Source organism: Pagrus major, chromosome 16 (genome assembly GCF_040436345.1).
Source record: "Pagrus major chromosome 16, Pma_NU_1.0".
In the NCBI taxonomy this organism is placed as follows: domain Eukaryota; kingdom Metazoa; phylum Chordata; class Actinopteri; order Spariformes; family Sparidae; genus Pagrus; species Pagrus major.
Genome location: NC_133230.1, coordinates 5,809,073 through 5,865,888, shown reverse-complemented (window position 1 = coordinate 5,865,888; position 56,816 = coordinate 5,809,073). Strand labels below are relative to the sequence as shown.

General features: G+C 40.8%; 7 protein-coding genes across 10 annotated transcripts; 3 read left to right on the top strand and 4 right to left on the bottom strand.

Moving 5' to 3' along the window:
- Positions 1 to 8,202: 8,202 nt before the first annotated feature.
- On the bottom strand, positions 8,203 to 12,682 carry fuca2 (alpha-L-fucosidase 2). Its single transcript, XM_073484321.1, has 7 exons — positions 12,376 to 12,682; positions 11,138 to 11,325; positions 10,688 to 11,027; positions 10,395 to 10,605; positions 9,582 to 9,772; positions 9,237 to 9,345; positions 8,203 to 8,667 (listed from the first exon to the last, which is right to left on the bottom strand). Exons 1-7 carry the CDS (start codon positions 12,561 to 12,563, stop codon positions 8,530 to 8,532), a joined length of 1,365 nt encoding a protein of 454 aa, XP_073340422.1. The 5' UTR covers positions 12,564 to 12,682; the 3' UTR covers positions 8,203 to 8,529.
- Positions 12,683 to 12,884: 202 nt separating this feature from the next.
- LOC141010612 (putative deoxyribonuclease TATDN3) lies at positions 12,885 to 16,492 on the top strand. Of its 2 annotated transcripts, none has more exons than XM_073483660.1 (10): positions 12,885 to 12,950; positions 13,039 to 13,071; positions 13,153 to 13,226; positions 13,300 to 13,384; positions 14,549 to 14,611; positions 14,906 to 15,015; positions 15,192 to 15,247; positions 15,335 to 15,447; positions 15,769 to 15,846; positions 16,134 to 16,492. In XM_073483660.1, the coding sequence occupies exons 1-10, from the start codon at positions 12,897 to 12,899 to the stop codon at positions 16,275 to 16,277; spliced, it is 810 nt and encodes a 269-aa protein (XP_073339761.1). In that variant the 5' UTR covers positions 12,885 to 12,896; the 3' UTR covers positions 16,278 to 16,492. The 2 variants fall into 2 exon arrangements, with proteins under 2 accessions (XP_073339761.1, XP_073339760.1); XM_073483659.1 differs by having other exon boundaries at positions 15,766 to 15,846.
- Positions 16,493 to 17,806: 1,314 nt separating this feature from the next.
- coq8ab (coenzyme Q8A, genome duplicate b) lies at positions 17,807 to 26,081 on the top strand. The gene is made up of 15 exons (XM_073483848.1): positions 17,807 to 17,917; positions 18,204 to 18,355; positions 19,395 to 19,694; positions 19,800 to 19,866; positions 21,059 to 21,130; positions 21,331 to 21,456; positions 22,246 to 22,331; positions 22,418 to 22,558; positions 22,634 to 22,715; positions 22,867 to 22,960; positions 23,828 to 23,969; positions 24,184 to 24,291; positions 24,382 to 24,447; positions 24,649 to 24,735; positions 25,355 to 26,081. Exons 2-15 carry the CDS (start codon positions 18,221 to 18,223, stop codon positions 25,646 to 25,648), a joined length of 1,800 nt encoding a protein of 599 aa, XP_073339949.1. The 5' UTR covers positions 17,807 to 17,917; positions 18,204 to 18,220; the 3' UTR covers positions 25,649 to 26,081.
- A 149-nt stretch (positions 26,082 to 26,230) lies between these two features.
- Positions 26,231 to 29,050, bottom strand: LOC141010758 (proton-coupled zinc antiporter SLC30A2-like). The gene is made up of 8 exons (XM_073483849.1): positions 28,986 to 29,050; positions 28,679 to 28,890; positions 28,187 to 28,333; positions 27,667 to 27,820; positions 27,369 to 27,585; positions 27,182 to 27,287; positions 26,958 to 27,092; positions 26,231 to 26,637 (listed from the first exon to the last, which is right to left on the bottom strand). The coding sequence occupies exons 1-8, from the start codon at positions 29,048 to 29,050 to the stop codon at positions 26,540 to 26,542; spliced, it is 1,134 nt and encodes a 377-aa protein (XP_073339950.1). The 3' UTR covers positions 26,231 to 26,539.
- A 168-nt stretch (positions 29,051 to 29,218) lies between these two features.
- Positions 29,219 to 35,672, bottom strand: dnajc5gb (DnaJ (Hsp40) homolog, subfamily C, member 5 gamma b). Of its 3 annotated transcripts, none has more exons than XM_073483066.1 (6): positions 35,496 to 35,672; positions 35,083 to 35,212; positions 34,476 to 34,689; positions 33,766 to 33,919; positions 32,858 to 32,905; positions 29,219 to 31,540 (listed from the first exon to the last, which is right to left on the bottom strand). In XM_073483066.1, exons 2-6 carry the CDS (start codon positions 35,193 to 35,195, stop codon positions 31,482 to 31,484), a joined length of 588 nt encoding a protein of 195 aa, XP_073339167.1. In that variant the 5' UTR covers positions 35,196 to 35,212; positions 35,496 to 35,672; the 3' UTR covers positions 29,219 to 31,481. The 3 variants fall into 3 exon arrangements, with proteins under 3 accessions (XP_073339167.1, XP_073339168.1, XP_073339169.1); XM_073483067.1 differs by having other exon boundaries at positions 31,393 to 31,540; positions 32,858 to 32,902; XM_073483068.1 differs by lacking the exon at positions 32,858 to 32,905 and having other exon boundaries at positions 31,393 to 31,540.
- Positions 35,673 to 38,940: 3,268 nt separating this feature from the next.
- Positions 38,941 to 42,439, bottom strand: cenpo (centromere protein O). The gene is made up of 6 exons (XM_073484003.1): positions 42,336 to 42,439; positions 41,969 to 42,138; positions 40,928 to 41,084; positions 40,525 to 40,796; positions 40,029 to 40,188; positions 38,941 to 39,183 (listed from the first exon to the last, which is right to left on the bottom strand). Exons 1-6 carry the CDS (start codon positions 42,355 to 42,357, stop codon positions 39,074 to 39,076), a joined length of 891 nt encoding a protein of 296 aa, XP_073340104.1. The 5' UTR covers positions 42,358 to 42,439; the 3' UTR covers positions 38,941 to 39,073.
- Positions 42,440 to 42,505: 66 nt separating this feature from the next.
- Positions 42,506 to 50,798, top strand: slc5a6b (solute carrier family 5 member 6). Its single transcript, XM_073483064.1, has 17 exons — positions 42,506 to 42,560; positions 42,726 to 42,788; positions 44,494 to 44,959; positions 45,059 to 45,124; positions 45,450 to 45,501; positions 45,584 to 45,651; positions 45,946 to 46,100; positions 47,260 to 47,400; positions 47,587 to 47,716; positions 48,043 to 48,131; positions 48,569 to 48,681; positions 48,775 to 48,845; positions 48,929 to 49,015; positions 49,135 to 49,307; positions 49,388 to 49,494; positions 49,579 to 49,700; positions 50,137 to 50,798. The coding sequence occupies exons 3-17, from the start codon at positions 44,612 to 44,614 to the stop codon at positions 50,269 to 50,271; spliced, it is 1,857 nt and encodes a 618-aa protein (XP_073339165.1). The 5' UTR covers positions 42,506 to 42,560; positions 42,726 to 42,788; positions 44,494 to 44,611; the 3' UTR covers positions 50,272 to 50,798.
- Positions 50,799 to 56,816: the final 6,018 nt, after the last annotated feature.

The following is a 56,816-nucleotide window of genomic DNA, read 5'->3' as shown; positions in this document are numbered from 1 at the left end:
ATTAGACAGTTATATTAACTAACCTCAAACTAAGTGACATTAAAGAGAACAAAGTAAATAAATAAATCAAAAATGATGAATCTAAATAGAAGAAAAAACAACAAAACAATTAAAACGAGTTGTGCATTTTTAAGTTAATTTATTTTATTAGCATCAAATAAAAACACAACATAATCGGTCAATGTGTGTAATTTTCTTGTACTTTAATTTAATTGTAGACTTTAATGTGATCCGTATAGCTGACTTTCTAATATTTTAACACGATATCAACGCTGTCCACAATATACCACCCAGCGACTTCCCTCGTTATATATCCCAGATTTAACATTTCACTATTAATTTCACTTTCACCGCATCTGTCAACATTGTAGCCCATCACAAGAAACATATAAATGTCAGTGGATACTAATACTTAGAGCCCTGCAGAAGATAATGTCAGGGACAACAAAGTGTCTCTGAAGTATGGTGTGTGTGTTGATGCATGCCAGCACACACAGGTGTCAGATGATGGGTGATGAAGTGTGATGAGTCTACCTGCAGCGAACAACAACACAATCTCCTGCTCAACTCACATCGTAACATCTTGAAGTTCCCTGTCTTCATGTGGGATTCAACCCCCTGTAGCCTCTCTGTGTCACTAGTGTCACAGTCTCCACACTGAGCTGCAGGGGGAACCACATACCGTCCCGCACATACACGTGCCGGACTCATCATCATCATCATCATCATCATGGTTAAAGTGAATTGCTTGGGGCCATGGGGACATGTCTCTGAGGGCACGTCATTTCCATCTTCTCAGTATCAAATGCTGTGTCCTCCCTAACGAGGTTATGTAAGATTATCTGGTTCAAACCCTCTGAGTTCCCCTTAATTAGGACATCCTCCGACTCTCTTCCTCTCACTCCCTCTCTTCCTTTGTTAGCACACCACACACTCCTCAGGCATAAACCAGAGGATACGAAGCCAAGGTGACTCGAGATGCCAGGAGATGCTTGAAAGCAGCTGTGCGGATGATAATCTCCCATTTGTGTGTGTGTGTGTTTTCTTGAAAATGCTCACTGAACGCTCCTTCCTAGAGGAAAAATAATGAAGGCATACGAAGGGCTGCCTCGGACCGGAATGATCCATGATTCAGAGGGGAGGTTTACAGAGGTAAACTAAGTTGGGTGCCTCGGGGGTAACAAAATTCAGAGGCCTGGTAGGGAGCTCCCTTTCAAGGTCGATCTGACCTCATTGCTTAGTTTCCATCCTCTGTGAGCTGCGAGAGGAGGGAAGGGGAATATGGGTGCAGAGTGACAGCCAGATAAGACCCTCAGAAACAATGCATACCTTTGAACTGAGCCTGACAGAGAGCGAGGGACACATTCAGAGGCTCATTGACGAGTCTCTCAGCAGACTTTCTCGTATACCAGCGGACCCTTTTCTCTGCACATTTCTCTCGCTCCCGGCAACAAGCTGTAACCTTTACGAAAATATATGACACAGCAGCAATGACGTGCAACAACAGGAGGCAGGTGGGTGGCAGTAGGTGTGTGTCAGGACGACTGTGGGCTGCCGATGTTACAGTACATGTCCGCATGGATGGATGGAGAAATATCCGACGGAGAGATTCATGTGAAAAAGCACACATACCTTCGAGAGAGGACAATGGGCAAACAAATGCTGGCTGTGGAGAGCATCGTTATGCCGCTGCATTACATCATTAGAGGCTAAGTTGGCCATTAAAGGGAACAGAACAGGCATGAAGCCTCACGCCTGACAACAAATCCATAAATATCATGACCGGCTTCAGAGAGGCTGGATGGTGAAAATCCTCTGTGGCAGTCTCACATAGCATGCGGGATGAATCAACAGCTCTCTCTGTGATCAGAATGACATAAAGCACAAGGTCTGATGGGAAGAAAAGCCTCGACTGACATTCACATATCAAATATAATCCTCATACAAACCTGACATTTGAATAGTCCCCTGTCCCATATCCACAGTCACATGTGACATTCCTCATGCTGCATAGTCCGTTTCCCCATTCTCCTCATGTCTGAGCAACAATAATGAAATAAATTAGCAAGGTAAAGTCCCATCAGTCATGAAGCTGCTGCCTGACTGGGTGTACATTAGAAGATCTATTGATGCGAGCTAGTCACCAGAGAAAATACCCAACCGTGACGTGCGGACCCAGGCACAAAAATAGCAAAGGGGCCCTGGGAGGGATTACACAACAGCCCACATTTAAGGACGCTTTTCCTCTCTCCTCTCACTGTGTTTCAAAGCACAGCAGCAGCTGCCTCACACTACACACAGAGTGGGGAGTCAGATATCATGATGCAGAGAGCTAAACATCACCTTTACCAGAAAAGCTTCATTCATCCCCCAGATTCCAGTCATTTATTTATTTCAGCCTGATTCATTCAGGTAGACACATTCGAGAACTATAATGATCTATATAAACCGGTCGGACAGAGAATGTGGGTATAAGCAAAGTGACAAGCGCCTCCGAAGACACTAATCACACGGTGCAGCCGCTCTGAATATACATTTCCTACAGAGTGATCCTATTCAGTTTGTACATCGACAAGGAGCTCAATGAAAAGACAGCATGTGGCTGGCTGCGAGGAGGCTGCAAAAATTAGACATGTTCTCCGAATTCTTAGACACCCACAGCCTGTTCAGAGCCAGTTCTTCCCATCACGACAGGATTTTGCTTTGTGAATGGAGAGAGTCGTGATGAGGGTGTCATTAACACGGGAGAAAACTAGGACAATGCTGCAGATTATGTGCAGCTGCAAAGCTCATCCTGTGAATCAGATGTATGAGTTCAGTGTGACACGATGCTATTACAGCTCCTACATCAACTTCTGGAGATCTTCCTGATAAACACTTTTCTTGTTACATGATTTATGAAGATCATTTAATGAGACTGTTTTATAAGCCCCAAAGCCACAGACTGTATTGTTCAACTCTCCTCAAGTAAATGCAGCTGCATTATATTTGAAATTGAGACTAATTACCTAATTGAGGAAGGAATAAGATGTCTGGCGCCTTTGTGATCTCAGTTTTACCTATTTTCTTTTCACCTTACACACAACAGCCTGTCACATGTCAGTGAAATCATTAAGTTAGCTGCCTGTGATGCTTCCTGATCAACAAGTTATTTCAGAGGAAACTTTACCTCAACAAGCGTCTAACAGATTTGGAAATAACTAAGTATAAGTGCCATTTTGAGGTGTTTGTACTTGGTTTGATTGGTTATTTTACCTTAGCTCTTTATCTTGCTGTCCTTCACCGACCTCTGTTTGTGTGTTGATCTGTGTTTTTGACATGTAACATATCAGATGTTGCTTGTGAGATTGTGGACGGGGTGAGCTGCAAATGAATTGCCCTCTTTGGGATCAATAAAGTTGTCTGAATCTAAATCTGAATAATGAGCCCATTCATTAGTTATATCTGTCAATAAGCGCAAAAATATGGAAGCCCTATATACTCATGGGTCAGACCTACTGTATTATTTCCTCCATTTTCTCCAGATCTCGAGTTATTTATGTCCAAATCACGGAGTAACAAATGTTGTGCATTGTTTTTCTCTTAACTTTTGTCTAATATTTCTCTTTCAACTGTGAAATCTAACAAACAAAGTGGGGAAACAAACAGACAGTGCATCGGGAATGTAAAAATCTGTTTCATGGAGCAAAGATGTGTTTTCTTGCTTTTGAATTTAACACTTCATTTGGAGGAGGGAGAATGTGTTACTTCCTCTCTCAAAAGTTAGTCTAGTCGTGACAATCACATTTGAGCATTTCCGTTTGTTTGTTTTGACTCTTTCTACAAAGTATTTCAGAAGGCAGGGTTGTAGTTTCTACTCTGCCAGGTGTCTTTGACTGACGCAGATACTTTGAATGTACATGTGAAATATACATGAGGTTAGATTAAACTACTATAAACTGCTCTAAACGAAGCTACTAAATAGTCTGAGCTCCACCTGGACCAGCCACAGGTAGATCACATGACGAACCACTGAACTGAGTTTTAATTTGAAGTGATGGTTGAATACATGCCAGTCTGTCTGTCTGATCAAAATCAATTTCCATCAATATTTTGTCTGGAAGCTGCTCATAATGCTAATTATGCCTCTGAATACAACAAACTGGGTCTTTCCCCTGATTTGAATATACATCTGATCCCACCTCCTCGGTCGTTTGTGTGAAACTCTGGCCTTTCAGCACAATATAATTTACACAACTATAAATACTTCACCCGCTTTGACCATCCTGCTCAGTTTCACTCTGTGCCATTGGGTGAGAACAACTGGGTGCCTCTATGAATAGGAGTCCTTGGCTTTGGGCTATAGCGGAGGCATATCTCACTCTCAACATAAAGCTTACACAGCAGAACAAAGGCTTTAAACTTATGTAACGACTTATAGCTGAACTTCACCTCCTAAGCGCAGAATTCGAATGAGGCAAATGGGCAAAGCATTTATTTCCTTGCGTTGCAAAACTGTAATTTCACAGCGCATTTCCTCCAGAAAACTTGGACTCGCCGTGTGCCAGAGGAGCAGTGAATGCAGAGACTGTGTATTGACAGAGTCCCTCCACAGTATGGAATTGCAGAGAGCTATTATTAGATATAGCCTCTAACAAGCCGAAGATGAAGTTGAAGCTAACTAACTGCACTGCAGCTGAGATCCATTATGCTGTATTCAGTATCTAGAGGAGCGGCACTAAAATGGCTGATACTCAATGTGCAGTGAAGGTCAAGTCGCCCATCTCTATAAATATAATGGTCTGTCCCCCAGGATGTTCCACACCGCTTGGCATTTCCACTATCTAAAGCTACACCGCGGCTCTGCTGACCGGCTCAAATCTGCCACAAAATTGCATGTGATTGAATACCACACATGCACCCGACTACGGGCAGGCCTCTAATGATATTAGAGGGGGACAACAGAGAGAGGTGGTGGTGGTGGCGGGGGGGCGGGAATGTTTATGAATGGAAGGAATGAGGTTTACCTCCATGCTGGCTGTAGTGCTGTCATATGGCTGATTGAGATGTCACTGACAGGGGTACGCTGATCACTGCAGGTTGAACAAAACAGCTGATACAAACACCAATAAACACTGAAAGAAAAAAAAAATCCTAAATCATCATTCATCAAACCTGGTTCACCTATCGATCAATAAAAAAAACCACCCTTTCATTCATCCGTCTCTCTAAGTCAGCGTCTCAAACCGGTCGTGCTTGATGCCATTATCACAGCGGCAGTACCTGAAAATAATCTGACATGATTGTGTGTTTCCATGGCAACCGTGCCAACGTCTGTAGCAGTTTTTTCCCAGTTCCTGTCTACATATATAATTACCACCAAAAAGATTACAGCAGCGAGACTGCAGATACGAGCGGAGGAGACGAGGCTGCGGCCTCACAGACAGCACATCGATATGTGATCAGATGTTAGGGTGGAGATAACGACAGAGAAAATAAGCAGAGAATCATAAAACTACAATATGTATGACAGCTGACTAACTGAAAGGATTAGCCGAGCAATCATTTCATCAACAAAGAGAAAATCAAATTAGCATCTGCTTGATAACTGATCAATCGTCATTAAAATTTGTGTTTACAGGTGTTGGGGCGTACTACTACTAAATGTGTGACAAAAGTTAAATAAAGCTTTTTGCGGCTACAAACGAAGCTGCATGTAATCTGATAACTTGCTCCAGTGATGTCACTCAGTGGCTAAGTTGCATTGTGGGTAATTTTAGGCGTCAGATTTTGAAAAGAAAGAAGAATGAGTGGCGCGATAAACGCGACATCTCTGGCTCTGCTGTATTGATTTTGATCGTCGAACGGCGTTATAGAGTTCAAAACATGGCGCCTACATTACCCACAATGCAATTTAGCCACTGAGTGACATCACTGGAGGCAGTTTATCAGATTATATTGGTGGAGTTACCCTTTAAGTTATTGTGTAGGCTGAAATGCCCAAAAAATATTTTTGTAGTTCCAGTTACTCAAATGTGAATATTTGCTTGTTTTGTTTGTTTGTTTTGTTTTGTTTGTGTTATTTTTTGTTTGTTACTCAATATGTTTGGGGTTTTTACCTGTTGACTGAGGAATTACGATAAGCATTTTCCAACGCTTTGTCTCAACAATAAACATGTTTATGATGCTATTACACATATCATGCATAACTACAAACATTCATCTCACGCAGTCTGGTTGTTACTGATGAAGTGTTGTCGTATTGTGATTATGTATTGTCTTGTGACTGTTTTGTTAATTTTCTTAACATACATGTTGTGTATGTACAGCTAAGAAGCTTTCCTGTCAAATAAACAAACACATAAATAAGTATTATTAACACTTACTGTCTTATTAATGATAATAAGCTTCTTTTTAGGGCTTATTACCTCCTATCTAACGTTTATCACAGGGACCTTCATACAAAGGGTCTTCTTAACTAGATATCTTCACACAAAACAGGCAATTTGACCATTTTTAAAAGATTTTATGTATAAATGTTAATTGATTGATCATGAATATAATCATTAACTGCAATAGAAAAGGTACTGATCCAGTAGACTGCTCTGTCTTGAATCAGCATTTCCTTCAGGACAACATTACCTTTTTAAACCTGTGTGATGATACGCTCAGCCTCCCCCCCCACACACACACACACCTCTCTCTGTTGTTGTTATTCGGGGGAATCAGCTGTCATGTGCGGGTCCAGGCTGCGGGGATAGCCTGCTGAAGTGCCCGGACGTGAGAAGAACCCCTTGCGAACCCCCCATCTGCACGTCATGGAACATTTGCAGAGCAGGGACCTCCCACCTTAAAGGCGTGCAGCAGAGAGCAGACACAACACAGAGATCTGCCCTGCACCGGGCTCACCATCTTAGGTGACAGGCGCACAGCTCGCCGCGGTGGAGGAGCACAAACGCACACATATGCGGGGCGTGAAGCGGGCTTACCGGTCACTGTGACACATGGAGACGGGTTCATCTCTCTGGTGCATGAAAAGGGGGGATGTCGCTGTCCCCCCCGCTCCGCTGTGCACAGCAGAGGGTGTAGAGAGCAGTTTTGCGCCGTCAGCGTGCTTTTTTTAAAATGTCCTGTACAGCTGGAAGTGTAGTTACAGGTGTGTCCAGCAGGGGGCGCCAATGTGGTGAAACACCTGAGATAATCCAGGAGCGCAGGAGTCAATGTGATGTTATCAGAAATCAATAACACTTCACTTTACATGTCAGGAAATGTCATGGTGGGTACGTAGATGATTATAAAGTAACATATTTGAAATATCTTTAAAATCGCCACAATGATTACATCAGAATTTCATGAAAATTACCCCCAATTTTATTTAAGACAGAACATTATTAATCCCAGAGGGCATTCAAAAGTACAGTAACATCAGAAAACAATGCAAAAACACAACACTCTAATAAAATGGAAGTGCAAAAGGATTAAATGCTGACATCAATAAAAAAATAGTAAAAAACTAAATAGAAAAGACGATACTGAGAAGTAATAAAAGAAAATATTGCACTCTATGAAAACTGAAAAGGAAGTAATGCACACAATGTTGAAAGTAATATTTAATACTACTTTTTTTCCAGTAAGCAGTTTATAAATGACTCATATTTTCATTATTACAGTATCAGAAAATGTCTGTCACACACAGGTTCTTAAATGATTGTCAATATTAACTTTCTCCCTGTTTTAAATGTATTTGTCAAACTATTGTTGCCTCAAAATATAAAAAGAAACTTTTAACGTGGTAGATTAGTCACTTTATTCTTGATATGAAGTTGTATTTTTTGCAATTTATGGTGGATAACAATAATAAAATGGTTTAAACATGTCCGTCAATCTACTGAGCTGCAGACATTGGACAGGAATTTGTTAGAAATTTAGCTTAGAAGACACCAGTTTCCTGGAAATGTATTAAAGAAATGACCAGCAACTGCTTATTGGAAAATATCAGAACATTATTATTAAATCATGTTGGGATTATTTTCAAGTAACAGCGTCAACATATGCGGGAAAAGTGTTATTATTCATTAGAAAATAGATGTGATCCGCAGGGAGGGGGGTTGGTCATCGGTCCCCATAACTTTTCAGCACAATGTGACGAAAAAATTATGAGAAAACATGAAACTTTTTGAGGATATTCTCCTTTTTTACATGCAAATTATGATGATTTGGCACTTGAAGACTTCATTTATTTTATTTCAACATTCCTTCACAGTTAAACAAACGTCACCACATTGATCAGTGCTACAGACTGCATGGAAATCACATTACAGTATGTAGGCCCAAAAAAATGATTATAAAAGTGCAGAAAAACTGCGATAAAAATATGTCAGAGGTCACATTAGTCCCTGTAGAAGTATTTCAAAAAGGACATGTTAACAGTGCAAGTCAAAGCCAGTACAGTAACATTTCATGAATTGCGTCCGGTGATTTATAAATCAGTCGGTCCTTCTCTTCGGTCCACCGCTCACTCTGTTCCTCTTCATGTGATCTGGCTTCTCTTTAAGTGGCACCTGTCAGCTTCAGCGTCCAGGCCCACTGGCATGGCATCTGGCTGAAGGACAGCTGGGGCAGGAGAACCCGCAGTCCGCTGGGCTTAGCAGGCTCCCACTGCACAGACCCGTGACCGAGGAGCTCCACCTTTTTTAGAACAAAAGCAACACATGAGCCGGTTTGACATGTTGAAGAGAGAATGCTGCTCTGTAACAAATGCCCTAAATGTAAATGTAAATGTAAATGACAACAAGTCAAACTTGTTTCCCAGGATTCAGTGCGGTTATTGGGTGGGTGAGGGTAGTTCTCTTTTCCTCCAGGGTAAAGTGAATACTTTTGGTTTTTCAACCTTGGACTCTGGGAAATACTGAAAACAGTTTTGACTATTTTCTGACATTTAATTTACTCAACTACACCTTAACTGAGATAAAATAATTATATAAATTGATAATGAAAATATGTGTTAGTTATATCTCTGACATGCACAAACAGGTACAGTGAGTTACTCAGCATTAAGCAGCTGCTAACCTAGCATTAAAATATAATTATTGTGAGGACAGTTGAAGAGCTTTATGGCCCTTAAACTGTTTGATATGACATGGCATGGAAACTGTCACATCTAATAGATATTATTGACAACCAGATTCATGCAGTTGAAAAATAAGCTTGGCAGAGAGACGTCCATAAACGTCTGTACTGCAGCAGTCTAGTCTTACCTGAGTGTGTTTGGGTGTAACCACCGGTTCATGCAGAATCAAAGATCCATTATTGGGCCACGCCAGTAACATGGCAAAGATGCTCTTGCTCTGTGGTCTGAAAGTGTACCTGTTGATGATCAGACACAGTCAGAAACTTTCAAGACAAACCACGATCCCTTCACATTCTGAACAAGGATTCAGGGAATTTTGCATCTAAATATCAAAAACAAAAAAGAGGAAAGATGTAATTTACTAAAAGTTTCCTTAAAAATGATCTAACAGCTGATTCAGACGTTTTTAAAACAATGCATCCAAAGTGTTGGTCACTGCAAACCAAACGCACGAGCCCAAATGAGAACCCACCAGACGTTGGGAGTGACGGTGTCGTTCTGAGCCCTCCATGCTGTCGTGTTGTAGATGGCCTCCCCGTTCACCTTCAGCCACTGACCCATCTGCCTCAGACGCTCCTCGAAGATGGGAGCGATCCTTCCATCGTGTGTCGGACCGATGTTCATCAGCAGGTTTCCTCCGCAGGACACGGTCTCCACCAGGTTCTGAAACACACACACACACACACACACACACACACACACACACACACACACACATCAGAGTTAGACTTTCTGTATCTGGTGTTAATCAATACATCATTACAGGTTGATTTCCTGCTGTATGTAAAGTGACGCTGGGCTGCATTTGACAGAAAAGACTTCACAGCTGGAGGGCGCTGTTCCTTCAGTACAGTAAAGACTGAACTGTGAAGCTAAATGTTTAATCAAGTCCTTAAAGTTCGTCTGAATTATAGAAGATTTCCACATGACAAGTGAGCAAGCTTCATTTGCTGATGAAGACCATGTGATAAGGTTTAGATTACAGCTCCAGGACAACTGAGTAAGTGGTCCTTTTATTAATCTTGTTTTCTCAACAAAAAACAACAAAGATTACTTATAAAATACCAAATAACAAAGCTTATCTTTTTACATTTTTTACACACCAAATATGGGATGGTAGAAATATCTTCAGAGGTTATTGTTGATGTTTGACAATTAACATAAATTCACACATTACTATAGTTTTTAAGCTAAGTCCTCGATGCATATAAGCCACTTAATGATGCATAATGATTTTGTTTTAATGGTAAGATTACGGGTAAATTCATGGACACTCATCTCTCACCGCTACAAGCTGCTCGATGGTGAGGTAGTCACTGAGAGGAGCGTTTCGTCTGTAACCCCAGGACCTTTTGTCGATGGTCATGCAGTTTTCCCATTTGTGTTTGAGCAGGTGTCCGGGCTGGTAGCGATCATCACAGGTGTAATAACCACCGTGGGTGCAGATGGAGCCGTAGCCCCAGCGATCATTGGTCACCACCGTGTCTCGTACAGGACTGTGAAGGAGTACAGGTTAACACCACCCTGGCTGTGACTGATCTAATAAAACACTTGCTGTATGCAGTTTCACTGTATCACCTGTCGTTATAGAGCCAGGCTAAGAAACCCGTGCTGTTCCAGTACTTGTCAGGAGCGTCTCCGTCCCCGTCAGACCAGAGCACCTCTGGTTTGTACTTGAGGATGAGCTCGTAAAGCTCAGGCAGAGTTTTAGTGGTGGGGAAGTAGTTTGTGGTGAAGACGTTGGCAGCGTCCAGTTCAAAGAGCGGGTTGAACCACTCGAAGAGAGAGTGGTACAGCCCTAAACGCAGGTCACTGTTGTCACGGAGGGCAGTCGCCACTTCATCTACCAGATCTCTTCTTGGTCCAACATCCACTGCGTTCCAGTTCCAGGAGTTTTTTGAGCCCCACAGTGTGAAACCTGAAAGATATAGTGATAAAACAGTACATCTCCTGCACAGCTGCATTACACTTAACCTCCAAATCTGTCTCCTGTACATTACTGAGAGACCTGTTGATCCTGCTCTGTACCTTCATGGTGTTTGGTGGTGAGGACGATGTACTTGGCTCCTGATGAAGCAAAGATGTCCGTCCACTCTTTGGCATCAAAGAACTCAGCAGTGAACTGCGGTGCGAAGTCTTGATACGTGAAGCCTGGAGGGTAATTTTTCTGCATGAAGTCAACATACGGCTTCTGTTTATTTTTCTGCCAGTACCACCTGGAACAGACAAACAGATGCAAAAGATAGATCAACTTAAACTCCATTCAGACTTTAAAATGGCCTGTATCATTCATGCATTATGAGTTATAAGCTTTTAAATCCGGCAGCGCCTACATTTCCAAGTCTTCACACTCCTTCAGCTGCTTCTTCATACCGAGTGAAGCCAGCAGCGCAGTGCAGCTCCGAGCCATTAGTGAAGCAATGCTATTGATCTCCCAGCATACACTTTGTTTTGCATACTTCATCCCTTTCCGCCTTCTTTAACTAGTCAGGCTCTTTTAAACTTTTATCCACTCCAGGCCTATTTTTTTAGAAGGGCCAGATTTGAAAAACGTAAAGTGCCATGGGGCCGGACTTTTATCTCATCTGACCTATAAAACCACATTTAAAACAACCAATGCTTTACTTTTTCTTTATTACTTTTCACAACTGAAATAGGATCATTATACAAAAGAGTAGAACAAAAATCCCCTCTGCTTAAACAGCCTGAGCTGACACTTCAAAATAAGAGTATTTTTGTCCTTAGATGCAGGCAAAGTGCCAGAATGAGGTTGATGAGGGGCCAGTTGAACAGGTCTGATCAACTCTTTCATACCAGAAACTCGCTTCAAACCTTGTAATGTCCCACATTTTTCATACATTATGAGTTTTATGCAGCTTTTACAGCCAGAAATGCAGCAAGGCATCAGGATTTCAACAACTGCAGATCCTTTAGAAACTGCCTACCTCTAGTTTGAGTTGATGACATCGAGCCTCGTGTTAAATTACCCTGTAATAACCCACATTTATAGTTTTAAAGTTCAGTCATTCAGCAGCTTCAGATCAAACCACGTGGTCTTCCATCAGCAGGTGATCAAGGTGAAAGTTTAAGCTTGTAGAAAAAAAAAAATAATAATCAAGACAATAAATCAACACTATATCTTTTCCTATGCCTGTGGGTTCCTGAGCAGCAGCAGGGACTATCTTGCTCCCTGTCCCAACTTTACCCAGACTCTTTGAAAGTTTAAATCCTGTTATTATTATTATTAAATGGATAACAGAACTCACCAGAACCACTCGCTGCCGAAGCTGGGAACAGAGAAGACACCCCAGTGTATGAAGATGCCAAACTTGGCCTGATCGTACCAGTCTGGCAGCGGTCTGGAGTCGATGGATTCCCAGTTTGGCTCGTATTTGCATCTGATGATGCCGATCGACAGCATCGATAACACGACATAAAAGGTTAGTGAACCCATTTCAAGTCGACAAATCAGCCGGTGTGACAAACAGAACCGGAGCACGGGCTGATTTTCACATTATACAGGGAGAGACAACACCACAAAAACAGGAACGAGGAAGAGAGCTGAAATATGTCAACACCTTGGACAAGGGGAAGCGTCTTTAAAACACTGCGGGTGTTTGATTCGTTCACCATTGAGCGCAGGTGGCGTTCAACCAATCAGATTTAATCGAACTCCGCTTTCTCGGGAAACGCCGCGTCTTACATCTGGCGCTCCTCGCGTCTACGCATGCGCAGTCCGCCTTCCTACGCGGAAGTAGCCAATGTTTTGGTTTTGAGCGTCGCACACATGCACGGCTACGTTGACTGTCACTGTCATATCTCTTCGGGGGATTTTGACAAGGTATGGTCACGATTTAAAGGATAAAAGTGGATGTTTTTATCTTTAAAATGTCTTTTCAGGCCTTAACTTTTCCTCTTTTCGTTGTCAGGACATAGAGGAGGTGATTGAGAGTTCAAAGCAGGTGAGCCACCTCAGCTAAGTGTCCAGATTAGTTTACTATAGTCTGTATTTAACTCATTTCTCTGCTATTTATTTTTCCAAGGCTGGGTTGTTGGCGCTGTTAGCCGTGGCCGAGCATGCTGGGGAGTTTGACAAGATCATTGAGCTGTCACGGAGGTAAATGTTATATTAGAGTGACATAACTTGAATTTTACATGTCTGTTTGTCTCACGTTTTCACTTTCCCGCAGGTTTCCAGGTTTTATTTTTCCCTGCCTCGGAGTCCACCCTGTCCAAGAAGTGTCCCCAGAGCAACAGAGGGGGGCTTCTGTCCAGGTAGGCTCCTTTCTCACTGTGCTTACAGCAGTTGTGTCAAGATTAACACACAAAAAAACGTTGTCTTTCTCCATTTTGTCATTTTAATGTTGGTATTTCAGTCTCCACTGTGTCTACATACTGTGTATGTGTACCATATGTGAACCGGGGACTTTGGTTGATGCCTTAGCTTGGATTTAAAAGTAGTTAGCACTGTCTCAAGTCTTTAATCTGTTGGTACGTTTGGTCCAACTTGAGAAGCATTCACCAGTTTAGCTTTATCTGTGTGTAGCCAGTAATACAGAACCAGCTGACCTGAGAGGTCATCCAGGGTTCATTATAGGTCAGGAGGTCTCAGTAGTAAGTATAACAGGAAAAAAAGTCAAATTTTTAAAAAAAAATCACAAATTTTGAGGGGAAAAAATATAAAATTTAAGGGGAAAAAATCTGAATTTCGAGAAAAAAAATCAAAATTTTGAGGAAAAAAGTCAGAAATTTGAGGGGAAAAAAATCTAAATTTTAAGGAAAAAAAACCCAACAAAAAAAGGGAAAAAAGTCTTTTTTTTAAAAAAAAAAAAAAAAAGAAAACTAAATTTGGAGGAAAAAAGGCATAATTTTGAGGGGAAAAGTCATTTTAAGGGAAAAAGGAAGTTCAAATTTTAAGGCAAAAAAACAACAAAATTTTAAGGGAAAGAAGTCTTTTTTGGGGAAAAAAATCTGAATTTTGAAAAAGGAAAAAGGCATAATTTTCGGGGAAAAGGTCAGAATTTTGAGGGGGGAAAAACCCAACAAAATTTTAAAGAAAAAAAAGTTTGTTTTTTTTAAAAAAAAAAATCTAAATTTTGAGGGGGGAAAAAAGACATTTTTTGGAAAAAAAATAAATCAGAAATTTTGAAGAGAAAAAATATAAATTTTAAGGGGAAAAGTCAAAATATCGAGAAGAAAAATCAGAATTTTGAGGAAAAAAAAACAAACATATTTTTTTTCCAAAATGTCATTGTTCAAACATTAATCCAATCTCAGCCATCACGTTCATTGTGGCAGAACTCTTATAGGCAGCTTTCTCATAACCTGGAAGTTTCCCAGGTGTAAATGAGAAAATGTAATATTTTTTTGTAATTTGGGTGAATTTCTGCAGCGGTCATCTGAAAGTGAGTGAAAACCTTTTTTCTGTTTTCGATGCAGGATCTAGATGCTGCTTTACCCGTAATAGAGAAATACAAAGACCAGCTTGTGGCCATTGGGGAGGTAATGATTCAATATCTCTGATGTGACTTAATCGAGTAACATAAATGGTACAGTTATCGTTAATTAAACTTTAGTTAGTATAGTTATTTCACTTTCAACAAACAATGAAATGCTTTATAAACAATTTATTAAACATCTTTATACAACTTTACAATTAACAATTGCTTAAAAAACATCGTTTGATATCAGTGAAATAACTGTTGACTAAAGTTTAATTAACTATAAATGTACAATTTTTTAATGGTGGTTATTATAAAATGTTACTGTTAACCCTTTTCGTGCCTGTCGTTCTAGGTTGGTTTGGATTTTACACCCAGATATGTCCACAGTGACGCTGACAAAGACAGCCAAAGGCAGGTCCTCATTCGTCAGGCCCAGATAGCCAAAGAGCTGGATCTCCCTCTGTGAGTCATACTGTAGTAATGTAGATGATATTAAACCTTTATTTAGCATTATATGATTTATAATTTGAGTGTGTTTGGCATCACTGTCTTACAAATCAAGTTGGCCTCGCCTGCAGAAACATCAAGTGGAAATTCATATTTATGTTACAACATATTACTTTTTTTTTTATTTCTAGAAATGTACATTCACGGTCTGCAGGAAGACCCACCATCCACCTCCTGAAAGAGCAAGGTAAACAGCTAAGATTGATTCATCAGTGCACCTGTTCATATCTGGTAACTTTAATATTTAGCTGCAGTACCTCTGTAACGTCACTAGGTGTCGAAAAGGCCCTGCTTCATGCTTTTGATGGGAAACCCTCTGTTGCCATGGAGGGAGTGAAGGCTGGATATTTCTTTTCCATCCCACCATCTATAATACGGAGTGAACAGGTACAGAACAACATTGATCATGTTACATTTACACCGTATCACAACCCAACCAGTTTTAAATTTCCCCCTCAGTAACAGTAAGACACATACATGTTGTTATTTGTGTGTAAACAGACAAAAACATGGACTTTACAGACAAAGTTGCAAATAGTTTGAATATCTTTGCCCTTTATATGTGAGTATGAACAGTTTACACACTATACTACTGACACAGTCTCTACAGATATCACGGACATGTTTACTTTGTTTTTATTGGTTGACTTTATCACATTGAATGTTAATGATTAATGATGCTTTCTTTGTGTATTTTCCACCAAGAAGCAGAAACTTGTGAAACAGCTGCCGTTAGAGAACATCTGTCTAGAAACAGACTCTCCTGCTCTCGGGCCAGAAAAGCAGGTAAAGTATTTTTTTTCCCACAGAATAAAAAAGAGGTGTTGAGGATTTTTGCCAGGAGTCAGTTTATGGCTGTGATAGCCCTTTATTCCTTTTTGATTTGAAGCAGTAATTTGAGTTGTTACCTGCTTGTTTTTGTATATTTTTGGAGAATATTTACATTATCTTGATGGCGTTTCTTTTTGTGACACACGCAGTTAAAATCATATCTTATATTTCTTATATTACAATGAAATGACATCTTATTCACCCACTCATGTTCTTCTTCTTCTTCTGTTTTCTGAATGCAGGTGAGAAATGAGCCCAAAAACATCTGTGTTTCTGCTGAGTACATCAGTAAAATCAAAGGAGTGTCGCTGCAGACGGTGATGGAGGTGACGACACAGAACGCCCTCAGACTCTTCCCGAAGCTAAAATCTGCCATCAGACCCTGACAAAGCCTTCACCGTTTACATCATCAGTCTAGAATATTTTGAATTATATGTCCATGTAACTTCATGTGAATGTCTGATTGAACCAAGATGCCCTGAAGTGTAAATAAATAAGAAAACGAAGGTCAGATGAGGTCTATAACTGGACTTGAGTGCTGAAAGCTCATTTATATATCTCCCTTTATTATTAAATAAAGAAAGATGACTTAACAATTTGACACACAGGTTGTACATCTTTCATGTGCCTGATGCATCTGAAACATTTCATCAACACCTCATCATGTAACAAAAACAACAGCTGACGTCCATCATGGTCACACCTTTAAACATTGGTGTCATTGTGAAGTGAATATTTCATTCTCATATTTCCCATCAACGGATGTAAGCAGAGCGCTGATATCATTAACTCAGTTGATCCCTTGAACTATTTATTTCACTGTTGCTGCTCATCATTAAAAAGATGATTCATTCTCTCGTCATTAGCTGCCACAGCCAAACTTTAATGGCCCTGGATCAGTTCACAGTTCACAGCTGTATGTTGTATTGCTGCCTTCAAGTGCTCTTCATGAGATCCCACCTTTGAGCTCTGAGCTCTGAGCTAATAATTATGACTTATTATTCCATAATTATAACTTTATAGCTCATAATTATAACTTTTTGTCTCATAATTATGACTTTTAACTCATAATTATAACTTTTTATCCCATAATTATGACTTTTCATCCCATAATTATAACTTTTTGTCTCATAATTATGACTTTTAACTCATAATTATAACTGTTTAACTCATAATTATAACTTTTTATCCCATAATTATAACTTTTTAACTCATAATTATAACTTTTTATTTCATAATTATGACTTTTTATTTCATAATTAGGACTTTTTATCTCATAATTAGGACTTTTTATCTCATAATTAGGACTTTTTCCCATAATTATGACTTTCGATCTCGTAATTATACGTTTTTATCTCATAATTATAACTGTTTAACTCATAATTATAACTTTTTATCCCATAATTATAACTTTTTAACTCATAATTATAACTTTATCACATAATTATGACTTTTCATCCCATAATTATAACTTTTTATTTCATAATTAGGACTTTTTATCTCATAATTAGGACTTTTTCCCATAATTATAACTTTCGATCTCATAATTATACGTTTTTATCTCATAATTATAACTTACTTTGGGAATTTTCTTTCTCATGAAGCTTATTTTTCACATTATTTCTTTTACTGTGATTGGTCCTCCATAGACACTCGTTCCTTAAAAAGTCCAGATCTGTGAAGTCTGACATACCGTGAACGCAGCATGTGTGCAGTTCACGGACCGCCCTGCGCGGACACGTCAGCCGCCACAGCCTCGCAGAGGAGCGGCTGACTGACAGCTTGTCCGACCAGTGCGGAGGTTTGTTGACACCCGGAGCAGGCGGCCGAGCGTCGCCTCATTGGCCCGCGTGTGTTACACTTCCCCCCGGGTCGCCCGCCTCGCTGCCGCCTCGCTGCCTGCTGGACTCGAGCTGTTTACAAGAAAGTGTGTCAAGTCAGATGAAGGTGAGCGGAGGCTCGTGCTGCAAGTGCACGATGCTCAGTGTGTGTCCACGCAGCTGAGAGGACGTCTGTTGTAAAGTTGGTGAGTAGAAGTTAGATGTTTGTCACTTTAATTCATTTTTAACCGTGAGTCATTAATTCATTGTTCAATTTCAAATCTTTTCAATGCATATTCCTGCCTTTTCTCTCTTATCACACAGACAGCCAATTTGATTCTGCAGTATTTGTTTAGGTTGTATTTCCCATCATGCTGTGCACATGGACTCATGCTTTATCCCACAAGCATGGGAGCATAAAACCTTGATCAGCCTCACTCCTCCATCACAGCTCACAGCCTAAAGGCAGCCTGTTGTTCCTCGCTCCTGCAGGTCTGAACATCAACACCATGACAGGTGACACGGTGGTGTGGAGGGGTCTCACCTGGGTGAAGCAGGCGGCCAGCAGAGCTCCACCAGGTGCCCTGCAGTGCACCGGGAACCAGAGGCTGGTAAACTTCCATCACGCTGCAGGATCAGCCAGGGTGAGCGAGTCGGCCGTGATTTGAGCCGTGTAGAGTTTCACAAACATGCAACCCAAATAGTTTCTGTGTCTGTTTCTGCCACCGTCACCTCATCAACACCACAACAATAGTGACCAGGGCGAGGAGACACAGGGGAGAGGATTCAACTACCAAGGGTTTTAAAAGGCACAAGAAATCTAAATGTCTTTTAAAAATGGTTTTTACAGCAACGCTTTATACATTGATGGGAGGTCAGTCTTCCAAAACAACCTTTAGGCCGGTTGTTCTCCACCTTGTGACCCCTCGTCACAACTACTGACTCTCCAGATGAAACTATCTTCTCTTTCATAGAGGTTTGAAGAACTCCAGTTATCCCATATTTCACCAACAAAGCAAAGCTTAGACTTAAATGCTCAATATCTAATTTCTGAGGAGAAGGATGGAGTCCAGTGTAGAGCCGGACCTTCTGGAGGAGTAACCACCCGTAGTCCAGAACTGTTTACTGACGGGAGGGAAGCCCTGAGAATACTTTTTATCCTGAACAGTTAAACGATGGCAGGGCACTAAAATGCAACTAAAATCACAAATTCTTTAAACAAAAAGCTGCATTTTATTCCATGTTTGCTTGATTGCTGTCGTCGGCCATATCAGAGTTTCTTGAAAAGCAAAATTTAGATGAGAAGATCGATAACGCTCACATTTGCACAGTGAATATAAAGCTAGAGCCAGCAGCTTATCTTAGCATGAAGACCGGAAACAGCCGGCCCGGCTGTGTGCAAGGGTAACAGAATCCCTCTACCAACAGCGTTTTAGTTTCAGATCAAACAAAGCTGATATAACATGTTAATCAGTGAACTCTGAAGGTGCTTGTAGGTGGATTTTGTTACCTCTGAACAGAGCCTGCTCGCTGTTTCTGCTGTTTCCAATGTGTTGCTAAGCTAAGCTAACTGGTGGACATGAAAGTGGTATTAATCGTCTCATCTAACTCTGGGCTAGAGCGGCAAAAACTATGTTTTTTCGAAATGTTGAACCTGCTCATTAATCTTGTCTTGTCTTCCAGGCGACGTTCAGCAAACGGCAACAAGTCCACAGGGTCACGGCGGCTCAGGTTCACAGATACTCCACTATGGGAGCTTGTTTCAGCGGCTGTTTCATCGGAAGTGTAAACGGCGGACAGGCGACCTGCAGCGGAAGAACCAGCTCCAAAAAGGTCCACGGAGACTGGACGAGCCAACTGTTCTCCGGGCACACGAGGTTATTTAACCAGGACAACTCGTCCACAGTGGGGCGGCTGGCGTCGGCGGACGTCGATAAAGCAGAAAACACCCAGAAAACAGACGTGAAGAAACACAAACAAGTGGTAAACACAACAACAACTTTTTTATTTATTAAGTGTTTGAATAAATTGATCAGTATTTCAGTTTTATTTGTCCTTTTAAAGTTGAGTTCTTGTCTTGTATTCCAGCTCAGTGAAAGAGCCAGAGAGAGGAAGGTGCCCGTCACCCGGATAGGAAGGCTGGTGAACTTTGGAGGTGAACAAAATTTATGTTTATATACAGTTTTGCTTTACAAAACACAATGTGTGTATTGTCGAAATAATTTTCCTTCCTCATAAATTTTAGGAAGAAATTTATGTTACATGACATAAAACACTTGCTACAAAAGTAGCACTGTGTATAGCTTGACATCTTAAACACTATCTGGCTTCGGTGAAGGATGATTCAAAACACACACCAGCACTCACAGATGAATTATCTTCTTATTTATTGTGTTTATGCCAACAATAAATTAGAAGACTAAGCCACCAGACTCCATTTGCAAAAACTGTAATTTTATAATTGTGGTTTTATTTCTCAAAACCTGCCGGGTTTGTCTGTCCGCTGTTCCAAAAGTCATCATCTCTGGTTTGGTTGAAATAAACCCGTAATTCACCGCGTTGGATTTAAAAAGAATCTGCAAAATTTAAATATTTTCTCATTTAAGTGATTTCTTAAGCAAAAATTCACAAAAGTAATCAGCTGTGAGTGAGATTATTTAAATAAATGATGATTTAATACATGATTCATTAAGAAATAGAAAGTCAAATCTTTACTTATTTATTCATTTATTTATTTATTTATTTATTTATAACTATACACATGAAATGAGCCAGAAATTGAATTTGGAGCACTTGTGCAAACAAGTTCCTCTGCAGGAGTTTGTGTATACGACTTTTACAAATAGAATTGTTGTTTATTTATTTATTTTTTAAAATCTTTTGAACATTGAAGTGTACTCTTGGATTTAGTCGAGAGGTTCTGCATTGACGACCTCGGTCAGCAGTCTGCAGACCTCAGGTCAGGCTGTGGGAAGTGCTGACTACTCCTTCCCAGCGCTGGAATGAGAGTATCAGTGGCTGAGAAAATGTTTCAGGGACACGCAGAGTCGTGCCTGACAGTCCAGCTAATATCAAACCTGTCGTCGACTATCAGCCTTCTTCTCACCAAAGGGCAGCACACATACAGTTTCCTTCTTGGCCTTAATTTACCCCTGAACTCTCAACGGCTCCGATTAGACCTTCCTTCAGTTACTGATTACCGTTATCACGTCCTTTTTTTGTTGCTGCTGTTATCAAATGCACAGAAGGGCACTGCGAGGGTAAACACTGTCGACATTCGTAAGAAAACATGCCAGTGTATTCAAAGAAAGTTTGTGAATCGTGTTTAAATTGATTTGTTTTTGCAGGTCTGGCCGTCGGACTCGGCATCGGGGCGATCGCCGAGGTGGCAAAGAAGAGTTTAAAACCTCAACAACAAGGTGATGAAAGGAGGATCAGTGTTTTATTGATGGCCTGCCTGAGAAGTGTTGAAGATTTAATGATCATTTTATGACTGTTGATGCTAACATGGTCATTCTTTATGTTGGGACATGTGTGGTGATCTCAAGAGGCTGTAGGCACCACTCAGTAGCTGAAATACAGCATCACCTGTACTGAATACTGTGTGTGTGTTTCTCAGGTGACAAAAAGTCCATCCTGGACTCGAGTGCCTTCCTCTCCGAAGCCAACGCTGAAAGAATCGTCCGGACTCTCTGTAAAGTCCGAGGCGCCGCTCTCAAACTGGGACAGATGCTCAGTATTCAAGGTGAATTATCATCAGACATGTCCTCAGATGCATCACAATTATCACACGTGTAAGAAATTCATCTTGTGTTACTCGAGACAAGGACACGAGGACCTCACACACACCGCTCAGACATGGTACTGACAGTAAATCCACATGCATCAGTGTGTAAATCAAGGTTTAGCTTTCATGGTAACCGGCGCTCGATGCTTCACAACAAGACTTCATCCTGTTTCTGGCAAACAGAAATGTCATCTCCTAAAATAAACGTCAGGCCAGCTGAACACAATAAGTGCCATTCCAGTGGAGCTATTGTAGGCAGCCGAGGCTAAACTGACACTGTGGTGTTGTTGACTTTAAAGACACACTTACAGTAACGTGTTGTTATGCTCTGAGGTGTCCACAGACCCTGTTTGTCCTCTCATGAATTATCATAACTGTCGAGTCACAGAGTTTGTTTCTCTGGAAGATAAAACGCTGGAGGTCTTTCAAAAACCTACAAGGTCGTTCAGTGATTAAGAATTAGGGCTGCATTATTTATCGATCAAGGGTCAGCTATTAAACTAATTTGCCAACTATTTTACTATTTTACTAATTGATTAATTGTTTGAGTTATTTTTAAAGGGGAATATGTCAAAATTCTCTGATTCCTGCGTCTGAAATGTGAATATTTTCTGGTTTCTTTCCCCCTCTGTGACAGTTAACTTAATTATTATGAAGCACAAACTGGGCTGAAGATCGTCCTCAGTGTTTTTATCTCTGTGATTATTTTCACTCGGTTTGTCTCCGCTTTGTTTCCTCTCCTCTCAGACGACGCCTTTATCAATCCTCAGTTGGCCAAAATCTTCGAGCGTGTTCGTCAGAGTGCAGACTTCATGCCCTCTAAGCAGATGATGGTACAGTATGGACAGAGCTGCAGTCAACAACACAAGCTCCGTAACTGACGTCATAAGACGAGACAGCTCCTCTTCTCTCTCTGCAGAAAGCCATCAGCAGCGACCTCGGCCCGAACTGGAGAGACCAGCTGGAGTACTTTGAGGAGAAGCCGTTTGCAGCGGCGTCCATCGGTCAGGTGCATTTAGCCCGAATGAAGGACGGCAGAGAGGTCGCCATGAAGATTCAGGTGAGACGAGTATTAAAACACAGGAGTGAACTGTGATAAAATACAGAAATCTCACAATCAGATCTGCTCCTTCAGTACCCCGGAGTGGCCAAGAGTATCGACAGTGACGTGAATAACATCATGACCGCTCTGAGTTTAAGCAACGCGCTGCCTGAAGGTAACATTGTTGGAGAGTCTTTATCTTCTTTATGATAACAGCAGCTATTGCGTGACGTCTGTGACTCTGCTACTGTCAACAGACGAACCTACACAAGCTGCCTGAATGTCGTAATTTTCAGCTTTTTTTCACACTTTCTTGTCTTTTACAGGTCTGTTTCCTGAGCACCTCATCGAGGTCATGAGCCGCGAGCTGGCGCTGGAGTGTGATTACATAAGAGAGGCCAAATGTGCCAAAAAATTCCAGTAAGTGTTCAGACGTACTGTTACCACACAGACCGAAGAGAACCAGAACTGAGTTTTAGTCGTAGTTTTTCACATATAAAGGAATTTATTTTGGTGTTTAGGACCATAACAACGATCATAGTGAAAGAAAATAAGAATGAAAAGATGACGATTAAGCACTCTGAGTCAAGAAGCAGAAATAGAAAAGAAGCTGCACAATTTGTGCAAAACATTACGATATGACTTATAAAGAAAATGTGCAACATGCCAGATCGTAATCCAGGAGATGTGAATTAAAGGTTAAAAAAAGGAAAGTCGCGTGAAGTTTTTGAATCCGCTTCACAGCAAAACAGCGTTGCAGCATTCTTCTAAACAACTGCAGTAGATGGGAAATTGTTTTAAAATGTTAAAAAACTACAGAAAACAGCCTTAAAATGGCTCCAAGTCCCGTGAAGCCTTGAGATCCAAAATTGATTTAAAAAGATATTATTTACACCCTTGATAGGTTGTCGAGCCCTTGCACCCACATCAGACAGAGGGTGTGTGCTAACGCTTTTAGCTGAAATCAATTTGGGATCTAGGGCCAGGCGAGCTCTATGGAGCTATTTTTATATTTTATTTCAGAGTTATTTTCAGTTGTCTCCAGCTACTTCAGTTGTTCAGGAGAGTCCTGCAACACTTTTCAATATGAAGCTCCAGAAATGTTTTGTGTACTATGAATCTTCACCGGTCTTTCCATCGAGGGAGAGTAGATAATGACTGAATTTGCATTTTAGTGTGTACTTATCCTTTAATGCTACGCACAAAGAGGCTGCTGACACTTTGACCGCAGTTTTCTGGGAGTTGGGTTGAGCTGTCTTTAACTTTGTCGTTGTTTGTGTGTGTCAGAGAGCTGCTGAAGGATCACCCGTTCTTCTATGTGCCTGATGTGATCGACGAGCTGAGCAGCCAGCACGTCCTCACCACAACACTGGTGCCCGGTTTCCCTCTGGACCAGGCCACCGACCTCTCTCAGGAGCTCAGGAATGAGGTACGACCGCCGTGAACTCCAACACAGCTTACAGTACAATTTACACCCACGCACTGCCAAGACTTTCGCCCACTTTGGAGGCCGAATGCAGATTTATGTCACCTTTTAAAAACCCCGGAGTCATGTTTCACTTCATTGTAATTCAAGGAGATTTTTCCACAAACACAAGCCTAACAACTTTATTTTCTACATTTGCTCCTTTTCTTGCTGATAGATTTGTAAGGAGATCTTGAGGTTATGCTTGAGAGAGCTTTTTGAGTTCAGATACATGCAGACTGATCCAAACTGGTCCAACTTCTTCTTCGATCCACAAGCTCACAAGGTCAGTTTGTCTCAGTCACACTGTTGGTACATGATTATTTTGAGTGTCCCCTTTTTCTCTACAGTCTGTTTCTGTGTTTCATGTCTTCAGGTGGCGCTGTTGGATTTCGGAGCCACGCGAGGATTCGATAAGAGTTTCACCGACACCTACATCGAGGTGAGAGTAATCAACATCTTTTATCTTTTTATATGACAAAACGTTTGTCATCAAACAAAATCACCTTCTAATTAGAATATATTCTCATTAGATAAATGCACACAGTCAATTTTTTGGACGTCAGTGGCTTAAACTGGCTCAAATCCGTCAGAAAGACCTATAATGTGACCTAATAATTTGTTTTTTGATGTCTTTCATCAGATAATTAATGCTGCTGCGAATCAGGACAGAGAAGGTGTCCTGCACAAATCCAGAGACATGAGGTTCCTCACAGGGTATGAGTCAAAGGTGAGAACATCCTCACTGTAAACCACAACAAAGTGTAATCACACTGTTACGAGTTCAAACTTCAAACAGTGTTCTGGGACCTTATTTTCCTCTGAGAACGGCTTGTTGATTCACTTATGAAAAGATAAATATTCCTGAGTTTGTATTATTACTCATTAATATTGTACATATTAAAATTCTGACTTTGAATTTAAACTCCAAAGCTACATAGTGCCTCTTAAACTACACGAAGGATGAAATGATTTGAACAATTTATGAAACTCCTTCACAGACATCGACCTCTGCTGGTGACCAGGAGGAATTACATCAACAGTTCCTCTCTTTCTGTCATCTTGCATTACAAACCATAAACTCTGTAAAGAAGCGCAAGGATAATGTTTGCCTGAAAATTACAAGTAGACGTTGGGAGGTTTAAGAGCAAATTTCTAAACTGACCAAAAGGTATAAGTGTATTGATTTTGATGAGCTGTTTTTTGTTCCAGTTGCACTAAAATTTAAATCAGAAAATATAGAAAGAGCTTTACAACTCAGTAATATTTAAGAAACATTGTCCTTTTTACTTGACTACTTTTACCTAATACTTGTATTATGTGGACTAACTTCTGTGTCCCGTGAAAAGGCGATGGAGAACGCCCACGTGGACGCAGTGATGATCCTCGGGGAGGCCTTCTCCTCCTCCGAACCTTTTGACTTCGGCACTCAGAGCACCACGGAGCGGATCCACAGCCTCATCCCCGTGATGCTGAGAGAGCGACTCGCGCCGCCTCCCGAGGAGACATACTCCCTCCACCGCAAGATGGGCGGCTCCTTCCTCATCTGCTCCAAACTCAAAGCTAAAATAGCCTGTAAGAACATGTTCCAGGACGCCTACAGCAACTACTGGAGAGACGGACGGCCAGAATCAACAAACTGAAGCTCAGGTTTTCCAGTTAAAATCAGGATTTTCTCACCTTGTTTGTTGTATGCCTAACAATGTAACTCTCACATTCTTACCGATGAAGATGTTTTTGTGCAGCCCGGGCCAGATAATGTCCACGTTACATAGTTTTGTGTTTTGACTGTGGTCTGCTCGACTGACTCATCTAGTAAACTGATGAACAAACATGAAGAGTTGTCTATCAGAACAATTTCATATGTGTGCTTCCTATTCCATCGCTCATCTCAATCAAGACTCCATCCAGACAACATGAACAAAAGTTAATGTGTGAAGATTATTTGTACGTATTGTTTCAGTGGATTAGTTGTGCGGATTGTACAACCTAATAATTATGTGTCTGTATGGTTCGAGGAACTGTTTTCCATCTGACCAGGATTTGTCAGTTGAAATAAACTGTTGTTGCAACTGATTTGTACATTTCTGAGAATGCAGATTTTTATTTTAAAGCCACGACAAATGGACCTCAACTGACTGAAAGTACCTGTTTACACCTGGTAATAACACGTGTCTTGGGTACAGCAATCCCGTGACAAACTGACGCTTTTTTACAAAGAAAGATTCAACTTAATGGGTTGCATTTAATGCCGAATTTACAAAAAGGGACAAATGATTTTGAATTTCCCATAGCAGTTTCAAAAAGTTATTCTTCACTCAACAACTCTCAGAATTGCAAGGTTTCCTAAGGGAGTCTGGCAGTGCTGTATGTTGCCGTGGCTTCCACTGACACACATCTGCTGCTTTATAAATAAGAAAACCAAATAAATTAATAAACAAACAACCACTGTAATAGCATGACTAAATATTTTCTCAAAGACGCACAGCAGAGCAGCTGCTTTGAGGCAGCCTGTCGTCAGTCTGCAGTCCTTTTTATCGCTCCACTTGGATTGTGATGCCGGAGAAACTGAACTCGGAACGCAGGAGCTTTGTGGCCTTCATGAGGACGATCTGTGTGTCAGCTTCTTCTTCTGTGGACACATACGGGGAAGTTGTGGTTTACAGTTATCTTAGACATGCAGCATCGGTACTAGACTTGTGTTATTCTTTGACAGCTGGGTAATAACTTACTACTAAAGCTACTCAATTATTCAAGAATAAAAATACATAATTCTCAGATTTCGGCTTCCTAAATGTGAATATATTCTGGTTTCTTTACTCTTTGACAGTAAACTGAATATTTTTTGAGATGTGGATAAAACAAGACATTTGAAGGTGTTATCTTGAGCTTTGGGAAACACCGATGGACATTTTATCAGCTGTGTTGTGGAGATAAGCAGTGCTGGTCTACCTGCGGCCACGTGGACAGAGAGTAAAGAGTGAGTCATGCTGAGGCTCCACATGTGCAGGCTGTGAACAGCGGTGACTCCTCTCACAGACAGCAGCAGCTCTCTCACAGTGTTGATGTGAACGTCCTGAGGAGTGCCTGCAGAAGACAAAGGCGATGCTCGGTGTCACAAACACACAACCTGCAGTCAATAAACTGATATTTTCATACCAAACACAAGTGTTCACCTTCCATCAGTATTCTGAAAACGTCCTTTGTGATGGGAAGTGTTGTTCCAACAACAAGCAAGGAGAACAGGAACGTGCAAATTGGATCAGCTACTTTATATTCAGGCTGTGAGGAAAACAGAAATACTATTATTACAAAAATTAAAAACAAGAAAGAGACCCCTTGAGTGTTTTGGCTGACACTGACCCAGAAGTGGATGATGGTGGCAGCCAGCAGGACTCCGACACTTTGCACCAGATCGCCCACCACGTGAATGAACGCCGCCCTCACACTGGCGTTGCCGTGATGGTGGCCGTGATGGTGTCCGTGCTCCTGACCCTGTTTGTCCCTCTGCAGCCGGCCAGAGGAAAAGCCGTGACTGTGGCCGTGTGAGGCTCCAGACTGATGGAGGATCAGGACCATCCTAAATAAGTCCAAACTGTGTTAGAAGAAAGTCCGATACACCAAATAAGAATAATTGTGATGGTGAGCTCGTCGTACTCACAGGACGTTGACTCCCACAGCACAGCCTGAGGTTATGAGCATGATCCGACTGTCTATGTCGTAGTCTCCGTCAGTGATCCTCTGTATGGCTGACAGGACCAACACTGTGGTCACAGCCCAGATAGACACAACTGACAGCAACATGCCCAGAATCTCTGTTCAACACAACATCTGAGAGTCATACAAGACACACAACAGTTACAGATTATTTAACTGAGATTTCTGCATTCAAATGTCGACTAGACCTTTGTTATATATTTTCTTGAGTTGTGTGTTATCCAACATGTTTCTAACAATGTTCAAACCCAGAGAAATCCACTTTTAAATCCCAAAAGTTATAAGGAATCTCTGAGCTCTCCTCTCGCTGGTAAACACCTTCAAATCAAAGCAGTCCAGTGCGACTGGGTGTTTATTCCTCCAGGAGGTCTGGCTCTGAGAGAGGTCGCTACAGCCTTGTTCCATCTTGATGTCGACCTCCTCGTCTCACTATCCATTTATGTAAAAAGTCATTTTGATCTCACCTGCTCGATGCCACCCAAATGTCATGCTGTGTGTCTGTGGCCTGGATGAGATCCACAGAGAGAAGATGCTGATCATGATGCTGCCAAAGTCAGTCAGCAGATGTGCTGCATCCGTCATGATGGCCAGACTGCGAGCAGCGTATCCACCTGCAGAGACGAGAGATGATGGCTGCAGACTGTCATCAGAAGGACGTGCGTGCGAGAGCTCGAAGGGGAGGGTTTATGTACTTTCTACTGTGACATTCTCCTAAACCTTATTACAAACACTAACCAGGATCTGTTTTCACTGTACAGCTGCCTAAAGAAAAGATTAAGGGCAAATTAGGATACAACTGTTTCAAATTAACTCAAACAGGTTTTCAAAGCAAATAAAGTATAAATACAACGAATAACCTTGGACTTAACAGTTGATATTAAGCATTTTCCAGACTTTTTATTAACCCTGCATGAAGTATCTGATACATTTATGGCGACTATGCTTTTTCATCTCACCAATCACCTCTCCGGTCATGAAGACGAGGCTGACGGCGCAGGCGATGTAAAGCTTCCTTCTGGCCAAACGTTTGGTGTCACTTTCAGCCCCCGACATCGAGTCCGTCTCCTGGCAGAGCCGCCAATCGTGCTGCCACAGGCCGTCCACACTGGAGGCATCATCACTGAACTCTGATGCGGAGTCAGAATATTTTTCATCTGGAGCACTTGTCCTGAGAGAAGATGGAGCTGTGACTGGTTTCCTAACAGATCCCCTGAAATATGTATGAGCTCAATGACTAGGAGGATTTAAAGAATAAAAACGTACCAGTTAAGAGGCTCCAAATGAGTCTCAATCAGTTGTTGTTTCTCCGAATCAGTCGATAACTCCATATCCTCAGGAGACTACACTTCATTGACTCCCTTTAAGTTTAACTAGTTTTTAAGTGAATCTTGCCAGCTGCTCTGACACGTGTTATCTGACGAGGGTGGAGCACAACAGGAGCCAATGGCAGGTCACTAACAGCAAACATTTAAAAAATACAAGACAACTTTATGGCATTCAGTATCACCCAAGTTTATTTGATCTGACACATTTTACAGAAACAGAAAAATAATAGTTTGGAAAAACATGTAAAAATTGAAAGAAAGGAAAAATACCCAGGAATGTTTGAGATAAAACATAATAAATCTTTGATGAGACATTCAAACCTGAAGAAGAAGAAAAATTCCCCCCAAAATGTGTTCAGGCACTTTTGTGAAGTTTTGTCACGAATGATTTCTGTAACTCAACATATACAAAACCGACTTTTAAATAAGAGTGTGGGGATTGTTTAAACTTTACCTTGTAATCCAAGAAAAACAGATCAGATGATAAAAATGATGCACACACACACACATCAGGTTTGTACAAACTGAAACCCACTGAACCACAAGCATAACACTCCTCCACCCAGCACAGAGAGAAATAAAATGTAAACATGATGAGAGATGACATAATTTAAGGCGCTCTCTTAATATACACTTAATTTGTCATAAAACCTCAGATCAAAAATATATCTCTAAATTTACATAAAAACACAATTCTTGCATTGAGCATAATATCACGATACATACAGTGGATATATCACCTCAGACGCCACAGAGAGATTATTAAAAGAAGGTATTGACACATCTGGATTGGAGACACCAGGAAAATTGGCAATAAATCAAGTGAGCACGTTGACTTGTTGTCGAGTGAAGCATTTTTTGTTTGAGTGACATGTGTGGAAAATTGCTGCTGAGAGTGGTGTGGGAGCTTTGTCGGTAACTAAAAATGTATTGGCGTAACTTGAGGTCACCTTTAGAGCAGATATAGCTAACTAAACAGCAGCACAACTAGTCTCTTTTAAAGAACTGGTTCACTAAACAGCAGCACAACTAGTCTGAACTGGTTCACTATGTTGGGAAATACATTTATTCACTTTCTTTACAAGAGTTAGATGAGAAGACTTTCTCTCATGACTCCAGAATGTGAGCATTACAGGTATATTTTTGAACAAGGCTAGCTTTTCCCCCTTGCTTTCAGTCTAAGACGCGGGGAAGAGACGAAGGTGAGGGAAGCGACGACCAAGCCCCCTGGAAGAGCACCAACTAATTACAACGTCACATAACAAACTGGGGCCAAAAAATACTTTTTTTGCTTAGAAAGCAAAGTCTAGAAGAGCTGCACGGTTAACTCATTTTATCTCTACTCAAGCTAGCTGGGAGGTTAAACCAGAAGTTAGCTGCTCCTCCAATGGAAGTCTCTAGGGCGCATGCTTTATGGGCCCACAACGCAGAAGATCCGGATAATTTAAGCTTAATAAGTCAAGCTTTTTTGGCTTCATGATCACTGAGCAGCTTTCATAGGAATGAAGGGGGCTCCGACTCCGAAGCTGCATCCACATATCCTCTGTAAGGTCAATGGAGGGGACATGTGATCGTAATGAACTGCCAGTTTCAAACATTTTTAAGACTCACAATCATACAACTATCTTGAGTTGTACAACAATGTAATGAGTCAAAAATCGGAATCTCATCTATCTTCCAGAAAGAAAGTGAGTGTGTTTCCCTAAATGTTTAATCATTCCTGTAATTTCTATCAGCATTATTTGAATAATTCTCACCAGGCTATTTACAGGCAGTGGACACAGCTGACATCCAAACATTTAAAATAAACCTTGTATAGTAATACATTTTACATCTGAGGAATATAACTGAATCATTTTATTTAGCCCTTTGTTTTGTTTCTACAAGTTGGAACATTTCCGACGTCTCCGAGTGGTTGACCTCTAATAACCTGAAAAACCTGAACCAGCCTTTAATGATGCATTAAAAATATATTCAAACATTTCAGACCCAAGAGGCATCTTGAGTAGGAATGTTCTCAGACCATCACGGCAGCTTCAGGATTTTAAACATGAATGTGGGATATTAAAGTGCATGTGAAAAATAGTTATTTCAGAGCCTTGGTGCATGGCTTTGTCATTTGTTACTGCAGTCCAGATTCAAAGATATAAAGTAAAAAAACAATAAATATGAGATTTGATCAAAGACAAACCCATTGGCACTTAAAAAAACAAACTATGGCACAATCAAGTCGCTGTTTGATTCATTCAAACAAAAATGCCTCTGAGATAAATATGTTTTCTGCAAGCCAGCCAAAGTCTCTGAGGAAAACAACCACATTCAAAACCATAATTTCTACACATCATCATTCACTTTGAATATACAAACGCTGATGACGACATGGTTTTATTAAGTCCAGACTCTGAAGGACCCCACTCACTCATTTATGGATGGATCAGGGCCCTGAGGTGCCGTTGGTTGCGTGGGGCTGAATCACAATCGGTGCATTCTCACCTGGAGGTGTGAAAAACAGTTTTTTAGATTAAACCTACAGTTTCCATACTTTTTATACTTTGATTTATTTCTCAGTAAAAGCTGCAGAACAGACTAACTAGAGCTGCAATGATGAGCCGAATAATTATTTAGTGGACAGACAGGAAATTGTCAACTTTCAGGCATTTATCAAGCAAAAATGCCAAACATTCAGTGGTTCCAGCTTCTCCAGTAGGATGATTTGCTTCTTTTTCTTACTTTTATATTATCAGCTGATTATCTTTGGCTTTTTATTCTGTTGGTTGGACCAAGAGGAAACCCTGAGCTATCCGGAAATTGTGTTTTGTGGCTCCAGAGGAAGCGGATGTCACTCTGTGGCTAAGGTGCATTGTGGGTAATTTAGGTCCACTGGTCGGCATTGCACTCCTATAACATGTTTAAAAACACATGTTCAAAATCAATACAGCAGAACCAGAGATATCGCCTTTTTTATTCCACACTTTCTTCTTTCTTTTCCAAACCTAGCACTCCATTACCCACAATGCAACTGTGACCACTGAGTGACATCACTGGAGGTAATTTATCAGATAACCAGCAGCTTCCTCTGGAGCCACAAAATACTTTGTACTACTTTTTTCACATATGCAGAAGTACTCCTCAAGACCTGTAAACACACTTTAATGTGTAAAATTGGTGAAGTTACCCTTAAAAGTAGCAAACAAGCCCAAAATACAAAGTAGTCTAACAGTGTAAAGACCATGTCAAAATAGGGTAAGTACATATAAATATTCTTGAGATACCTTATCGTAGTTTATATAGTACACAGCATTGAGGAGCAAGACAAAAACAACAGCTTGAGCAAATAAGCATCACAAGAAGTGTTAAATCAATACCAGGTGCAACTTCAGGTAGCACAGGTTGTTCTAAGTGCAGTCGCTCAAGAGTAGTGGTTCTACTGCGCTCAAACACAATGTATTGAGTAAGGTCGATAACACATTATAGTAGAAATGTGCTTTTTCCTTATAAAATCTTTTCTGAAGTCATCTTCCAAGTTCATTATTAACAGTGATAACTGTAAGCAAGCAAAGTTATTAGTAAGTTATAAGAAATATGGGTTAAAAAAAAAGTCAGCTCAGTTTCTTTTGCTTTCTGCCTTGAGCAGCACTTGAAGGGAAGATTTTAATACAATGAAATAAAAGTATTAGTGCGTGATTTTGTAGATACCAGGCCTGTTAGAAGCTGTTAACATGAACTCCTCCACAGTGAAACTGCTTCAGGTTCTGCCAGATAAGCAAAGCAGCACAGAGCGGCAGTCAGATGAGGACAGATAAACTTTACCTGAAGTGTCACTGGGGCTTGGCTGAATAATTATTACATGGTCTCCTGCTGTGAAACAAAATTTAACACTGAGCAAACGCACACACAATTAACATCACTCTACTCACTGTCATGGCTAGAAACACACACATAAGGGTTAGGGATTTTAAAGAAATACTCTCTGAGAGTCAGAGATGATCTCACTGCTTTAGAGTAGCATATAGACTGGGAACAGTCTGCACAATCTTGTGAGGTTTTATGTGCAGACTGTTTCTTGACCGCGACAAGGAAGTGTCTTTCTAAATGTTTCAGCTGCATGTTTGGCAATCGTTACCTTTGGACAGAGACAACTTAACTTTATAACGGTTTCCAGTCTTTATGCTAAGCTCAGCTAACCAGCTGATGGCTATCACTTTATATTTGGTGTACTGACTTGAGAGTGGGATCAATCTCCTCATCATACTCTGAGCCAGAGCGGGAATGAGCCTATTATCCAAAATGTAGAACTACTCCTTTAATCTCTTACAGTATTAACTGTTCAGTCTCTGACCAAAAACTGACTCTGGAAAATCTGAAAGTAAATAGTTATGTCCATTACTAAACACAATAAACATTTAATTCAGTTAAAACTGCACAACAAAATAAAAAAAGAAACATATTGTCTGCACCAACAAAGTGTGGGGTGCAAACAGCTTTAACTACTCTTATCTCAGAAAGCAACAGATTGGAATGTAGTAGAAAAATGCAAACTGCAAGTTTTTGAAATCTACTGATTATCAACTGATAAAGCAGCTTTTAGTTTCTGTTTTACATCTGAGGTAAGAGATCAACTAGACAATGTAGGGTGGGCTTTTTTCAGAAGTTAGACAGTCCTGGAGGATATCCTTTTAATTTCTGTACAAAAAAGCCAAAAGAACAAAGTCTCTCACCTGCATCCTGTTCTCTGAGCTCTGCCTCGAGGTCCTCAGGGTCAATATAGACAAAATTGTCTTCCTCTTCTGAAGTTTTACACTTCCCACAGCAGAAACAGCAGCAGCAGCAACAGCAGCAGCCGGTGAAGATACTGCAGCACGCGAAGAGTGTCTGAAGACGAAGAAACTGTTGTCAGGATACATGTGCTCTTTGTATGCCAACATCCATTACATTTACATCTTACAAATGAAATATCTAAATGTGTGCTGTGCAGTTTTGGGCAAGACATTTTCATTAGGAGAGAAAGACCTTCATTGATTAATTTTTTATACCTAAACAAACTGACCTTAAAGGACAACTCACCACCTTTCTAGCTTCAAACAGTGTTCTGGGGACCTTATTTCCCTCCGAGAACTACTTGTTTATTCAGATATGGAAAATGTATATTCATATTCCTGAGTTTGTATTATTACCTCATTAATATAGTAAATATTACAATTCTGAGTTTGAATTTCTTCACCAAAACTACATAGTGCCCCTTAAACTACACGAAGGCATTTCTTTTATTATTTATGAAATTCCTTCACATTTAACATAAATTCCAAATGCAAGTCCATGCTGCAACACACCTACAACTGGCAACTAAAATGCATTTTCATTCAGGCAATAGTCAGTTTTCACATGTTGCAGATGTAGACTTTTTAAAGCCAAATCCCACTCTTCCTACCTTGAACCAACACTTGGACATGAGGAAGTAGTATTTGGCACCCTCCTCCCCAAACTGCTCCGCAGCGTAGAGGCCCATGGATCCATACTCGTCGTAGATCTTCCGTTTGTTTTCATCGCTGAGGATGGAGTTGGCGTTATTGATCTCCTTGAATTTCTCAGCAGCTTCTGGATTGTCGGGGTTCTTGTCAGGGTGATGCCTCAACGCCAGTTTCCTGAAAACAGGTGTGTTAGAAATTACGCAGTTGTCTTTTGCACTGGTTGTTGAAGAATCGCAGTCATCCGCAACTAAAGATATTTTACCGACCAATCTTCACCACAACAGTTCTATACTAGGAATTCAGGACGCTCGTAAGGACTAAAACTAACAACAAATGTATAGGGCTTATATTAGTAAACACGCTAAAATACTTTAATGGAATATGCCATTTGTATCCTTGCAAAGACCTGTCAAATTCACACTCAAAACAAAAGGGGTACAGATCACCTCAGTAGCTGCTGTTACTAAACAAATAACAAGTTAACAGAAACACATGTATGACTCAACACAGCCCTTTAGTGTTTACTCAATGCTGACTGCACAGACTAATGTATGTTTATGAACACACCTGTATGCCTTTTTGATGTCTTCTGGAGTTGCTCCTTTCTCCAGACCCAGGACTTTGTACAAGCTGTCTCCTGCTGTTGACATTTTACGCTGAGCTCTGTTTGGGTCCTCCATGATTCGGGCTTTGACTGCTGTGACATGAAAAAGACAAAAACACTTCCTAACATGTCCTGACAAGGGGTACTTTTTGACATGTTAACTATGCTGAAGGCTCAGAAAACCCATTTATCCGATTGCATAATCATTGCTCACATTAGTTAAGAAGAAAATACACAGAGTGACTCAAATGTTTAGCTAAGTTAGTCACTACATGTTAAACCCTGAGGGGGCAAGTCACGACAAACTGCTAACGGACTGCTAGCTAACTTTAGCAGGACCGCAAGAGGACGAAGTTTTACGGAAAAACGTACGTACCAGACAAATAAATATCGTAGTTTTTGGTCGAATCATAGAGTCCGGAATATGTCTGTGGACTGTCTTAAAGTCTGTACCCTGAAACTGAAGCTGACACACGGTCTCCTCTGTTGAAACTTCTCTCCTCATAAACCGGAGGAAACTTCACAGGAGCCGCAGCGGCGAGAGGGAAGTTTCAAACAGGAAGTAATCTTGTTACGTCATCAGTGCGCGACGGCGTTTCAAATACCCAGGATGTAGAAATTAAAGGAGCAGGTTTATTTGTTTTATTATAATCAATATTAAGTGTTTTTCCCTGTTTCCAAGCACATTTTTTATGTTCAGCACTAAATGTTTAATATGTTTGTAAGTATATCAATACTTAAGTTATATATATAGTGCACTTAAATATTAAAATAATTTTCTGGAAATAAATGTACTGAAGTATAAAAATATAGGTAAAAGCAAATTGTACATATTTTTTACATATATACTATCTACTATTATCAATTATCGTATCTGATTATCAGAATCAATTTAAAAATGCACTTCTTACTTTTAATTCTAATTTCTCTTCTTGCATTATGCAATCTGCAAAGTAACTTATAACTAGTTTTTGCAAATAAATGTAGTGAATAAAAAGTATAGTGTTTACCTCCAACATGTGGTGGAGCGGTAGTATAAAATAGCAGAAAAGTAAAGTACAGGTACCACAAAACTGTACTTAAGTACAATACTTGAGTAAATGTACTTAATTTCATTGCTGAAAAGAAGTATGACTTTAGTATAAAAGTACTGCAGAGTAAAAAGTACAATACTTAATGTACTTAGTTACTTACAACCACTGATATTAGTATGTTATCATCAAAACTCAACAATTCAAGGGTTTTATTTGTCATATGCTCATTCAATACTGTATGTGAAGTGAAGTACAAGGTGGTGTATTCTTGAGGCTATGCTGAAAGGCTAATATGTAATAAAGAACTATAATTACATTAAGGAAAAAATAACTAGAAAAGGAAATGTGTTCACTATTGTTATTATGAAGAAACAGTACTGTACAAAAATCATTGTTGGACTATTGATGAATAACGCACATTTAAAATAATGATCAACATTTGTGCAAGACAAATAACTTTTTAAATAACAATGTCTTGTAAGATTGCTTGACATAAATCACACACTTCAGAGCGATTACTTTTTACTGCAGCTGTATATGACTGAGTTTTCTGATTCTGTGCAATCACATTAATGACGATCTTTTTGTTTTTTTGCCCTCCATTTGCCTGTGAGCCTCTGCAATCTTCTCCAGGTTGAATGAGCTGTCAATCACCGGCCTCAGACAGGCTGTCTGTTTTTAGAAACATTAGTGAGAAAGTCTTCAACAGGTCTGCTTTGTGCTGTGAACTGAAAATGCAAAGCAAGAATCAGGCTTGGTTACAAAGATGCAAATACAAGAGACGTGTCAAAACATTCATCCATTTTGGAAGGCAGCAGTGTTGGATTGTCACTTGACATGAGTCAGCATGTTCACATGCAGAGATGAAGAAACACAGCTGGGGTGTGATTTCTGTTTGAATTCTCACCTGAAGGCTGCTAGAGCGGAGGAGGCTGCCACTCTGAACCACAGTCACACTATATTTTTCTACATTAGTTTTAACTTGTTTAGAGCACCACAAGGAGAATTATAGCCTTTTCTTAACAGACGTGTATGAGTGTAGAAATTACCATGGTGAATAAACACTGCACAAAGATCCATGTTGGTACATTTATTTAACATAAATACTGATGAAATGTGTGTCGGCCATCTTGCAAGAAGATGAGGGGAATCCATGATAAGGTCTCCCAAAAACCCACTTGGGACCCTCCCTACTCCGCCTCTGAGTGGTTGGCTTCATTGGTTACATTCCTGGTCGTATTCTTTTGGAAGTATCTTCGTAGGCGGAAACCGGAGCACCTGGAGTAAACCCACACAAGAGGACCTCTGAGCCTTCATGGTGTCTTAGGAAAGGTCTTCTGCTGTTCCTGTCGGGGTCATTCATCCTCATTCAACCACCGAGTGTGATCTATGATAACGTGTCCCAAGTGGGTTTTATACCCTGGTTCCGTGGTAGCTGCCCATGGAACCTGCAGACAATACCTTCTTTTTTGGGGGGGGATCATCGTGTGGGGGAACCAGAGCACCCGGAGTAAACCCTACATGGTGACATAGGAAAAGGTCTTCTGCTGCTCCTGTCGAGTCACTCATCCTCCAGCAGAGGAGGCTGGTGTTTCTGCCTATAAACCGTCGTCAGCAGTAATTGTGTGAAGCTGGCCCTGTTCTCTGCATGAGGAGGAGGCGGGCTCAAAGGGGAGCTTAAAGTTGCTGGAGACATGAAGGTTTTCAGCTGCCAGGTTTATATTGTAGTCCTGTATTCTGATACAGTCCTCTCGCTTCTTCTGAGCTTTTAATTTTTCCTCTTCCCAGAAAAGTTTGTCAGCCTCCTTGTTATCCCAAAATTTGTCCCCTGTGTTGTGCATAAATGCACACCGGGGACGCACCTTTTCATTCTGCACCCTGCGACTTCCCTCCCGAGGCATCTTGAAATTGAATCTCTATGGAATGTGACAGCACACAATGACCAACGATTCCATCCACTGCTTCAAATATAATAGGCTATTATATTACACACACTTAGACACCCTTAGCAGCAAACACAACTGTATAACACAGCTCTCTGGGGGGACGCTGCACACAAATCAAGTAAGAAAACCGTATCCTTTGCTTGAATTTTAAGAAAAAGTTAAAGAAATTGACTAAAAATAAATTTTCTCCATCTAGACTTTTTATAATGGATCAAAGTTTCAGAAGACATGACGCGCTGCAGAGAAACCTGAGAGTGTTGAACCAAAAGGAGGACAGGGATCTGCAGCTGAAGCTAAACATGTTGGACAAACAGTACAGGTACACTCGCAAAATGCTTCGACAAAGAACAGACCGCCTGATGAAAGAACAGAGACAAGTCACGATGGTGAAAGTCTGTGAGCCTAAAGCAACAGTCAACATCGCTATGAAAGAGATTGGAGAACACAATAGTGCAGAGACGCACCTGAGAGGCATTCATACATTTGATGGCAGAAGATCGTACTCCAGCAAATCCCAGTACCACAACCAGGGATCTGAACTGGTGGAGCAGAGCCGGTCGATATCAGCACCACCACTTTCAGTCAAAACTGCCAGTTCAGTGAGACACATAGGCAACATCCAGAGCAGCCTGTCTCTCATGCAGATGAAAAACATTGCAACAATTGACTCAATCTCAGAAAAAGAGCTGGCCAGGCAACAGCAGAAAGCCCGAGAGGAACTGGAGAGGCTGAGACAGCTTCAGAGGGAAACTTTACAAAAGAGGGTGACGGTGTTTATAGAGAAGCTGAAGGACAAAAGCAACATGCAAATACACGTGGAACCTCCATAGAGAAACTCAAGTTTGCTTTTAACTCAGTTTAATAACTCAAGATTTGCAACATCAAGAAGAAACATTTAACAGTGTTAATTAAAAACATTAAGAATGACATTTTAATGAAAATATATGTACAAAATGTCATTATTTCTGAATGAATTACACAATATTCCCCATCTTCTTCATGGTGATCAAGGCTTTGTGCACAGGAGTCTCCTTGAGCAGGCTGCAGTTTTTCTTCCACTCTGGAGAATCAGGAAGCTTCTTGTCTGCAAACAAGTTAATATTTAAAGTTAATGTAAGTTCATAACACCAGCATAATCATATTTCTTAAAGAGTTATTCCACATTTGAAAATGTAAAGTTGGTTATTTCCTGTTCAGACTTGATTTTTTCATATTTCAAAGCATACCTTCCCTGTATGTCTCAACACATTTGTTTAGCATTTATCATCATAACAGGGCTGCAGTGATTATTTTCATTACTGCATATTCTATTACATTTTTTGTTTTAATAGATTGATTAATTGATTGACTATGTAAACTTTATTATTGACATTTTATCCTTCAGACTAACATTAAGTCATTTTACTTCAAAATTAAACTAAAACTATTACCCTGGAAAACTGAATGTTTTGTTCTACCCTCCATCGTTTTGTCTACAGTAAACGGCTTTGAGGTTTTTGAACAGATCATTGACTGTGGATAAAGATGGACAAAAGACGAGGCCAAAACATCTTCATTGCCTGGTGGGTGGGTGCAGCATAGGTCATAATCCCCTCCATAGCAGATAGGTCATTGGCCAAACTAAAAACTTAAAGAACACGTCAAATACATTTTTCCCAAAGATGGTTTCTCTAATTTGAAGTTTTTATAAACATGCTGACATATGTGAAAAGGGTCATTTTTTCTTTATTAGTTTGGTTTTAATTAGTTATTTGATGCTATACGGAGTTGTGATGTCATGATTTGACAGCTGAGACCTGCTTGCAACAGAGTTAGGCAGGTGTATGGGTCATGTAATTTTTGTACAGTGGGAGGAAGTAGAGGCGAGTTGTCCATCTTTACGTAGCCATCCATTTGAGTAAGGAAACTCCTGAGGTATAAAAATCCTACCTTCAGATTCAAAGTGGACTCGTGTGGGAAGACTTCTGGTGTGGTCAGTGTAGTCCAGCGTGCAGAGAACCGCCGTCTTCTCTTTGGGCAGGTTGAACAACAACACCAGTATTGAACACAAAACGTTACTCTCCATCACTTCCACAGACTTATGGAGTTCCTGTAAACAAGCAGGAGGAGAGGGTCAGTGTGTTATTCTACAAAATTTTTCTCCCTTTGTTCAAAGGTTAGTTTTTCCAGAAAGGTGCAAAAATGAACAAGACATCAATTTTGGTGTGCTTAAAGGCTGCAGCTATGATTTTTTCATTATTAATTTCATTAAATTCTGAATTAATTTTTTGGTCTACAAAAGGTTAGACAAAGTAAGGAAATGGCCATCATAATTTCTCAGAACCCAAGTTGACATATCTTAAATAAAACTATTGATTGATAATGGCATTACACAAACCCACACACACACACAACCACATACACCAAAAAAATCGAAAACTGGCACCTTCAAAAGCTCCAGCTGCTGCTTTCGACCGGCAAAGGCGTTGAGATGTTGGCTGAGCGTGTCCAGAAAAGTTCTTATGTTTGTCTGTAGGTTGTTCTGCTCAGCCAGGCTGTTCAAGGGAATAAACGGGGGAACATTGTGACGACTGATCCTCAGCGTCGGCTTCAGGTCTATCTCCAGGTTGTAGGTTTCTAAGAAGACACCGTCGTAGGCGGTCGCCAGAGACACATACACTCCTTTACCTTGACGAGTCTTTGTGACGTTGTACCCACCTGGTGACATCAGTGAAAAAAACAGGGAGACATTTTTATAAAACTGGATTAATGAAAACATCTCACTGTCAAAACTGCAACTGGGTGAATGACATGAGAAGACAAATAATTAAACAACTTGTAGTGAGTACCAATGATGTGATGAGCGTACAGAAGGTCGTCCAGTTGTGTATGTCTGGCCATCAGTCGCAGAAGTTGTGAGTGCTCCGAGTCTTGCTCCATTTCTTCCTCCTCTTCCTCTTCATGTGTCGACTGTTTGTCCAAAGATTCTCTCAGTTTCTGGAGATGCTGTGGCAGGACGGTGTAACCAGCAACAACAAATTAGCCGACGAGAAAACACCAATTATAAATAAAATGTATGTGGTTAGTTTTGGCAGTAATGGAGTAATATAACACATTTCTAATGTAATAAATGTCTAATAAGAGTGAAAGTCACCCATACAAATAGTACTTGAGTAAAAGTCTAAAAGTATCAGATATTAAATGTACTTAAGTATCAAAAGTAATTTTTTGGGAAATAAATGTGCTTGAATATAAAAAGTAGGGGTTGACCGATATTTTTTTTCAGGGCTTGATAACGGATAATTGGAACCGATATACATTTACAGGAAAAATAAAAATCTTAGTCTCAGAGGTGAGAACTACAATTTACTCGAGGACTGTACTTATGTATAACTTTGAGGTACTTTGCTTGACTAATTCCAGTTTCTGAAACTTAATGCTTTCACTCCATTTATTTGACAACTTTAGCTACTTTGCAAATTCAGATTATTCAGTGCTTACTGGCTGCTACTCGTGACATCAGATGGTGTTGTGGACACCAAGAGCACAGAGTGGTGACCACTAACAGAGAAAGGAACGCTGCATCAGAGCCAAAGTGCTGCAGTGCATTTTAAAATTAATTTACTTTATCTCCGATCAGAGACAAATAACAAAGATTCCAATAAATGGAGAAATGCTGAATATAAAAAATGCATTAGTTTAAGCTGACTGACAACAGAGAGGAGGACAGTAGCTCTTCTTGATGTAAACAAAGATTGTTTGTCATCACTTCCTATCACCAACCAAGGAGATATATCTTCCTTGGTCACAACAAATGCCATCACAATTATAACTGAACGGTGTCAGCTCACATTTATTCAAACCCTGCTGTGATCATCAAGTCATCCCACCTTGTGTGTCTCTATCTCTGCCTTCAGCTGGTCTCTCTGGGCCCTCAGCGCTTCAACTTTAGCCTTCAGCTCCTTCACACGACTCTGCTGCTGCTGCTGCTGCTGCTGCTGAGGTTGAGTTTTGCGGCTTCTTGCTTCAACTTCCAGCTGACTCAGCTGACTCAAAACACCTGCAGATGAACAAACGCTCGCATTAACGCGTGGAAGTTGTGAAAATGACGCTCAAAAACTGTCCTGACCGTATTTGCTTTAGCTAGCTTTAGCTATCGAGCACCACAACAAACTCCTTAAGAAGCTAGCTAGCAGTAAGTACGCTCGTAGTAACCTAATTAGCATAAGCCAGCTAGCTTTCAACAGTCACAGTTACCTGTGGCAGACGCCCCCGCCATGTTCAGCAAGTCTTTTTCTGTATTTATTGTGAAATAATGAAGCCGCTCCGGTGGAAAAAAAACACCCGCTACGGGCTGCGGATGTTTTGAATTCGGCGGCTCCTGCGTCATCACGTTTAGCCCCGCCCACACCATCAAACCCGGAAGCGAATTCAAAACAATTTGTGATCGCATGGAGCGTGTGGCGAGAGATTAGCGAAGAGGTAGGTTCATTTAATGCTTTCTGAACACAGCAAAGCGACATACATCATAAAGAGTGCATTGTCTACACAATGAGCATATTTTAATATCTTCCGTTGTTGTTTTTAGCCATAAAGACATTCAAACAGGTAGTTTTTTTACTAACGTAGCGCTCTTGAATGTCTCAGTAAGCAGCATGGTGCCACTGACAGCGAGCCTCACCCGGATATCCAGAGTGCATGCGCGTAAAGGTGAGTCTGTCTCATGTTATTCCGTTTGTTTATGTCGTTGTCACTGCACTACATTCTCACACATGTGATTTTTTTATTCATTTCTGTTCATATTTCCTCACATTCAATCAGGTTAAGCAGCTCTAGTCCGAGATTTGAGGGTCACTAAGTGCAAGTGTGGCTTTATTTCCCACACAGCCCACATGTGAATCAGCTGAGGAGCAGCACCATTAGTTGTTTATGACTTTTAAAGATAACATAAGAAGTCACAGCAGCAGTGTCTGCAACTGAAGTGAGTCACTTCTTGCATTATTCCTTCCTGCAGTCCCTCACTGTGATTTTAGAGAGACCTTATCGTGTGCTGTCTCCTATGATCATGTTTGGGTTAGTAATTGATAAACTAATTAATTAGAAATTAATTAGAGTTGTTTTTTCAAGTAGAAATGCCAGTCATTCTGTGGCTTCTCAGTTATGAGGATTTGCTGGTTTTCTTTGTTTTATATCACTTTAAACTGATAACCTTGAGGTTTGGGGCTGTTAATCAGACAAAACAAGGCATTTAAATAAGTCAAATTGGACTCCAGGAAATGGCAAAGGGCATTTTCACTATTTTCTACCAGTTAAAGGATGACAACTGTTTGGTAAATCGAGAAAATAATTGTCATAATAAACAATAGGGAAAATGGTCATTAGTTGCAGCCCTAGTTTGAGGGAATGCAATAATAAATGATCGTTATTATTATGAACAGGACTGTAACTAAGGATCATTATCATTATTGGTTACTTTGCAGATTATTTTCTCTATTTAACCCGGTGTATTTAATATATAAGAAAACAAGTTAAGACATCTAATCTTGTAATCTTGTAAAACTTGTTTGAGTTTAACGTGATGCCTCAGTTCCAAACACAAAGATATTGAGTTTATTATCACACAAGACAAAGAAAACCAGACAATCCTCACATTTGAAACCAGAAAAAGTTTGACATCTCTGCTTGAAAAATGACAAGAAACTTGAATAATGTGATTATCAAAATAGTTGCTAGCAAGGTTTTTGTCAATTCCTTAATAAACTACTTGTTACAGCTATGAAAATAGATTCTAATCTCTTGAAGTGATTGAACTAATCTCTAATCATCTAACCAGGACTTCCTGGTTAAGTATAGGTTAAATAAAATAATTATAAATTATAAATTATTTGATAAAAGTATGTGGGCAAAAACAAAGAACAGTAACAAAGATTTCAAAGTAATTTTTCCTGTCTCAGATAAAACTCTAAAATCTAAACCTGTTTTTTTGCTTTTGACCTTCAAACCCCTCAGAGATTGTTGTGGCTTTGTGTTGCAGTACACACAAAGACAGCAGGTGGCAGAGTAGCAGAGCAGCTCCTTCCCTTACCAAACCAGCAGTCAGTATTTTTGGAACAGCACAAGCGGGGGAAAGTTGACACAGAGGTTGTTTGACCTCGGTTTGTTTCCACAGACTGCTGCAAACATTTCAGTTTGGGTTACAGTGGTGATTTCAGCACCTGTGTGTCTGTTTGAGAAGGAACAGAAAACTATGAGGGGATTCATGGGAATGAGGAGAGTATTTACCTATCTACCTGTCAAACAAACTGATTTCTTCATGATAAAAAGAGTGCAAGCTTCGGATTATTGCGGCTGAATGTCAGCAAAGTGTGCTCTCTCTCACACACACAGATATTTAATCAGTGTTTTCAACTTCAAGGCCGTTGGACTCTTCTGACCGATGGGTGTGGACAAAGACGTTTCCCATCCGTCTGACTGTGTGACTGCAGGAGAACCACATCTTCTCCAACTGCAGCCGAGGCTTAAAGACAATCGAGATGGACCCGTCCGACCAGAAGCACTTCACGGTTGTAGACTTTGTGATATTTGGGGTCTTGCTCGCTGCCTCTTTGGGCATCGGGCTGTACCATGCTCTCTCAGGGGGGCGTCAGCGCACCACACAGGAGTTCTTGATGGCAGACAGGAGCATGAGTTGTCTTCCCGTTTCGCTGTCGCTCATCGCCTCATTCCAGTCCGCTGTTGCGATTATTGGCGTACCAGCAGAAATCTACACTCATGGCACTCAGTACTGGTTCATCGGCTGCGCCTACATTCTGGGCCTCCTCATTCCCGCTCATGTTTTCATTCCAGTGTTGTACAGGCTGCGGCTCTCCAGCGCTTATCAGGTATGACGAAGCAGTTTTATTGTTATGGTTAAACTGGATTTAACGTTTATGTTGTTTACCCTGCCTGACCTGCAGCTCTGTTGTTGTTTTGTTTGACAGTATCTTGAACTGCGCTTCAGCAAACCAGTGCGCATCTGTGGAACTTTGACCTTCATCTTTCAGATGGTGGGTGCAACACCGAAAGGATAAGTTCACCCCCAACTTAAAATTCAGTCATATCTACTCACCCCCAGGCTGATGGATAGTCAGGAGAAGTTTCGTAGTCCACAAAACATTTCTGGAGCTTCATCAGAAAAACAGCTTTGCAGCATCCTCCTAAACAATATAAATTCATCATTCACAGACCAGAATCTTTACGTGTATCTCTCGCCCTGATCCAGATTCAGTAGTATAAAAAATCATTCATACATCTATTTATGTCCTTCAAGATCTTTCTTTAAGTTTCCTTACGATGCTGTCTGTCTTTGTCTTGTCTTTTTCTCTGCTCCAGGTGATCTATATGGGAGTTTGCGTGTATACTCCTGCCTTTGCTCTTAACGCAGGTAAGATAAGTTCATATATTTTACTCGGTCATTATCAAAATATGAGATCTGCGGTTCAGTGTGTGACTGTGTTTTCTTCCAGTTACCGGATTTGAATTATGGGGAACAGTGTTGGCCACTGGACTCGTGTGCACATTATACACAACAATAGTGAGTTATAATAAGTCGTACAGCTCAAGTTAACATTTGAATGTTTCTCTTTGGATTTGCAACTAATGCCTCGAAAACACTGTAGAATTACACTTTGCTTATTCAAAACTGAAATACAGTATGTTTCCTCTCAGAATAAAATGGCTCATGAATGAATAGATGATTTTAGAGATATCGTGCACTAAGTTAAAAGGTAGATGTGAGGGGTGACTATTCAGTGAGACAGATATTGGAAAATAGAATAAATTAGCGTATACCATAATAATTCCCATGTGTCTTTTCTGTTCTTGACAGGGTGGTCTGAAGGCCGTCATCTGGACGGACGTCTTTCAGACCATTGTGATGTTTGCAGGGCAGCTGGCTGTCATCGTGGTGGGAGTGCAGAAGACTGGTGGAGTGTCTGAGGTCTGGAGGAAAGTGTGGGAAGGAAACCGCATCTCTGCTCTCGAGTGAGTCCGTAGATGGGGAAATCTGTGCACAAATGCATCATTGTTTATTCAGTTCTCAGTGGGGATTAGCTATGTAAATGCCAATTCACAGAAAAAGCAGATTTTCTCCTGCTTTCATGAGGATTATAGTCCTTGAGTCAACTTCTTCCAGAGGAATACAATGATTAATGTATGCTCCTGCTCTGAACACACACGTCCTTGTCAGCACTCACTATAAACGATATTTTCTGCAGTTTTCAGACAGTTATTCATTTAATTTACAGTCTTAAATTTAAAAATACAAAAAAATATGAAACAATGCCTGAAGTGCACAAATAAAAACATTTCATTAAAGGAATACAAATGAAAATTCAGTCATTATCTACTCACCCTCATGCTGATGGAGAGTCAGGTGAAGTTTTGTGGTCCACAAAACATTTCTGGAGCTGCAGCATTCTCCTAAACAACTGAAGTAGATGGGGACTTGTTTTTAAACGTGAACAACTGAAACGGAAATCATAATATGTCTCCATACAGCTCATTCGATGCAACACAAGTCTCTGGAAGCTCAGAGATCCCAAATGGATTTGAAAGTATGTTATTTAAACCCCATTAAAAGCCGAAATCACCGTAGCTGCTAAGCTAAACGCATTAGAGCACGCCCCGACTGAAGTGGCTGCACAAGCTTGACCACGCGTTGAAGGTGTACATAACGCCTTTTCAAATCTATCTGGGATCTAGTGGCTTCTTGAGACTTGGATTATACCAGACGAGCTGTGTGGGGCCATTTTCTGTTTTTTTCAGCTGGTTTTTTTTTACGTATTCAAACAAGTTTCCATCTACTTCAGTTGTTTAGGAGAATGCTGCAGCGCTGTTTTGCTGTGAAGCTCCAGAAAGGTTTCGTTGACTATGACTTTCCATCTGCATGAGGCTGAGCAGATAATGAGTGAATTTTCATTTATGAGTGAACTGTTACATAAAGAAGACTTTCCCATCTTTTCCTAAAAGTGGTGAATTGTAGTGTTTTTATATATTTGGTTACATGCATCTCACTAAACTTTCTTGTCACACAGCTCTCTTTACTGACATTTGTAAGATCGTTGTTCAACCTTTAAACTGCTCTTTTGAGTTCAAGTATTGACGTTTTATCTGTATACTGTATTTTCTCTCTTGGGTTCAGCCTGAACCCAGACCCTACAGAGAGACACACCTTCTGGACTCTGGGGGTCGGCGGGGTCTTCCTCATGCTGTCCCTGTACGGCGTGAACCAGGCTCAGGTCCAAAGATATCTCAGCGCACGCACAGAGAGAGACGCTGTCAGGTACTCAGAAAGCATAAAAAGCTGAATATTGACTGATATATCACTTTTATTTTTATTTTATATCTTATCTATTAATGTACAAGTGGTTTTGGGGAAGTGCAATGCCCATCACCACAATAATAAGTTAAAATGTCAAAAAGATGACCTCAGAAGTGACACTTTCACTACACTTCCACCTCTCTGCAGGTCTTGCTACATGGTGTTTCCTTCCCTGCAGCTGGCTCTGGCTCTAAGCTGTGTGATGGGACTGGTCATGTTTGCATGTTACTGTGGAGAGGATCACTCCCACAAACTGGGCACCTCTTCAAGGGACGCTGTAAGTTTCAGTGTGTCACCGACTGAAACACCTGCACCATGTTTTGGGAAAAAGGGATATGATTCCTCTTTTCTAGCTTTTACTGCTTCCTTGTTCTCAAAAGAAAGTTAGGAGAGATAAAAGTTAAGTTCATGGAAAGAACCTTCCAGGCACATGTACATAACAGGAAACAAAGGTGCTATGAGTATTTACATATTTTTCAGTCAGTCCTTCGGGCACATTTGACTCTTTATGTAAATGTGTGTCCATGCTGCTGTCGAGACAGTACATTGTCAGATTTGTATGTTATCATTTATGCAAACCAAACTGAACCGTATTTTTCACAGATGGTGATTTCCTTTGTGATGGACATGCTGCAAGGTCTACCTGGACTACCTGGACTGTTTATTGCATGTTTATTCAGTGCAGCTCTCAGGTACAGAATATTCCCCAGTGTCCGTTTATATTTTGTCTTTTAAGTAAACCTAACATTAAAACCCTTCCAGTCCCGGCAGAGCGCAGGAGACCACAAACAGTCAGTCAACATATCAATATCTCTGACCTTTCTGGAGTAAAATCAGTTTTCACACTGTTGGTTGTATAAAAGCCCAGCTCCACCAGGTAAAGATAAAAAAATAAGATGAAAATTAAGCTTGATTAAAAAAAATATTCCCATGGTCGTTTATAATTGCGAGATATAAAGTCATAATTATGACAAAAAGTTGAATTTATGACATAAAAAGTCCTGATTGTGAGATAAAAGTCAAAGTTATGGGATAGAAAATCAAAATTCTCCACCTCAAATGCTGTGATGATTTGGTAGTATGTCGTGTTTGAAGATGTCAGTAATGTTTTTTTGCCTTTCTTGCACAGCACCATCTCTTCTGCTTTTAACTCTTTGGCTACTGTGACAATGGAAGACCTCATCAAACCACATTTCCCAGCCATGACAGAGGCAAGAGCGACCCTGCTGTCCAAAGCATTAGGTAAGCTTTCTGAAGTTTAAATTCAACAATGCACGATACAAAACTGCACGATAACGACATGATTGTTCTGTAACTTTGTGTTTCTTCAATAAGCGATGTCCTACGGGCTGCTGTGTCTGGCCATGGCTTATCTCACCCATCTAATGGGTGATTCAGTTCTACAGGTAAGCTCACAGCTTTAATGATCAGATAGTAACCATCATTTCGCACTACAGCTGCACTAACTGTTAATACGTTTGAACTCCAGGTGGCTTTGAAAATCTTCGGGATGGTCGGTGGTCCAATTCTCGGTCTGTTTTGTCTTGGGATGTTCTTCCCTTGGGCCAACTCCACTGTAAGTTTAACCTCATCCGTGAGTCATGGAGTTAGTCATGAGACATTAAACAATAAAAAAAAAACTGCTATATTACTTTACCTGTATCTGTTAAGTTTCTGTTGTCCTGTTGTTGCCAGGGAGCGTTAACCGGTCTTGGGGCCGGCCTGGCTGTGGCTTTCTGGGTCGGCATCGGGAGCATCGTCAATCGAAGCTCGAGCACGAGATCGCTGCCACCCGCCTGCGGAGCCATCCTGCTGTCAGACAACACGACCACCGCCATCCAGACCGCACTCAGCAACGTCACTCTGAGGTATCAGGCACACACAACACAGTGTGGTGTTTTTTTACTGTGTTCATTTTCTGAGTTACTATGTTTTTCTTCCCCTTTAGTCGACCTTCTGGACTGAAGAGGTTCTATTCATTGTCCTACATGTGGTACAGCGCATTCAACTGCTTCACAGTCATTCTAATCGGCCTGATCATCAGCTTTCTCACAGGTAGGCGAGCTCTTAGACATGCTCTCTGTAATCCAGAACATTTCTTTATTATGTATTCATCTTTTTAAAATCTGTATATTTTAGGCCCTATGAAAGAAGAAGATGTGACACCAGGAACAATCTATCCCTTGTTGGGGAAGCTGCTCTGTTTTCTACCCGAGCGTCACAAAAAGAAGCTCTGCTGTGTGACCCCTCTGGGACAGATGGTAAAGCTGCTTGTTTGCTAATAACTTTTGTGATTCCCTGACGTTTGTATTTGCACCAGCATGAGGTTGACATTTCTTTGAGTTTTGAGTTTTCACTGAAATATCTTGAAAACCTTTGGTTGTTTTGTTGTAAAAATCACTACTCCTTTACCTTTTAGCCATTTTATAAATGTGATCTTAAACCTCCCAACCTCTACTTGTAAATGTTTTAAATAACTGTTTTAACATTTAACATTGACATTCAGTTATTTTAATCATAACTTTTCTTCATAACTTCATTTGCATTTTGTGAACAAACTGTATAACCAAAATATTAGTCCATTAAAATTTATATTTTTCACTCAAAGATAAAAACCAGGTGGGATATATCAAGGCTATCTCACAAACAAGCTTACATATATTTACCTTTTTAATGATCTTTTACTTATTCTTACAGCTGTCATCACAACAGAGGCAGCCTCCACAGCACAAAGAAAGCAACGGACTGGTTTTCTCACAAGAGGACGTACCATCACAGGAAGAGACGGACACATTTCTTCCTGCTTTTGTGGAGTGTGAGACAGCTGTGTGATGTCACTGTCACACGTCTGTCCGACAAGCGGTTAAAATGTCTTCACCAGGGCATCTCGACTGAAACACATACATGCATTTTTGTTTCTTGTGTTGTTGCCTTTGCTTGGTGAAGATAATTTAAATTTGCACTGTTGAACGCTGCAGCGAACAATATCCAGTCAACACTACAGTTTCTTTTTTACTCACATCTTCAGAGACTTGAGTGCAACTGAGCCCATTTTAGTTTAATATATTCATGTCAACTTCAGGTGTGTGATCACAGTATCATGTAAAAACTGCACTAATTGTTTTATGAGAATTATTGGATGTCCTGTGAACTTTTACAAGAATACACACTATGTATTTACATTTACAGTTATGGAAATGTATATGGAAATATATATTTGACTATGGCTTATTGCAGCTGTATGTGAGACAACAGTGCCTCACCTTTTTAAGAATGTATGAGTACATTTTGTCTGTACTGCAGCTGAAACGCAGAAAAAACTCTTTTTTATGAGAAGGATTAAAGATTTTGTAGATAAACATTTGTATCGTCCTTGATTCAAAAATAATTGCAGTCTAGAACATCTCATTTTAAAGGAGTACTCTATTAGTTCAACTGAATCATTTTCACACTTTAACATGGCTGAACGAGACACAGCAGTTTTTATTGGATTCCGGTGGAATTTGTATTTTTGGTGAATATTTTAAAGAAAAAAGTGGCCATTTTTCATGAAAACCTCGGCCCATTTTTTCAATAGCTTCCAGGTCTTTGGACCGATTGACTCGAAATCGCTCCCAAATGTGGTCCTATACTGGCTGAACGAGACACAGCAGTCCCCATCGGATTCCGGTGGAATTTGTATTTTTGGTGAATATTTTAGTGAAAAGGGACAATGTTTCATGAGACTGGCTTAAGGCTGGAGTTAGGGTTAGGGTTAGGGTTATGGGGCTAGGGTTAGGGTTAGGGTTATGGGGCTAGGGTTAGGGTTAGGGTTAGGGTTAGGGTTCCGCTTGACCGATTGACTCGAAATTTACCACAAATGTCGCTGGTACTGGCGGAAAGAAGAAACAGCAGTTTTTATTGGATTCCGGTGGAATTTGTATTTTTGGTGAATATTTTAAAGAAAAAAGTAGCCATTTTTCATGAAAACCTCGGCCCATTTTTTCAATAGCTTCCAGGTCTTTGGACCGATTGACTCGAAATCGCTCCCAAATGTGGTCCTATACTGGCTGAACGAGACACAGCAGTCCCCATCCGATTCTGGTGGAATTTGTATTTTTGGTGAATATTTTAAAGAAAAAAGTGGCCATTTTTCATGAAAACCTCGGCCCATTTTTTCAATAGCTTCCAGGTCTTTGGACCGATTGACTCGAAATCGCTCCCAAATGTGGTCCTATACTGGCTGAACGAGACACAGCAGTCCCCATCGGATTCCGGTGGAATTTGTATTTTTGGTGAATATTTTAGTGAAAAGGGACAATGTTTCATGAGACTGGCTTAAGGCTGGAGTTAGGGTTAGGGTTAGGGTTAGGGTTAGGGTTAGGGTTAGGGTTATGGGGCTAGGGTTAGGGTTAGGGTTAGGGTTATGGGGCTAGGGTTAGGGTTAGGGTTAGGGTTAGGGTTCCGCTTGACTGATTGACTCGAAATTTACCACAAATGTCGCTGGTACTGGCGGAAAGAAGAAACAGCAGTTTTTATTGGATTCCGGTGGAATTTGTATTTTTGGTGAATATTTTAAAGAAAAAAGTAGCCATTTTTCATGAAAACCTCGGCCCATTTTTTCAATAGCTTCCAGGTCTTTGGACCGATTGACTCGAAATCGCTCCCAAATGTGGTCCTATACTGGCTGAACGAGACACAGCAGTCCCCATCCGATTCCGGTGGAATTTGTATTTTTGGTGAATATTTTAAAGAAAAAAGTGGCCATTTTTCATGAAAACCTCGGCCCATTTTTTCAATAGCTTCCAGGTCTTTGGACCGATTGACTCGAAATCGCTCCCAAATGTGGTCCTATACTGGCTGAACGAGACACAGCAGTCCCCATCGGATTCCGGTGGAATTTGTATTTTTGGTGAATATTTTAGTGAAAAGGGACAATGTTTCATGAGACTGGCTTAAGGCTGGAGTTAGGGTTAGGGTTAGGGTTAGGGTTAGGGTTATGGGGCTAGGGTTAGGGTTAGGGTTAGGGTTATGGGGCTAGGGTTAGGGTTAGGGTTAGGGTTAGGGTTCCGCTTGACCGATTGACTCGAAATTTACCACAAATGTCGCTGGTACTGGCGGAAAGAAGAAACAGCAGTTTTTATTGGATTCCGGTGGAATTTGTATTTTTGGTGAATATTTTAAAGAAAAAAGTGGCCATTTTTCATGAAAACCTCGGCCCATTTTTTCAATAGCTTCCAGGTCTTTGGACCGATTGACTCGAAATCGCTCCCAAATGTGGTCCTATACTGGCTGAACGAGACACAGCAGTCCCCATCGGATTCCGGTGGAATTTGTATTTTTGGTGAATATTTTAGTGAAAAGGGACAATGTTTCATGAGACTGGCTTAAGGCTGGAGTTAGGGTTAGGGTTAGGGTTAGGGTTAGGGTTAGGGTTAGGGTTATGGGGCTAGGGTTAGGGTTAGGGTTAGGGTTAGGGTTCCGCTTGACTGATTGACTCGAAATTTACCACAAATGTCGCTGGTACTGGCGGAAAGAAGAAACAGCAGTTTTTATTGGATTCCGGTGGAATTTGTATTTTTGGTGAATATTTTAAAGAAAAAAGTAGCCATTTTTCATGAAAACCTCGGCCCATTTTTTCAATAGCTTCCAGGTCTTTGGACCGATTGACTCGAAATCGCTCCCAAATGTGGTCCTATACTGGCTGAACGAGACACAGCAGTCCCCATCCGATTCCGGTGGAATTTGTATTTTTGGTGAATATTTTAAAGAAAAAAGTGGCCATTTTTCATGAAAACCTCGGCCCATTTTTTCAATAGCTTCCAGGTCTTTGGACCGATTGACTCGAAATCGCTCCCAAATGTGGTCCTATACTGGCTGAACGAGACACAGCAGTCCCCATCGGATTCCGGTGGAATTTGTATTTTTGGTGAATATTTTAGTGAAAAGGGACAATGTTTCATGAGACTGGCTTAAGGCTGGAGTTAGGGTTAGGGTTAGGGTTAGGGTTAGGGTTAGGGTTAGGGTTATGGGGCTAGGGTTAGGGTTAGGGTTAGGGTTATGGGGCTAGGGTTAGGGTTAGGGTTAGGGTTAGGGTTCCGCTTGACCGATTGACTCGAAATTTACCACAAATGTCGCTGGTACTGGCGGAAAGAAGAAACAGCAGTTTTTATTGGATTCCGGTGGAATTTGTATTTTTGGTGAATATTTTAAAGAAAAAAGTAGCCATTTTTCATGAAAACCTCGGCCCATTTTTTCAATAGCTTCCAGGTCTTTGGACCGATTGACTCGAAATCGCTCCCAAATGTGGTCCTATACTGGCTGAACGAGACACAGCAGTCCCCATCCGATTCTGGTGGAATTTGTATTTTTGGTGAATATTTTAAAGAAAAAAGTGGCCATTTTTCATGAAAACCTCGGCCCATTTTTTCAATAGCTTCCAGGTCTTTGGACCGATTGACTCGAAATCGCTCCCAAATGTGGTCCTATACTGGCTGAACGAGACACAGCAGTCCCCATCGGATTCCGGTGGAATTTGTATTTTTGGTGAATATTTTAGTGAAAAGGGACAATGTTTCATGAGACTGGCTTAAGGCTGGAGTTAGGGTTAGGGTTAGGGTTAGGGTTAGGGTTAGGGTTAGGGTTATGGGGCTAGGGTTAGGGTTAGGGTTAGGGTTATGGGGCTAGGGTTAGGGTTAGGGTTAGGGTTAGGGTTCCGCTTGACCGATTGACTCGAAATTTACCACAAATGTCGCTGGTACTGGCGGAAAGAAGAAACAGCAGTTTTTATTGGATTCCGGTGGAATTTGTATTTTTGGTGAATATTTTAAAGAAAAAAGTAGCCATTTTTCATGAAAACCTCGGCCCATTTTTTCAATAGCTTCCAGGTCTTTGGACCGATTGACTCGAAATCGCTCCCAAATGTGGTCCTATACTGGCTGAACGAGACACAGCAGTCCCCATCCGATTCCGGTGGAATTTGTATTTTTGGTGAATATTTTAAAGAAAAAAGTGGCCATTTTTCATGAAAACCTCGGCCCATTTTTTCAATAGCTTCCAGGTCTTTGGACCGATTGACTCGAAATCGCTCCCAAATGTGGTCCTATACTGGCTGAACGAGACACAGCAGTCCCCATCGGATTCCGGTGGAATTTGTATTTTTGGTGAATATTTTAGTGAAAAGGGACAATGTTTCATGAGACTGGCTTAAGGCTGGAGTTAGGGTTAGGGTTAGGGTTAGGGTTATGGGGCTAGGGTTAGGGTTAGGGTTAGGGTTATGGGGCTAGGGTTAGGGTTAGGGTTAGGGTTAGGGTTCCGCTTGACCGATTGACTCGAAATTTACCACAAATGTCGCTGGTACTGGCGGAAAGAAGAAACAGCAGTTTTTATTGGATTCCGGTGGAATTTGTATTTTTGGTGAATATTTTAAAGAAAAAAGTAGCCATTTTTCATGAAAACCTCGGCCCATTTTTTCAATAGCTTCCAGGTCTTTGGACCGATTGACTCGAAATCGCTCCCAAATGTGGTCCTATACTGGCTGAACGAGACACAGCAGTCCCCATCCGATTCTGGTGGAATTTGTATTTTTGGTGAATATTTTAAAGAAAAAAGTGGCCATTTTTCATGAAAACCTCGGCCCATTTTTTCAATAGCTTCCAGGTCTTTGGACCGATTGACTCGAAATCGCTCCCAAATGTGGTCCTATACTGGCTGAACGAGACACAGCAGTCCCCATCGGATTCCGGTGGAATTTGTATTTTTGGTGAATATTTTAGTGAAAAGGGACAATGTTTCATGAGACTGGCTTAAGGCTGGAGTTAGGGTTAGGGTTAGGGTTAGGGTTAGGGTTAGGGTTATGGGGCTAGGGTTAGGGTTAGGGTTAGGGTTAGGGTTCCGCTTGACCGATTGACTCGAAATTTACCACAAATGTCGCTGGTACTGGCGGAAAGAAGAAACAGCAGTTTTTATTGGATTCCGGTGGAATTTGTATTTTTGGTGAATATTTTAAAGAAAAAAGTAGCCATTTTTCATGAAAACCTCGGCCCATTTTTTCAATAGCTTCCAGGTCTTTGGACCGATTGACTCGAAATCGCTCCCAAATGTGGTCCTATACTGGCTGAACGAGACACAGCAGTCCCCATCCGATTCTGGTGGAATTTGTATTTTTGGTGAATATTTTAAAGAAAAAAGTGGCCATTTTTCATGAAAACCTCGGCCCATTTTTTCAATAGCTTCCAGGTCTTTGGACCGATTGACTCGAAATCGCTCCCAAATGTGGTCCTATACTGGCTGAACGAGACACAGCAGTCCCCATCGGATTCCGGTGGAATTTGTATTTTTGGTGAATATTTTAGTGAAAAGGGACAATGTTTCATGAGACTGGCTTAAGGCTGGAGTTAGGGTTAGGGTTAGGGTTAGGGTTAGGGTTAGGGTTATGGGGCTAGGGTTAGGGTTAGGGTTAGGGTTATGGGGCTAGGGTTAGGGTTAGGGTTAGGGTTAGGGTTCCGCTTGACCGATTGACTCGAAATTTACCACAAATGTCGCTGGTACTGGCGGAAAGAAGAAACAGCAGTTTTTATTGGATTCGGGTGGAATTTGTATTTTTGGTGAATATTTTAAAGAAAAAAGTAGCCATTTTTCATGAAAACCTCGGCCCATTTTTTCAATAGCTTCCAGGTCTTTGGACCGATTGACTCGAAATCGCTCCCAAATGTGGTCCTATACTGGCTGAACGAGACACAGCAGTCCCCATCCGATTCTGGTGGAATTTGTCTTTTTGGTGAATATTTTAAAGAAAAAAGTGGCCATTTTTCATGAAAACCTCGGCCCATTTTTTCAATAGCTTCCAGGTCTTTGGACCGATTGACTCGAAATCGCTCCCAAATGTGGTCCTATACTGGCTGAACGAGACACAGCAGTCCCCATCGGATTCCGGTGGAATTTGTATTTTTGGTGAATATTTTAGTGAAAAGGGACAATGTTTCATGAGACTGGCTTAAGGCTGGAGTTAGGGTTAGGGTTAGGGTTAGGGTTATGGGGCTAGGGTTAGGGTTAGGGTTATGGGGCTAGGGTTAGGGTTAGGGTTAGGGTTAGGGTTCCGCTTGACCGATTGACTCGAAATTTACCACAAATGTCGCTGGTACTGGCGGAAAGAAGAAACAGCAGTTTTTATTGGATTCCGGTGGAATTTGTATTTTTGGTGAATATTTTAAAGAAAAAAGTAGCCATTTTTCATGAAAACCTCGGCCCATTTTTTCAATAGCTTCCAGGTCTTTGGACCGATTGACTCGAAATCGCTCCCAAATGTGGTCCTATACTGGCTGAACGAGACACAGCAGTCCCCATCCGATTCTGGTGGAATTTGTATTTTTGGTGAATATTTTAAAGAAAAAAGTGGC

Excerpts from the sequence above, each read along its gene's own strand:
- LOC141010758 (XM_073483849.1), bottom strand. The coding sequence starts at position 29,050 with ATGGAGTTATCGACTGATTCGGAGAAACAACAACTGATTGAGACTCAT. Across the intron at positions 28,891-28,985 it reads CATTTGGAGCCTCTTAACTG|GACAAGTGCTCCAGATGAAA; the intron begins GTACGTTTTTAT and ends ATCTTCTCTCAG. Across the intron at positions 28,334-28,678 it reads CATGACCGGAGAGGTGATTG|GTGGATACGCTGCTCGCAGT; the intron begins GTGAGATGAAAA and ends TCGTCTCTGCAG.
- dnajc5gb (XM_073483066.1), bottom strand. The coding sequence starts at position 35,195 with ATGGAGGACCCAAACAGAGCTCAGCGTAAAATGTCAACAGCAGGAGAC. Across the intron at positions 34,690-35,082 it reads GACATCAAAAAGGCATACAG|GAAACTGGCGTTGAGGCATC; the intron begins GTGTGTTCATAA and ends ACCTGTTTTCAG. Across the intron at positions 32,906-33,765 it reads GCTCAGAGAACAGGATGCAG|CAGGAGACCATGTAATAATT; the intron begins GTGAGAGACTTT and ends TTTGTTTCACAG.
- slc5a6b (XM_073483064.1), top strand. The coding sequence starts at position 44,612 with ATGGACCCGTCCGACCAGAAGCACTTCACGGTTGTAGACTTTGTGATA. Across the intron at positions 45,652-45,945 it reads GCACATTATACACAACAATA|GGTGGTCTGAAGGCCGTCAT; the intron begins GTGAGTTATAAT and ends TGTTCTTGACAG. Across the intron at positions 49,016-49,134 it reads TCCCTTGGGCCAACTCCACT|GGAGCGTTAACCGGTCTTGG; the intron begins GTAAGTTTAACC and ends TGTTGTTGCCAG.
- LOC141010612 (XM_073483659.1), top strand. The coding sequence starts at position 12,897 with ATGCACGGCTACGTTGACTGTCACTGTCATATCTCTTCGGGGGATTTT. Across the intron at positions 13,227-13,299 it reads ATCATTGAGCTGTCACGGAG|GTTTCCAGGTTTTATTTTTC; the intron begins GTAAATGTTATA and ends ACTTTCCCGCAG. Across the intron at positions 15,248-15,334 it reads CCACCTCCTGAAAGAGCAAG|GTGTCGAAAAGGCCCTGCTT; the intron begins GTAAACAGCTAA and ends TAACGTCACTAG.
- fuca2 (XM_073484321.1), bottom strand. The coding sequence starts at position 12,563 with ATGGGTTCACTAACCTTTTATGTCGTGTTATCGATGCTGTCGATCGGC. Across the intron at positions 9,346-9,581 it reads ACCGTCACTCCCAACGTCTG|GTACACTTTCAGACCACAGA; the intron begins GTGGGTTCTCAT and ends GATCATCAACAG. Across the intron at positions 8,668-9,236 it reads TTACACCCAAACACACTCAG|GTGGAGCTCCTCGGTCACGG; the intron begins GTAAGACTAGAC and ends GTTCTAAAAAAG.
- coq8ab (XM_073483848.1), top strand. The coding sequence starts at position 18,221 with ATGACAGGTGACACGGTGGTGTGGAGGGGTCTCACCTGGGTGAAGCAG. Across the intron at positions 22,559-22,633 it reads AGGTCGCCATGAAGATTCAG|TACCCCGGAGTGGCCAAGAG; the intron begins GTGAGACGAGTA and ends CTGCTCCTTCAG. Across the intron at positions 24,736-25,354 it reads TCACAGGGTATGAGTCAAAG|GCGATGGAGAACGCCCACGT; the intron begins GTGAGAACATCC and ends TCCCGTGAAAAG.
- cenpo (XM_073484003.1), bottom strand. The coding sequence starts at position 42,357 with ATGGCGGGGGCGTCTGCCACAG. Across the intron at positions 41,085-41,968 it reads CAGAGATAGAGACACACAAG|CATCTCCAGAAACTGAGAGA; the intron begins GTGGGATGACTT and ends GTCCTGCCACAG. Across the intron at positions 40,189-40,524 it reads AGCAGCTGGAGCTTTTGAAG|GAACTCCATAAGTCTGTGGA; the intron begins GTGCCAGTTTTC and ends GCTTGTTTACAG.